Raw genomic sequence first — 72,089 nt, forward strand, 5'->3', positions numbered from 1 at the left:
GGGTGAAAGCTGAAACACAGGCTTAGCACATATTCACACTGTCAAGTGGCAGGGGTTGAAGACACAGCAGAGGTGCAGATTTTGCCACTGATCCTTGTCTGTGTAGCCTTCACTCCTAGTTTTGGCTTACAATTAGGCCTTATTCTGATGCTGGAGCAGAACAGGAGCTTTCTCTCACACTGAAAGTACTTTATTCTCTTATGTGCAGGTCAGGACTTCTCTATATATGTCCTGCCTGATTCCAGGGGGTGCCTTAGTGCCCAAGAGTCACTTATGAAGCAGATTTTCCTCTTGTCACTGTGTTCAGTGTATGCCAGCAAGTCTTTAACACCAGTTCAGGGAGAAGCTAGAGCCTGCAAGGACAGGGGGCTATGGCTAAAACAAATGCAGAATACATAGTCATTACTGTTAGAGCTGTGGGGGGGGTCTAACACCCGGGACCCCCACATAACAGCTGTACCAGGACAGGATGGCTTTTGGTGAAGTTTACATGCTGTACGCGTCTCACTCATTGTACAAGCTGCAGCAGCGGGTTTTGGGCCTGCAGTATCTAAATCAAACGCTGCAAATTGTACAGCGAGTAAGCAAGGCATTTCACAGCATGTAAACATTACTGAGGGCCGCGCTGCCTTGTTACCACCAGGACCCCCACAGATCTAATATTAAGGTGCTATCCCAAAGATAAGACTTCAGTAGCAGAAACTGGATAACTAATCCTCTGACTGTCTATATTCCTATACTACTACCACACTGATTGTCAACCAGAACTAGAAGAACCCTGATGTTTTTTTTTTTTCCTTTTTAGCCGTCACTCCCGGCCACTGACCACCATGGACCAAGTCCATCCCAGCACAGAGCAGACTCGGCGTCTTGTTGCGTCACTAAACATGTTTATTTAGTTTTGCACTCATGTATACACACACGTGTTCTAGCAGAACTTAGCTTGTATGTCCAGGATCTTTTTTTTTATTTTTTTTTGTAGAAAAATAGATGTTCCAGCCACCATTTACTGTATGTGTTCATGTCAAAATTGTTGTTTTCTGGAAAGGTGAATAAAAATATCCCCCCCCCCCATAAACCAATTCATTTGCTTAAAAAAAATAAAGCAAAACTCTGCACTTCTGGCACAAGTGGATAAATTATTCAGAACAAGTCACTTCTCCCTTTTACCTACCAAAGCAAAATGTGTATGAAGATCAGCAGCCAACAAAGGGTCCCAGGGCCGTGCCCCCCGGCCATAACAAGTCTTCGGGGTGTAAGAGACCAAAGGATGTTACGTTACAGAATAGAGGGACTGGAAACACATGGCACGTTCCAGACATATACAGTGTAGCTTACGTCTCTGTACATCTACCTCCCCCAACCGATGAACTGAAACAGTTTTATTTAGAAAACTATTATATAAAGGTTCTGTCCCCAGAACAACGTATAGAGAGATTATAGACAATAACTGTGCCCGACCGTGCCGCTCCTTGGCATCTTCTCCTCTAATAGCTCTCGAATTTCAGACGGCCGCCGTCTCCTTCGCTCACAAATCGTTTTCTTCCTCTGAAAAAGGAGGGAAAAAAAAAAACAAAAAAAAAATAAATTCAATATTAGTACCATAATTTTTGCAAAATCAATTCTAGTGGAGGAGAGAGCAGTAAGGATTTGTGATTACGTCTAAGTATCAGCACAGCCTGGGGACAGTCTATGGTGGGCAGAGGGGGCAAAATCTAACTCCAGTTTCACCAGCATGGCCATAGAGAGCACCAAAGATCACTGAAAATTTGACGTTAACGCTAAGACCCCACCTTGCAGAAACTTAGCTTTTTTGCTGCAGATTTTGCTGTGTTTTTTTGAGCCAAAGCCAGGAGTGTAAAAACGACATTTCCCTTGTCCATTAATGGTGACAGAAATCACTCATGTCCTGCACATGCTCCATTGGTTAGGACGGCTCTCGCATTGGTTATGTAGCCCTGATCTAATAGGCAGCTACAGGGAAGCCAAAGACTAACTGAGCATGCTCAATATGACTGAAGGTGGCGTACAGGCCGAATACATGGTCACACAGTAGTAGAGATATGGAGGGATTTCATTGGACTGTTTCTACTGACATATACACATTTTCTAATTGCTTTCAATGAGCAAAATTAATATTTTACAAAGCACTTTTATGTGAAATGGTTGTTGTTGTTGGAATACTACTTTAAGGAGGTCTTCCCAAAAACATAACCATATTTAAATTTTGTTAGACCCTTACAGAGCATCCCCCTAGACTCTGTACCAAGCTCTGCAGAATTGCGTTCCCTCCCACATTACAAGGCTGCCCATACAGAGGTAGCTGTCACCTAGTGCACAGATAGGAGCAGCATGGATTGCAGAAGAGAACCCTAACCCAGCCACTGATAAAAGCTTGTAACACACGTTTGGGCTTCAGCTCCCCTTACACAGGGTTAAGAGCCACCCTGTCATTACTCCTCAGCTAGAAAGCCCCATAAATGTATATACCTCTTGCTTTGCCTATATGCCTCTCATACATGCCCCTACATGACGGGATTAAAAGTTTAATAACGTGTTTACAAGCAGAAGACAAACGTTTTACTGTAACAATACACCCGGGATGCTCAAATACACTCAAACAAGAACCAATACTTCAAAGGGGCAGATTTACTCAAATTGTCCCTACAACCCAAGCAGAAGTAATCGGTCCCCTGTAGATTACCAAACAGGTATTGTCTGCCGTCATCATCCAACTTTACTGGGAAGCAGCAAGGTTTTAAAGTGCACCTAGCATTGAAAAAACCGGAGCCATGGCAGAAGTCCTGATCAGTGCGGATACAGCAAGCACAAGCTCAGACTTGGCAGAATAGTAGTAGGTTTTCAGGGTGGATTTCCCTGTTAAAATTGGCAGTAAGTGTACTATATATTATATAGTGGGAAATACAGAATTGAGGGCAGTAGATGTACAGGGAGAGAAATGCAGAAAAATAAGTGTGCTGCTCCATTCTGCAGTGGATCAAGACAGTCCGCTGATGCTCGGCTTCTGCCACGGGGTGCAGGGTAAGCAGAACATGAAGAGGAGTCTATGGCGGGTCTACACTTTAAATTCCTGGAGCATATTCACAAACCTGCAATGACATTGGCCTGTGTTGTAGTCAGATTTTTTTTTAGTGAATACAATGAGGGCTGGAATCCAACATGTGAACGGGCCCTTACAGTGCAACGCTTGTGAATGGGGCTTCTAAATCTGCACAGAAGATTTTCTCATTCTGTAGAGGATTTTTTTTCCTCTTTCAATGCAAGAGAAAATCCACATCATATCCGCCGTGTCTGGCCTTGGCTTCCCACTCACATCTACGAGTTCCCCTTTACATTCTGAAGAAAGAGGTTACGCCGATATGGCCTGGGAAATTGCAAGTGTATGTTTTAAGCAGAATTGTGTCTGGATAAAAAAAAAAAAAATTAAAAAAACTTGACTTTTTAGCTGTCTGTACTGTGTCATGTATCCAGGCGCAGAGAGCTCTAAAGAGCCAAAAACTAGGATTCAGGTGCTGCAGGAAATGTCGCTCAAAATCCAGACATGTTTTCTTTTCATTATTTTTCGATTCTCCCCTATCATAAATCTCCATCACTGACAAGTGCATATCTGGCATAGTTTGGGTACAGCAGCTGTCCCAGCACCCTCAAATCCCCATCTTCTTCCTGCCGGAGCACAGGTCACTAGCTGGCACCAGTAGATTGGCATGTGCTACTATTTGGCAACCACTATGACAGATAACATATTTACAGGTAGTGACCTATGGACATAAGTCATTGAGCAGACAGAGTCACCTTGATGGACATTGGTCCCGTATTTGTTTAGTAATGATCCCAGCTTTGAAGCAGTCCTCCACAAAGCGCTCCAGGACCGAGTAGGCATGTGGTACATCCAAATTAATATCTGGAATTTCCTGGTAAATCCTATCATAGCCCTGTAAAACATCAGACCAATAAAGAAAGCCGTGTGAAATAACGCACTTTCATGCAGTGACTGCAGATTCTGACTCTCACCAGCAGAGGGCAGTCTTACCCTTTTCATTTGGTCCAAAGTGATCACTGCAGACTTCCAAAGGGCTTCTAATAAATTTAGCATCATCTTGTAAGTGGTGTCCCCAGTCGCTTCCAGAACCATTAGTATAGCCTGTAGAGGTGCAGATTTGGATAAATAAGGTGCTGTAATGTGGATCAGTACACACTGAAGAAAAGAGACTTACTTCATACACAAGCTCGTGGTGAAAGTGAGGGACTTCCAGTTCTTGCAGACAGCGTTCAGCCTCTAACACGTCTCCAGATAACACGTACTCTTTTAGCAGCATGTCAATCTAATAGGGACAACACAGAATAAAACAGTCAGCAGCATCTATACAGTATGTATGTGGTGATGGTGGGGAGGGGGTGCAGATCAGATCACCTATTCCACCATATTATAGGTTATAAACCACTGACCACAAGGATTTAAAGGCTGTCCATTTATGTTGTAAATCTTTATGGCAGATTTTTACCCTTTGTAATGAATGAAATCCGCAGCAAGATCTGCAAATAAAACTAATTCTGCAGCGAATCTACAAGTATAAGTATATATATATTCTGTTGCAAACTAAATGTCTTGTGTGGCTGTACCTAGAAGTGGCCATATTACAATACATAGAGATGCAAGAGGTGTGTGTGCGCCCCCTACTGGTACAGTAAGATATACTATTAGGGATAATGTGTACTTCAGTTCTCTGGGATTAGAGAGAGTGTCAGTAATATATTGGTTATAAACCTTATCCCAGTCCTCTGTTATTCCGCTTTAGAGTCTGTGTCCATGTAAATCACATGGGAGTAAGAGGAAAGCGTTTTGGGGAAGGTTCTTAGTGCATAAAGTTTATAACCCATTTACTGATGAGACTCCCTTTAGCTCACCCACTGCCTCATGGCCGGTGTCTGGGGTTCCAGTTCATTCGAGTGCGTGGGGCTGAGCTGTAATACTGGGAACAGTCCACAGACAAGCAAGCCCTCTCTCCTAATCCCAGCCAAGTCCCTGCTCGCTTACATTACTTGGTCTGATGCAGATTTAAAAACTACAATGACATAAAAGTGACTGTTCCACCAAATTTACCTCTTTCACCAATTTTTTAACTGGCTGCTGTCCGCCTCCTGCGCCCCAGACACTGTCAATTTTTCTGCCAACTCTAGTCATGCTCAGGAGAACGGCTGCTCGCTTTAAGGCTTCACTATAAGAAGAAAAAAGGTATAATCTGCTGGTCAGCAAAAGAAAAGCCTGGCTACACAATATAACTTCCCGCACAGCTCCTAACCAGAAAAGATGAAGGTAATCTGGACTACATTATAAATATTCAGTTTATGCCCTACGTCTATCTAGCAGTCTGGGTAGCTAGTTAGAGGATACAATTATGTCAGTATCGCATCATTTCACTGTAACGTTCCAAGCTTTGAGGATATAACCAGTATAACATACCGAGCATGGTCGCAGTCCACTGTGCCTTTATAGGACTCCATGTAAGTCTTGTTCAGGATCCCATCTCCAACTGCTCTAGCAATAAACTGACCCACCAGCTGCAGAGAAACAGGTAGGAATTATTACTCACAAAACATCCTCATGAATTGTATCCGACATCTCTACAAAGTGTGAAAGGTGCAAGTGCCATTACATAGAAGCTTGGAATACCCACAATATTCCATCTGAGCAGGGACTTCCTAATGACTAATAATCTTCTAGACTTTGCTAGAGGGCAATGGCTCATGAAATGCTGGACTATAGTATACCCTAAATAATCCTATATAACCCTAAACAATCTCTACTTCTAGCCGTTGCCGTCTTGTGCTCGGTCTGCAATCAGTGTAAATCAGCACACGATAATCTTACTATGTGGATTACAATTTATTCATTCCCGAGCAATTATCCTGATTATTGCAAAGTCTAAATGGACAAAAGACTCAATGTGATGATACAGCGAGATGAGAGTTATGTGTAACGGTAACCTTCTTACATTACAACATGGCGGTCTATGTACATCACTACAGATAGCTTTTTTTTTAAAGTATGTCTGTTCTCCTGACAGTAAACAGAACAACGCTGGAGCATCTTTTCTTGCAACTCTGTGCTGTGGTGTTCCTCTGTTATTCCTACTAGAAATTAAAGGGATCCTATCATTCAATCACTCTTTTTTTTCTAACACGTCGGAATAGACTTAAAGGCTATTCGTCTCCTACCTTTCATTGTCTTCTCCGTGCCGCCGCTCGTCTAAAATCCCAGTTTTTCTCGGTATGTAAATGAGTTCTTTCGCAGCACTGGGGGCGGCCCCAATGCTGCCAGAGAACTCTCCAGTGCTGCCTCCTCTTCTTCTGCAGCGAGGTCTTCACCGCGTCTTCTTCTGGTGGTGGCTTGCAACTTGCAACTTCTGGTGGTGGCCTCGGGCAAGCCAATTGCGTATGCTCACAGCCACAAGAAAAATGGCCGCTTACATAGTATTGTAAGCAGCCATTTTCTCGTGGCTGGCGGGCATGCGCAGTCGGCTTGCCCTAGGCCTAGAAGTTACAAGCCACCACCAGAAGAAGACGCGGTGAAGACCTCGCTGCAGAAGAAGATGAGGCAGCGCTAGAGAATCCTCTGGCAGCATTGGGGCCGCCCCCAGTGCTGTGAAAGAACTCATTTACATACCGAGAAAAACTGGGATTTTAGGTGAACGGCGGCACGGAGAAGACAATGAAAGGTAGGAGATGAATAGCCTTTCTTAAGGCTATTCCGAAGTGTTAGAAAAGAAAAAAAAAGTGATTGAATGATAGGATCCCTTTACTGAAGACAGTGACAACGGTTACCAGTTAGGGATGTGTCCCTCACACTCTGTCGCTGCCGACACCATCGCATGGTGTAGGGACACAACCCTCTGACAAGAGGAACATTATCATTTCTATGAGGAATAAGGGAATTTTCACACTACCATTAATAGGATGAGAGCAATGAACATTAATGGTAGAATGAAGACTGAACCCCCTCAATCTGCATTTACTCAAGTAAAAAAAAAAAAAAGGAAACTCTCTTTGATTATGTTTTTTACTTTTCTGATAGAAGAAAAAGTCCGCCATGCAGAAATTCCTATTGTGTTGTCTACATTAGAGTGAATGGCAATGGACACACACAAGGGGGCTCCTACTGTGCCGGTCAATCTATCGCTGTTAAAGTCCATTGCTCTCATCCTATGATGACAGAGTAACAGACGTTCACAATGGTAGTCTGAATGTTCCCCAACAGTGGGACCGCACCATGCAGAATTATAAGAAAATATTCTCCGGACTGGTCATGTCACACACATACTAGCCGGGGGCAGTAACAGGTCCTCTCTACACCACCAGTCATTTGAAAACTTGCAATATGTGAAATGACCTTTACCCTTAAGAAAATAAAGACTGTAAGAACATCTTGTATCCTGTGGGACAATGCAGGTGATGGATCCCTGTATTATAAGACATGCAGTGTACACAAACCTGTGGTGCCCTAGGTGTGTCCAGAACGAGTTCAGGCAGCTCCTCCAACAATCTGTCAAAGGAAATTTCCACATCTCGTGTACTCAGCAACGTCCCGCACAGATCATGCAGCAGCTTTGATGTCAGCTCCCGATGACTAGCTTTGCCTTCCAGTGCAATAGATACGGCTAGCATGGGCAGACCAGACTTCATCTCTCCAAGGTTCAAATCCTTCAACATTTCCTGCAGGAATAGAGAATATCCTGATATAATGCATATAGTGCATGATGTAGTGCAGCGTAGCTGTGGTGACGACATTAAATCACCCGATCATTCACCTAAAGCTGTGAAGTCAATTATGAATAGGACTATGCAGTCTGAGAAGGGGAATTTCCATATATATATATATATATATATATTTATATATATATATATTATTATTATTATATATATTTAACATAATTGCTTTAAATAGCTATGCCATATAATCTGAGAATAACCTGCATACACCAGGACTGCAGACTGACATAATGCAATCTGTATCCCGCTGATGCAATGGCAGGTAAGATGTGGCGAGTCTACAAAGAGCTTACTATGCTGGTATTTGTATAGATAAGGGTCAGTGACAATGTAAGCTTCTGATGTCACACAGTATACAACCTGGGGCAGGAAATGATGAAACCTTAATCTTGAACATGGAGCACAGACTCTGCAGATCATTGCAATAGTGCAGTGACCCAGGCTCCCAACATCCCAGGTGCTGACATGGCTTTAGATTGGTTTCAGACACAACCTTTAGCGATTTTATTTCACACAATGTTGCATTTTTTCTTTTTGTGCCATTTGCTTGTGTTGGAGCAGCTGAAATTCTGCTATCCGGTCTCTGCTGGTAAACTAGAAGTGGGTTTATCATTTTAGTGGCATGATGGTAGCTTTTTTTTCTAGCATTTTTCTCCATAGACTTTTCAATGTAACCTTGAAATAACTTCAACAAATTGTGTCCAGAAAAAAAAGACACACAAGGCATTATATTGTTCAGAACAGCATTTATAAAGTTCTTAAAGGGGCGGGGGAAAAAAAAAAACCCAAAACCACCTGCGACCACGTCAGATATTTGCTTTGCACGGAGACCAGGGAGGGCTGATAACTATGTGGGATTTTCGGCTGCAGGTCCTGATGACTTTATCATACTTGTACACCACGTGGCACCCATAATGTGAACACGGCAGCTGGCAGAGAGACAGGACAGTCTGAGTGCAGAGAAAGTAATGTTCTGGGGAATGCGAGGTTACACCCTGCCAGGAATTGTTCACTTTCAGATAAGACGCCTTTTCCTTTCCTCTCCTGCAAGTAACCTGCTTTCTCAAACAATTTCTAGGAGAGCTTTCCTACAATATCGCCAGGTGAAGTAATGCAAAAACCACAAAGGAGAGGTTGTCAAGATTATTCAGTATAAAGCAATGATAATCTATGGAAGTGATGGCAATATTACAGCCATAGGAGAAGGTTAATGGGGAAAACTGGACAACTGACTGTGTCTCTAGCCTGGATACAAGATGAGATACGGCAGGACATGTAGGTATATACAGGATCTGTATGGTATATAGCAGTACATTTACCACAGATGTTACACCTGTAGTCTGGATACAAGATGAGATACAGCAGGACATGGAGGTATATACAGGTTCTGTATGGTATATAGCAGTACATTTATCATCAGTTGTTACGGCCAGGCCTGTAGATCCTGCACACTTGTTAGGCTGGTGAAGCTACGTCCCATCTGGTCCCATAAATGCTGATTTGGTGATAAATCTGGTGACCGGTTAGAACCAGGACTTATTGTAACCTGGTGGAGAAGTTCCTGGGGAACCCTTGTGTGTGGGCGAGCATTATCCTGCTGGTGCCAGAAGCAGTCTGACATTTCTATCTCAGAGCGGTATTTTTTTTTTTTTTTTTGTCAAGGAGCCTGCATTATATAACTGAAATGTGCAGGTTATGCATGGACTGTATGAGATTAGAAGTTTACAGACATATGGCGGTGTTTCAGTCAGCTAAATAAATCCCAGACCACCCACAGACAAGGGGAGTTGCTGGCTTTGGAAAGACAACTCATAGTCCCATACAAGTCCTTTAAACTGTAGGAGCACGAAGCAGCTCAGGGACTGCCTGTTAAATAGGGAAGGTCCCTTGTCAGTTCCTGCTATTCACTGTCCATGTGTTATGGTGTTCAAGAAATGTCACCCAGTCACATCACATCCTTAGCAACCCATGTAGTGCTGTACTGTAGGGGAAGGGAAATAAGGGCAGGAAACAACTTCTCCTTCAGTCTACGGCAGCGGATCAATCACGTCCTACCATTAGCTAGTCACAGGAAACATTCATCATTGTAAAACACGGTGTGCTTGTGTAGACAACAGCTGGGTGACATTTATATCTGTACCATTATTGCAGTACGTGGCATTGCAATATTATGCACCAAGCCTGCTTTTATTAAGAGATAGATAGATAGATAGATACCCATACAATTCCATACACCCCATGGATTTCATTAGGAGCCTGAATGTGAAATATTGCAACTCCCAGGTCTCGTGTTGGATGGTGAATTGACATCTATCTATTGATATAGGTATTTGATTATTTTTTTAGGAAAAACTATAAAAGGGAAACACATTGTTGTCCTCAAGGGGAAAAAATTCAGTAAGGTTTTTTTTAATGGACTGGGAAATACCACTGTGAAACTAAAACCCTGCAATAATCATTGACACAAGGAAAGCCAATCACGGTGATAATAGACAGAGAGAAACCTACTGCGACTTCATTGGTGTCCCCGTGCTGAAAATACTCCTGCACAATTGGTGTGACAGACTTTTCGAATGACTTTTCATCCAGAGGAAGGACCGTCGTCTCGTAAACACAATTCTCCTATAAAAATTCACACAAGGGGAAAAAATGCACAATCAGCAAACGCGCTTGTGAACACAAAACAGAAATCTGCCTTTTCTCTCAGACTGCTGAACTATTAAACATGAAATAATACAAAGCTCAATCCCCTCAACGTGTCCCCTGGCAAAGGGATCTGCAACGTACACAACTATGTGCGAAAAACAACGTTACGTGCGGCGATCAGGAGACCCTAGAGGAGGACAACAATCCCATCCACATGACTGTCATTTTCACATAACAAGTTCCACATTCATCTATAACAAATCGTACAGACTTATTTCTAAGATGGAGGATTGAGATGTCAGTCCGCCACTACCAGAAGAGAGGAGAAACCAGCCACCTACCTGATCTTCATCATAATTTGGGTCCTTGACATCGACTTCTTCTTCATCGTAAATTTGACAAGGAGTTCCCCACACTCCCTTACCACCAGCTCCACCTAAAAAAAACAGGGAAGTGAGAACAATGGTGACAGCTTGTACAATACGAAGGTCTGTGCTACAGCTCCAAAGCTAAAGATATCAACAAGTAAATGCTGGATAGAGAGAAGTCTCTCCATTACAGCCATGCTTATACCGTGTGGTACATAGATATACAGTGTATCAGGTACTAGGACTCATACTGTAACACAGGTTAACCCCTAAGCCATTTATGTAAATGGCCAAAAAACAGATGTAACAAATCATGTGCTTAAAATGCAGCTATGATAGGCCATAATGGGCAGACTAGAGGATATCAGCGGTGGCGGTGTGACCCATACCTTTCACATCAGATTTGTGTAAATGAAGCTCAGCTACTATAGAAATAAAAGCTGCCATAAATGTCTTAAGGTTACTCAGAATGGATGAGACACTTCTGGCTACATTCAGAGGCCGTGACCCTACACACAGCCAATGGTGATAACTGTATAGAGTCTAGACAATGCTCTGTGAGCTCAACACCCTGGACATGAGACTCCTACACTGCAACAAAGTAGCAGAAAGATTTGTGTAGCTGCTGCATTGACTAGACTGAATACAATGGTCTTTACTTCTCAGCTGACTCTAGGTTCATCCTGCACCCAGTTTTTGTTCTTCTGGTGCACTTGGTGACCCAAAAAACGTAAAAACCCAATATACTTAAAAAGCAGTTACCCGTGGACCCCATAGAATACAATGGGTTTCTCCCTGAAAATTGCAGAGAGAAAATTCCTGCTTTCAAGCAGAATGGGTGGGGGGGGGGGGGACGGAATCCGGGCGCAGGTGTGAACCTAGCCTGAGAGCAGGACTAGCTATGTACTGGTTCGCTACAATGTATCAGTGTGAAGTCCAGGCTGTTGAGCTCACAGAGCATTGTCTAGACAGGATACAATGGTCTCCACTTCTCGGCTGACGTACAGAGTCACTAACCTCTAATTAGATGTTCTTTCATTCACTGAAACATTAAGGGCTGTTGTGACTAAAGCATATAGATGTTTAGGAAATCAACAAGAAAACACACACAAGGGAACACATAGAATCCTTTAAAAATGGTTCCACAGATCCCCCCCAAACACAACACTCTTCACCACCTGTTGGAATATCACGACAACCCCCCCCCCCCTCCCCCCACCATGCAATTAACCCAATAAGCTGAACAAACCTTTTTTTGGAAGTCCACGTCCCTTCCCAGTCCTAGATTTTCTATCCATAAGTTTGGTTTTGGGGCTGGTGGGTTGTAACCCTCGGCCATTTTCACCATTATCGCTAACAGAGTCTCCTCTTCCCGAGTCCCGGGAGGAGTTCTTGCGGAGTCTTCTCTTGGCTTTGGCAGTAATTCTGGCCTCATTTACTGTAGTCGCCGGCCAGTTTCCATTCACTTCAGGCTTAACTTGCTCTGTTGCATTTTGGTCTCCATCCCCATAAAACAGGGAGTCATTGTCTGCGGTGGCAAAAACAACAAAAAACACCTTTATGAGAACCCCATGAATAAGAAGGTCCATGGAAAGAAACCTCAGTATCACCATTGGTCATTCTTATACTTCTAGACATGTTATATTACTAGATTAGATCCCATTTACACAGGCAGGTTATCTACCCATATACAGCATGTACGTGTCAATGGTGCAACAATCCCAAGGGCTTTGTGTGGAATCAAAAATTCTGTCAGAATATTCTTGTAAATATTAGGAAAGGATCAAAATGGAGGACACTTCATAAACTGCCCCACTTTCCTTCTAAGCCAATTCTGGTGCATTTTCATTAGTAAATCTTCCCCAAGTTGTGGCGTTTTGGTCACATTTTTTAGGGTCTGTTTTTGATTTATGTATTCATGTGAGCTCAACTTCAGACCGATGCTTAGACTAACATCATACACAACATACATATGTGCATGCACTCTAGTACATACATCATAACACACATATGTGCACCTTAGTACATACATCATAACACACATGTGCAACCTAGTACATACATCATAACACACATATGTGCAACCTAGTACATGCATACATCATCCATAAAATACATATGTGCACCCTATTACATACACTATAACATACATATGTGCATGCATCCTAGTGCATGCACCCTATTACATACATATGTGCATGCACCCTGGTACATACATCATAACATACATATGTGCATGCATCCTAGTGCATGCACCCTATTACATACATATGTGCATGCACCCTGGTACATGCATACATCATAACATACATATGTGCATGCATCCTAGTGCATGCACCCTATTACATACACTATAACATACATAAGTGCATGCACCCTGGTACATGCATACATCATAACATACATATGTGCATGCATCCTAGTGCATGCACCCTATTACATACACTATAACATACGTATGTGCATCTTAGTACATACATTATATGTGCACCCTAGTACATACATAACATACATATGTACATGCACCCTAGTACATACATCATAACATACATATGTGATGCACCCTGGTACAGACACGTGCTTTAGCCCTTAAGTACTGTATAATGCAGCAGCCTTCATATACTGTATGTAGATTACACAGTATCTCGCCATTTGGTCCCGAGTGTATATCTCAGAGGTCACAGCTGTAGGGAAGCAGTTAACGTTATAACATGCACAGCACATGAATGGATGAGACGTGTGTACATCAATACCTCTCTGTGTATTACCCTCCCCCTCACCTCACGGCCGTACACTCAGCAATACACTTATCAAAGTCATAACACCAGTTACTGATATGGCTCACAATCTGTACATAGATGGTAGGTGTCCTAGTGTAAATTCCAAGGAGCAGAGATTAGGGCGATCATAAAAACTGCACAAACTGACACCTAAATAATGGAGAGAAGGCGTTGTGCAATAACATAAACCGCACATCAGGGGAGGGGAAAATAAGCGAGGAGATAGATAAGGAACTGTAAACCCAGCAATAACCATAGAGCGACCACAGACAGAACAGCGTGATCTTTACCAAAATAGACTGGAGAGGAACAAGGGTTCAATAACACAGCGCCCCACACAGTCAGAGCTGGGAACAACAAGTAATCAACACTCAGGAATATACACAAGGTAATATCTGTCTACAGCCTTCAGAATGGCTCTGTTGTAATAGTGTTACTCACTGACAAATCCATTATCAGCCTGGTAAACCATGGAGGGGACGCAGCACTGGTTGGAGCATAGTGGCCCCTTCAGTAAGCTCATTAGCCACGGTGTAGGACCCCCCACTGATATAATAATAATGTTTGATTCCAAAGACCGGCCATCAGCTTTCTAATACTGAAAAACCCCTTTATCAATTAACATCTAATTGTCATTAGTCAGGCTTAATAAAGATTACTGAACAGCATAGGATGGTATGTGACCAAATCCATTACCTAAGCCTAAGATCTCAGGGAAGGTCACAGCTACGGACAAGACCATGTACAGAGCACCTCCGCTCAAACCCATGAGTAACCACTTTTTAAGCAAATAGGGTTTCCGGTTTTTAGGGTCCCCAAGTGGGACGGGAACCAGAACGCTAGTGTGAACCTGACCAAGCAAACCAAGTCAGCATAGACAACCATAAACGGAGTCTTTATAAGGAGCGGGAGACACTTACCTATTAGATTGGCATTGATCTCACTAGGGTGCTCTACTTCCATTGTGTCTTATGTTATTTTCAACAGCAATAGATCACCCTGGACAAAAAAGAAAAGTACGATTAGAATAAGGGAGAGAAATAAATACGTACAACATCAGGTTATGGAGGATCAGGCTGTACAGAGAAGTCATTGGTTTACTTGCAGAGATTTGTTCCAACCAAGTCAGATCCCATCCCATTGCTACATGAGTGACTGTGCAACCCCTTTAACAATCCTACAGTTTCCCATATCCTTTTTCTCAGCTTTTAGGCCCAGTCACCACTTTAGACAAGTACAATCGGCAGAATGACTTTATAGCCACGGCTTTTATTTTTCTAATCTTCTTCTTTAGCCCAGAACTGGTTGTTAGTTTTGGCAAAGTGAGTGGTGTACTGTACATGAGCGATTCTCAACCTATGGGGCACCCCGCAGTCTCAGGGGATACCCCGACAGAGGAACTATTTCATTGCTGACTTCTTGGGCGCAGACATGTGAGCAGTAACTCCCCTCCAGTGTGTCGCCACCACCATATTATATATCCTCTGAAGCCGGTATCTTGGTCACGGCATCTATACAGTTAAAGAGGACCTTTCACCATATCCGGGCACAGGCAGTTCTATATACTGCCAGAAAGCTGACAGTGCGCTGAATTCAGCGCACTGTCGGCTTTCCCGATCTGTGCCCGGTGTGAAGAGCTTACGGCCCGGTACCGTAGCTCTCTATGGTCAGAAGGGCGTTTCTGACCATTAGCCAGAGACGTCCTTCTGCCTCGCGGCGCCAATCGCGCTGTGCTGTGGAGCCGGGAGGAACGCCCCCTCCCTCTGCTCACACAGCTCGTCCGTAGACTAGCATTATCAGGAGAGGGAGGGGGCGTTCCTCCCGGCTCCACAGCACAGCGCGATTGGCGCCGCGAGGCAGAAGGACGTCTCTGGTTAATGGTCAGAAACGCCCTTCTGACTGTAAAGCGCTACGGTACCGGGACTGATAGCGCTTTACACCGGGCACAGATCGGGAAAGCCGACAGTGCGCTGAATTCAGCGCACTGTCAGCTTTCTGGCAGTATATAGAACTGCCTGTGCCCGGATATGGTGAAAGGTCCTCTTTAACTCAGATGTTTAATTAAAAACTACTCAGGTTACAGTGTATACAGTGACCAAGATGCCAGCTTATGAGTCTCCTTCTTCCATGGGCCTCGCCCCTGGAAAATTATTGTGGTCAACATCTCCTGCTTCTTGCAGCGGCATATTCCTGCTGCCCGCCATAATATGTACATTCAGAAAGACATGTGTCCACGGAGCAGACGGCCACACACCATCTACAACTCCGCTATAAATAAATTTATTTTCTAGATCTTCCCTTTCCCCTCTATTAAGGAACCACAACTCCCAGCATGACCTGATAGCTACAGGCCTTCAAAACTTGTATTGGCAAGTCTGTAATGTGAAAACTTAAAAAGCCATCAATGTACTTTAACCTGCGCGGTGACTGCGAAAACCAACGTCAGATCCCCTCCTAAGCCTATCACACCTTCCAAATAACTGAATAAAAAGCAATCAAAAGTTATACAGATCCCAAATACATTACCAATAAAAGTACAGATTGTCCCCCAAAAACTAGTCTGTGATGCAAGTGACGTCGTATTACTGACCTCTTTATTGGGGTACGAGGCTGGAACCTCTTGACACTGAGGGAGTGCTTGAACGGGAAAGGACAAGAATCACCGATCCACACAGCACGAACGACCCTGGACAGTTCACTAGAACTGGGTGCCAAAGCCAACGACACAGCCAGCGAATGGGGGAGAATGGCTAGAAGAAAGATATAACAGGTAAGTGAAGCCCCTTACTCTTCTTTATCAAAACCTCTCATTCAGAAGATTTCTCCCATGCTGCACTAAGGGCTCAGATATCTCTGGAACTGGGACACATACCTGTAAAGTAGCCTACCATGTTCGCAGCGAGTACACGGTACATCCTAGAGGACATGAAAGGTCCAGCCACAATTGTAAGAACCACCTAATGCATTACTAGATTGCTTTTCACATGACTGTACTTTGCATTGTCCCATAGGGGTCACAGTCAGTCGAGGGCCCCTTATGGACATATACTGTATATCTATGCTATAACCTAGATTTATATAATTTATAATAGCTGATATTCTCTGCAAGCAAATATAAAATCTCAGGCCAACATCTCGTAAGTAAATATCAGGACTGTAACCAGGCTGGAAACTGTACACTGTAGGCAAATAACCAAGAAGCGGCGGCAGCCTTGTATCAGCGCGCACATCATAGCTTTACTGCAGGATTAGTATCCCATGCCCACAAGATATACGGGCCATACTGTCAGCAGGGAATTAATCTTTAGGAGCCTGTTAAGCCACTTTTTGACATGATTATGTATCGCTGGCCGTACACGACATACGTGAAATAACCAGAGACTTAATACACAGATAAATGTGTCCATCACGCCGCCATGTTAGACGGGCACACTTCTTATAGGTTTGTTATGCTTTGTGGTCTGCAAGGTCATAGTAGTACTGTCATCATTACAATTAGTGATACAGTCCCCTATAAGAGACAGGCATCCAGCTTTCCCAGAGTCCTGAAGGTAAAGACGATAGATACGAGGTGTTAAATGTCCTGCACATATGGCAGACGGAGTGACAAGGACTCTGAATGGAGCGGCGGTCAAGCGTGCGCTGTGCTGGCATAGAAACGGTTACTTCCTTATCAGCGAATGGCAGGTTATTTACAGTACACAGGCGCGCGTTCACACTGTCTGTACGTGGAGTAACATGTATATCACTAGAGGACATTGTTTTCTCCTGGCTCAGCAAGTATAAAAACAAGGCAGAGGCCTCAAAACACGTGGCAGGTTTCCAGAGAAGGTGTCAGAATAGTGACGTGTATAGGGCCTGGTCACAACAGACGACTCTGCCGTCACACTGCAGCTCATGGACTTCACACCTGCAGGGTGCGTTCACATGCTCAGGTTTACAAACATAGTTTTTATAGCTAAAACCGAGGCTAGATCATAATGAGATAGAAGGTAGAGCGCACAGGCGAGACTTCGCCAATTGTTTCCATCCATTCCAAAAAAAAAATTGGTGTTTTGATGTGATTTGCGGTGTTTTTTTTATAAGTTTACGGGTATAACTTTTTATTTTTTTTGCAGGGTTGATGCTCACCCTGACCATATGAATGTGTCGCTACCCCAGGACTCTGCAATGAATTCAATTAATTTGATTATTTTGCCGCTGCAAAAAATTGCAATTCTGATTTTCATCACAGTTGTGAATTGAATGTTATCCCAGGCCCAGAGTGTGATATGCATCATGCAGACTCCTCCTATAGGACGGATATATCTGACTCCTCACTGTGCCAGCTCGCTGAACCTCTTTAAGCAAAAACATAACAATCAAGAATCGCCATAAACATGATAAATACGCCGATATTATTCATAGGCAATACTGGACAAATCTCACCGACGAGCTACAAACACAAACTGATCCACAGTTAGCGGAGGGGACATGAATACTTTTCACCTCCCCCCCCCCTAGAATTCCTAAAGCGAGCTGCTTGTTTACTGCTGATACTGGATGAGACTGGACTGCCATTAGTCGGAGCCTCGCTGCGATACGTTACTGGATGTAAACAGGAAGCCGCATCACCTTCACCGTGATAAACATTCCAGTCTAATGCATCAGGGAGCAGCCGACAACCTGACACCACGGTCACCTTATAAACTCATCGGGGCAGGTTCATTATGCTTGTACATTCATATAAAAAAATGCAATTTTTTTTTTTTGCATTTCGGATAGCCCTGGGTCCTTTCCCCATAAAGGGGCATGGCAATGGTGTGCAGGGGATGGGACCAACAGCATGGCCTGACGGAGGGTGCACCTTGTCATATATGTTGGCGCTATGAAGACTGGCAGGGATAGCCAAAAAGTCCTACACGCACAATAGTTTTGTCCCAATCTGTATACGTCCACTATTTTAGTGCTGCATTTGTATATGGTTCTGGTCTTGTGACAAACCTGGACATCACCGCGCAAATCTGAACACAGCCTAAGCCAATGACCTGAGAGCCTATGCTGCAGTTCAGTATGTGGGATTCAGAGGGCACACCAGCACCGCCAGGTTAAGCTCCAAATTATATCTAAATGGTTTGAGAATGCATTCAGACCATTAGGTCGGGTACAGTTAGGACTTGTTCACACAGGGCGCGGATGGCGGATTTTGGTCCCGCGTCATAATGGGGCCAAAACCCGCCTGCCACGACTGTAGCGGCTTCCCGTTCCAAAGTAGGCCCAAATGAATGGGCCAAATCCGGAGGGTGCTGTCACGAGGCGGACGCCGCGGCATCTGCCTGAAGAAAGGGCAGCTCATGGTCTACATAGACCACCATTGTGAGAGGGCGGATTCTGATGTGGATTCTGTGCCAAAATCCGCCCCGTGACTGGGGCCTTAAAATACTATCAAGACTGCACCTTTAAAAACTACAGGCAGTTTTGATGCACATTTTTATTTTAGTGCATAGTCACACTGAGGAATCTGGTCAGGCACAAAAAAATCTCCAACCCCGTCCTCTGAGTGGGAGCTTCAGACAGGATCCATGTGAAGAAGGAGCTGGGACTTATATTTTCTGCTGCCTTCTATTGGAATGAATAAGGAAGTCTTCAGGCAGAAGCGAGAGGCGCCCGCTGACTTGACGGGGTAGGAAAGATTTTACACCAACAGCAGGAAAATTTCCCTGGTGGATTTTGCCTGGCGGGTCCCGCCCCAAAATCCACCTTACATTCAGTATGTATGACGCATCGTCTGTCATACTGGTAATCCCTTATTAGCACATCATAGATAATATGTGTAATATTATATCACGTGGCTTTAGTCATAATTTAACCCCATAGGTGCTAACACCAGTGGACTTAGTGCATCGATGTCTTCACCGCAAGTAATGAAAGTAAATGTCACGTTGCAAACCCCAAGTCGCTGCAACCAGGACACAACAGACACAACAGATCAGAATCTGGTGGATTTCTTGTATTTTTTGTGTTCCAGTCACTTTTATCACTTGTGATCTGTGACTACACAACCTGTGACTAAGTAATCTAACCTGCGGTGTAGTCCTGGTCATGTTGCAGGTTTGCCAGGTTTAGTTGGTGGAGTTTTGGCAGCCTTGGTGTGCAAAGTGATATCTTGTATGGTCGTACACCTTTGAATAAAGCCCGCCCCCTTTGTGACACGACGCACCCCATTGTGTTGTGTCAAGCCCCTGTTAGTGAAGTAAACACAAAATCTACCAATCAGGCCTTTTTTTTGTGACATGATGAGCAAATAAAGTGGCCGTGTCACATCTAATATGACCGTGAGCCCTGCGGGTGCCAGAGACCTCTGTCAAGTCAAGGACATTGGCACATGTGCGCGGGATGTCGGGAGGTCACCGCTTTTTGCAAGAACCTCCTGGACATTTCAGGTGAATTGGCAAGGACGCCTCACCAGCCACGACCTGTTCTAACCAACAAGGACGCCGTATTCTTACCAGCGAGGCCCCGTTCCCATTTGTGTCAGATGCTGCAGTACAGGCACCAACTAACCCAGATGGACCCGTCATTACACACATAACAAATGGCAGCCCTCAGTGATAGACAAAACAGAGATAAATGCTAATGTATCAGTACTTGGTTTAGGCTGAATTCACACACCGTAGATTTGTTGCAGAAATGTCTACAACTATCTCAATCATCTAAACCATGTGCTGGGCACAGAAACAACCCAATGTAGACCTATGGGATTAATTTTAAGGGGGCGTTCACACTACCGTTGGTGTCTGACAGGTAGTGTCCGCTGCTAATGTCTGTTCAAAATCTTGCGCAGACATTCGCAGCGGACACTAGATGTGTCCGTGACATTTTATATTGATTTAAATGGACATCGGGTGCGTTGTTTTACAGTCCGTGCCTGTCCTTAACTGTCCGTTCCCAAAGATGTCCGACTCTTCAAGCGGACAGAAAAACCCAACATGTAGGTAGATAGGAGATAGATAGATAGGAGATAGATAGATAGGAGATAGATAGATAGATAGATAGATAGGAGATAGATAGATAGATAGGAGATAGATAGATAGATAGGAGATAGATAGATAGATAGGAGATAGATAGATAGATAGATAGATAGATAGATAGGAGATAGATAGGAGATAGATAGATAGGAGATAGATAGATAGGAGATAGATAGATAGGAGATAGATAGATAGGAGATAGATAGATAGGAGATAGATAGATAGGAGATAGATAGATAGGAGATAGATAGATAGGAGATAGATAGATAGGAGATAGATAGATAGGAGATAGATAGATAGGAGATAGATAGATAGGAGATAGATAGATAGGAGATAGATAGATAGGAGATAGATAGATAGGAGATAGATAGATAGGAGATAGATAGATAGGAGATAGATAGATAGGAGATAGATAGATAGGAGATAGATAGATAGGAGATAGATAGATAGGAGATAGATAGATAGGAGATAGATAGATAGGAGATAGATAGGAGATAGATAGATAGATAGGAGATAGATAGATAGATAGATCAGTGGTGTACATTGTATTTTGCAGCCTGCTGTGTATTATGGACATGCTGGGGCTTGTAATCCTATTCCTGTATATATTATACGCACTTGTACAGACCACATACAGAATATTCTGGGACTGACATCCTCCCTGACACTTCCTTCTACCTATAAGAGGTCGCACACTGGCAGAGCATGCTGGGAGTTGTAGTCGGACACGTAGAGAGTGGCAGGTGACAGACGACGTCCTGGGCTGGAGTCACACCTTGCAGACAAGATGCAATTTTGGCAGATTTTGCAGCTCATATTATGAGAATAGAAACCCTTTTATATTTCTCCTAAAAAAAACTGCAGAAAAAATCTTCAACAAAAAAAAAATCAGCATTTCTGCAGTGTGTGACCTGGGCCTCTAGATGAGTCTAGGTATTAGGTGCATTGGAGTTGTGATGCAGTTTCTTAATACTGACAAACCACATGCCGTTTTTTCTGCGCTGTGTGAATGCCGCCACACAGAACACATTACACCGCCCATCAGGACAATCCTTGTAAATGTCGCAGCGATGGCAGGACTTTGCAGTGATGAACGTAAATCAAATAAAACAAAAACGGAAGATTTTACTTAAAGCCACAAATCAGGGGGCGGCTTGTGAGACGTGAGGCAGCACAACCTCATGGAGAACTGCAACAAAACTGCAGCGTGTAAACATCGCCTGAAGACAGCGCTGAGATCTGATTGGTTGTTATTGATAACCACTCCCCTCCCCCTTTTACTAGTTTTTAGGATTTGGAGCTGGACATGACACTGAGGCTCAATGTGCACCCCTAAATAGTGACCCCCACAATGGTGCACCCCTAAATAGCGCCCCCTTGTATGACTGACCTGAGGGGGATCAGGACTATGGCGTGCACATGTAGTCAGTGCATAGACAGAGGACATCATGCTGGGAGTTGTAGTCCTAGCAGTCCTGAGGGTATATATGGCCATACACAGGGCAGTAGCTGTATACCACAGGACAGTGACACACCCCCCTGTATATACACACAAGGCACAGCACGGACGGCGGCCATGAGGCCCTCACACATGTAGCTGAGGCCCCCGGACCCGAGCACTAGGGGCCCCCGACCCCTCGGCAGGGCCCCGCACTCACTCACCTCTCCCTCTCCCTCTCTCTCTCTCTCTCCGCTTCTTCTTCTCACCAACTCTGTTTTTGTTTTGATCTGTCTCTTTTTTTTTTTTTTTTTCTAACCTCCCTCAAAACCGTCTGCCCAGTAACAACGTCACATGTCGGGGTCGGAGCCTGTCCTGATTGGTCAGCGCCGGAAGGTGTGCGGAGCTCTCCACCAATCAGCCCTCCGCAGCCTGAGTAAGGGCGGGGAGAAAGGGGCGGTTGTTTTTGTGAGGTAAAAAAAGGGCGGGATTTGGTGCCGTGTGACTGGAAAGGGAGGAGCCGCCATTTTGTGACATGACAGGAGGGAGGAGGCGCAGGCTCTCATACACACGTGTAAGGTTCTTTACCCTAGGAAGGAAATGGAGTCTTTACAGGCAAAACACCGCAGTAGTGTTATTATTATTATTGTGATCATGGTCGTAGAATGAGCTTATGTGACTGAAGTTTACATTCATGAGGTGATGTGAGGAAAAGGGACCATGTTTTGGTAGCAGAGTGTGATAAAATGATTTATTATTAGTGGTCTGCAAAGAAAAAGAGTATTGTGTCATAAATATGTCATGGGTGAAAAATATTTACCTCAGATTACAAGGCCTTGGGTCTGTCAGCAGCCTTCCCTAATGTAAGTGAATGGCGTCATGATATGGCCGTATCTTCTAGTTGAGAATTTCTGGCGTTTTTGTGACATTAGAGATGCCGGACCCTCGAGGACACCGTGAGACCCCATTCCCTCATATTAGTGACTGGAGAAGCAGATGCTGCCATTTTGTGTCCTGACACGACGAGCGCACAACTTATTCGCCTCTGTAAGGCCTTCAGCACAATAAGGAACTGACGTTTTTACAAAGATCAACCCTGCGCTTATTATTATCATGGTGACAGGATGATGTTTTTCCCAAAAACTGAGGAGAATTGACCGTGTTTTGGTACCAAAGTGTGATAAAATGATTTATTATTAGTGGTCTGTACAAAAAAAGTCTATTTTGTCAAAAATATGTCACAGTCGAAAAATATTTACCTCAGATGACGAGGCCTCGGGTTGGTTTTTGTGTAATTGTCGCTCCCTAATGTAAGTGAATGGCGTTGTGTTGTGGCCGCGGCGTCTAGTCGTACAGATATCGAGTGTTGCTGGAGTTTTTGTGACATGGCCGCTGCCGCACCCCCGAGGACGCAGCGAGACCCCATTCGCTTATAGTAGTGACTGGAGAAGGAGGAGCCGCCATTTTGTGTCATGTCTTCTCCTCAGGTTGTTATCTGCATAGTAGTGTCTTTAATACAAAAAGCTACTGAAGTTTTCACAAAAAAAAACCCTTCACATTATTATTATTATGGCGACTAGATGATTTTTTTTCTCAAAACTCATATTTAGGAGGAGATTTGAGGAAAATTTTCCAAAGTATAATAAAATGACTGGAAAAGATCGGGTCAGAATTCCAATCTTGATCGTGAAATTTGCTCGATCGCCGATTGGAATCCGATCTTTTCCGATCCCGATCGCTCAACCCTAGTCAATGCTTCTCTATGGGAAAAGTCACTTTTAGGGTTGAGCCGATCTTGAGATAACCTCCGATCTCGATCCTGCTGGAAAAGATTGCGTCGGAATTCCGATCGCGATCGTGAAATTTACTCGATTGCCAATCAGAATCCGATCTTTTCCTATCGCTCAACCCTACGCCCCACAGATCACAAGGCCGCGTGTATGTCTGTACCGGAGGTTGTGTCTGTATTTTAGGTTGGGACCCCATGAGGTGTACCACGTGGGGCCTTAGCCTAATTTATTAAGGCATGCTTCTCTGTCGAGCTGGAAATGCAATGCAATGTGTAAATTTATTGGACCAAGTATGATGTGACCCAAAATTTTGATGATGTAATTGAGAGTCCATAATATTCTTCTCTCGTTTCCTGTCTAGTTGTTTTAGATCCTCATAGGAAGCTTCTATCTCTTCCTGCCTGGTGTCATCTGAAGGTCTTGTTTTGACTCTGTCTCATGGGGCATCGATGCCAAATATCCTCTGGATTTTATGGTGTGTCTTATCATAGTCAGGGCGGGTTCACACCTGCGCCCGGTCTCCGCTTTGCAGGTTTCCGTCTTCTGCCCGAGAAACCATACAGGAGACGGAAACTGGCAGCCAGTTTTCAAACCCATTCATTTGAATGGGTTTGCAAAGTGTCCACCCGTGAGCGTGTTCTGCCTGTCTCTGTTTTTATTAACCGGACACGAGGTCGGACATGCAGGACTTTGTGTCTGGTTAAAAAAAAAAAAAAGGTTTTGCAGTGGAGACCAAAAGACACTCACGGGCGGACACTGACTGCTGGATTTCCGTCTCCTGTCCAGTTTCTCGGGCAGCAGACGAAAACCCACAAAGCGGAGACCGGGCACAGAGGTGAAGCCGCCCTCACAGGGTTTTTTTCCCCCTGAATTAGATGATCTTTGCTACTGTCGGAGCCTGGTCTACTGCTCACGCATTTCTCAAGCTTGAGGTTTGTGTAATATGGCTTTAGCATTGGACTAATGCTTGCTGTAATCCTGAGATGTATGAAGTGACAGATGTTCTTTCAATTATGATTCTGCTTTATTAGTATCAGCACATTCCTGCGTGACAAGTGCGGCCACCGCTAGCAGATATTTACTTCTTTACGTCCCATGCACATGGGGAAAACAGGCCACACGATTTTAGACAGCCAAGTGAATGAGATTTCATTTAATCTCATGTACACATTGCAGGGGAAAAAATGCAGCATAAAATGCATTTCATCTGTATTTTCTCTTGCAGCATGTTTTCGCTGTGTTTTACTAAGGCTGGCTTCACACCGGTGCTTGCACTCAGGACTTTTCTCTCTGCAATTTTTAGGCACAAACCCGGCAGACCCCATTATAGTTTATGAGGTCCATGGGTTTCCACAGATAATCGCTTGTTAAAGGGATCCTATCATTCACACACTATTTTTTCTAGGTATCACATTGGAATAGAAAGGCTATTCGTCTCCTATCTTTCCTTTTCTTCTCCGTGCCGCCGTTCGCCTACAATCTCCGTTTTTCTTGGTATGTAAATGAGCTCTCTCGCAGCACTGGGGGTGGGCCCCAGCGCTCAAACAGCACTGGGGGCATCCCCAATGCTGCCAGAGAGCTCTCCAGCGCCACCTCCATCTTCATCTGCAACGAGATCTTCACGGCATCTTCTTCCAGCGGCGTCTTCTTACTTCTGGGCCTAGGGCAAGCTGACTGCACATACCCACCGGCCATGAGAAAATGGCCGCTTACAATACTGTGGAAGTGTCCATTTTTCTTGTGCCTGTGGACATGCACAGTCGGCTTGCCCGAGGCCTAGAAGTAAGAAGATGCCGCCTGAAGAAGACGCGGTGAAGACTTTGTTGCATAGGAATATGGAGGCGGCGCTGGAGAGCTCTCTGGCAACATTGGGGACACCCCCAGTGCTGTTTGAGCGCTGGGGCCCGCCAACAGTGCTGCGAGAGAGCTCATTTACATACCAAGAAAAACCGGGATTGTAGGCGAACAGCGGCATGGAGAAGAAAAGGAAAGGTAGGAGAAAGATAGGATCCCTTTAAGCAGATTAGGTTTCTGTTTTGTGGGTCTCCAAGCAGACTCAAAGAAAGGAAACCTAAGTGCAGGTGTGAACCTAGTGTAAATGTGGTATTAGGGTATGTTCACACAGCAGAATTTGCATTCTGCGTGTGAACACTTACGCGTGACTAGCTGCAACGGGATGCTGATGCAGTGCACCGGCATCCTGTCATGGCATTCTGCTCCAGATTAGGCCTGAAGAATGGGAGCCTCGTGCCGCGGACACTGCAGCAAGATAGGGCAGCTCACTTCTCTTTTCTGCTACTAGCTAGCAGAAAGAAGAAGCCAGCGGCTCCCATTGAAGTAAATGGGATATTTTTTTTTCACAGTGTGAATCTAATTACGAATGAGTTTACTGAACATTGTGTATTTCCTTTTATTTACTAAGATAAAAGTGTAGATAAAGGTGTACTTATACTGTTAATCTTATCTTTACAGACTGATCAGTGGTGGTGTCAGGACTGAACATCAAACGAAGCATAAAAACAGGTCAGTGTTCATTACTTTACATCACGTCTTAAAGTATAGGGTGAATTTTGTGGTGTGTTGAGGTGGTCAGAAGGTTTGAAGGTGGTCAGAAGGTTTGGACTCCTGTCCTGATTTTTACCAATGAAAGTTGGAATGTCTGAGTAATATCTCCCTATATTATAAAAATGAATTTCTGTCTGTCTGTCTGTCTGTCTGTCTGTCTGTCTGTGCTCTAATGCGAACCAAACGACTGGACTGATCTTCACCAAATTTGGTACAGAGATACTTCAGGTATCCGGGAAGGTTTAAGACGAGACTCCAACTCGCTCGGACGTACCGTTGCTGAGATACAGCATTCCAAACAAAATCCCCCCCCCCCCCCCCCCTTAGCCAATACAAACCTGCAAGACTTCCAATCATATTCCAACTGCAATACACACGGTCACTCCACATGTACAATACAACACTGATATCCAAACTGAGATACATGCATCAGAGGATTAGATACACAGATCAGCACACAGTATCACACGCCAGAGGATTAGATACACACGTCTGCACACAGTCCCACAAACCAGAGGATTAAATACGCACTTCTGCACACAGTTCCACACACTGAAGGATTTGATACGTGCATCTGCACACGGTTCCACATGCCAAAGGATTAGATACAGGCGTTTACACACAGTTCCACACTCCAGAGGATTAGATACGCGCATCTGCACACAGTTGTACACACCATAGGATTAGATACACATGTCTGCACACAGTACCACATGCAGTAGGATTAGATACACGCGTCTACACATAGTTCCACACGCCGAAGGATTAGATACGCGCCTCTTCACACAATACCACACAAGGGAGGATTAGATACGTGTGTGCGCACACAGTACCACACTTTGGAGGATTAGATACATGCCTCTGCACACAGTACCACAAGCCAGAGAATTAGATACGCGTCTCCGCACACAGTATCACACGGGGGAGGATTAGATACGTGCGTCTGCACACAGTACCACACGGGGGAGGATTAGATACGCGCCTCTTCACACAATACCACACAGAGGAGGATTAGATATACGTGTCTTCACACAGTTGAACACTCCATAGGATTAGATACGCGCGTCTGCACACAGTAACACATGCCGTAGGATTAGATACGCGCGTCTACACACAGTACCACATGTCGTAGCATTAGATACGCGTGTCTGCACACAGTACCACTTGCCATAGGATTAGATACGCGCATCTACACACAGTTCCACACTCCAGAGGATTAGATACGCGCATCTGCACACATTTGTACACGCCATAGGATTAGATACACACGTCTGCACAGAGTAACACATGCCGTAGGATTAGATACATGCGTCTACATACAGTTCCACACTCCAGAGGATTAGATACGTGCGTCTGCACACAGTTGTACACACCATAGGATTAGATACACGTGTCTGCACACAGTACCACATGCAGTAGGATTAGATATGCGCGTCTACACATAGTTCCACACGCCGAAGGATTAGATACGCGCCTCTTCACACAATACCACACAAGGGAGGATTAGATACGTGTGTGTGCACACAGTACCACACTTTGGAGGATTAGATACATGCCTCTGCACACAGTACCACAAGCCAGAGAATTAGATACGCGTCTCCGCACACAGTATCACACGGGGGATGATTAGATACGCGCATCTGCACACAGTACCACACGGGGGAGTTTTAGATACGTGCGTCTGCACACAGTACCACACGGGGGAGGATTAGATACGCGCGTCTACACACAGTACCACATGCCATAGGATTAGATACGCGCGTCTGCACACAGTACCACATGCCGGGGGATTGGATATGCGCGTCTACACACAGTTCCACACGCCATAGGATTAGATACGCGCCTCTTCACACAATACCACACAGGGGAGGATTAGATACACGTGTCTTCACACAGTTGTACACGCCATAGGATTAGATACACGCGTCTGCACAGAGTACCACATGCCGTAGGATTAGATACACGCGTCTACATACAGTTCCACACTCCAGAAGATTAGATACGCACGTCTGCACACAGTTGTACACACCATAGGATTAGATACACGCGTCTGCACACAGTACCACATGCAGTAGGATTAGATACGCGCGTCTACACATAGTTCCACAAGTGGAAGGATTAGATACGCGCCTCTTCACACAATACCACACAGGGGAGGATTAGATACGTGTGTGTGAACACAGTACCACAGTTTGGAGGATTAGATGCATGCCTCTGCACACAGTACCACAAGCCAGAGAATTAGATACGCGTCTCAGCACACAGTATCACACGGGGGAGGATTAGATACGCGCGTCTACACACAGTATCACATGCCATAGGATTAGATACACGCGTCTACACATAGTTCCACACACCAAAGGATTAGATGTGCGCCTCTTCACACAATACCACACAAGGGAGGATTAGATACGTGTGTGTGCACACAGTACCACACTTTGGAAGATTAGATACATGCCTCTGGACACAGTACCACAAGCCAGAGAATTAGATACGCGTCTCCGCACACAGTATCACACGGGGGAGGATTAGATACGTGCGTGTGCACACAGTACCACACGGGGGAGGATTAGATACATGCGTGTGCACACAGTACCACACGGGGGAGGATTAGATACGCGCGTCTACACACAGTACCACATGCCGGGGGATTGGATACGCGCGTCTACACACAGTACCACTTGCCATAGGATTAGATACGCGCATCTACACACAGTTCCACACTCCAGAGGATTAGATACGCGCATCTGCACACATTTGTACACGCCATAGGATTAGATACACACGTCTGCACAGAGTAACACATGCCGTAGGATTAGATACATGCGTCTACATACAGTTCCACACTCCAGAGGATTAGATACGTGCGTCTGCACACAGTTGTACACACCATAGGATTAGATACACGTGTCTGCACACAGTACCACATGCAGTAGGATTAGATATGCGCGTCTACACATAGTTCCACACGCCGAAGGATTAGATACGCGCCTCTTCACACAATACCACACAAGGGAGGATTAGATACGTGTGTGTGCACACAGTACCACACTTTGGAGGATTAGATACATGCCTCTGCACACAGTACCACAAGCCAGAGAATTAGATACGCGTCTCCGCACACAGTATCACACGGGGGATGATTAGATACGCGCATCTGCACACAGTACCACACGGGGGAGTTTTAGATACGTGCGTCTGCACACAGTACCACACGGGGGAGGATTAGATACGCGCGTCTACACACAGTACCACATGCCATAGGATTAGATACGCGCGTCTGCACACAGTACCACATGCCGGGGGATTGGATATGCGCGTCTACACACAGTTCCACACGCCATAGGATTAGATACGCGCCTCTTCACACAATACCACACAGGGGAGGATTAGATACACGTGTCTTCACACAGTTGTACACGCCATAGGATTAGATACACGCGTCTGCACAGAGTACCACATGCCGTAGGATTAGATACACGCGTCTACATACAGTTCCACACTCCAGAAGATTAGATACGCACGTCTGCACACAGTTGTACACACCATAGGATTAGATACACGCGTCTGCACACAGTACCACATGCAGTAGGATTAGATACGCGCGTCTACACATAGTTCCACAAGTGGAAGGATTAGATACGCGCCTCTTCACACAATACCACACAGGGGAGGATTAGATACGTGTGTGTGAACACAGTACCACAGTTTGGAGGATTAGATGCATGCCTCTGCACACAGTACCACAAGCCAGAGAATTAGATACGCGTCTCAGCACACAGTATCACACGGGGGAGGATTAGATACGCGCGTCTACACACAGTATCACATGCCATAGGATTAGATACACGCGTCTACACATAGTTCCACACACCAAAGGATTAGATGTGCGCCTCTTCACACAATACCACACAAGGGAGGATTAGATACGTGTGTGTGCACACAGTACCACACTTTGGAAGATTAGATACATGCCTCTGGACACAGTACCACAAGCCAGAGAATTAGATACGCGTCTCCGCACACAGTATCACACGGGGGAGGATTAGATACGTGCGTGTGCACACAGTACCACACGGGGGAGGATTAGATACATGCGTGTGCACACAGTACCACACGGGGGAGGATTAGATACGCGCGTCTACACACAGTACCACATGCCGGGGGATTGGATACGCGCGTCTACACACAGTACCACATGCCATAGGATTAGATACGCGCGTCTGCACACAGTACCACATGTCGGGGGATTGGATACGCGCGTCTACACACTGTTCCACACGCCATAGGATTAGATATGCACCTCTTCACACAATACCACACAGGGGAGGATTAGATACACGTGTCTTCACACAGTTGTACACGCCATAGGATTAGATACACACGTCTGCATAGAGTACCACATGCCGTAGGATTAGATACACGCATCTACATACAGTTCCACACTCCAGAGGATTAGATACGCACGTCTGCACACAGTTATACACGCCATAAGATTAGATACACACATCTGCACACAGTACCACATGCTGTAGGATTAGATACGCGCGTCTACACACAGTTCCACATGCCAAAGGATTAGATACGCGCCTCTTCACACAATACCACACAGGGGAGGATTAGATACATGCGTCTGAATACAGTACCACACTTTGGAGGATTAGATACATGCATCTGCACACAGTACCACATGCCAGATAATTAGATACGCATCTCAGCACACAGTACCACACGGGGGAGGATTAGATACGCACGTCTGCACACAGTACCACACGCCAGGGATTAGATACACCTGTCTGCACACAGTACCACACGCCAGAGGATTAGATACACGCGTCTGCACATAGTACCACATGCTGTAAGATTAGATATGCACGTCTGCACACAGTTTCATTTACCGGAGGATTAGATACGTGCCTCTTCACACAATGCCACATGGGGGAGGATTAGATACACACATCTGTACACAATACCACACCAACAAGGATTAGATACTTGCGTCTAAACACAGTACTGCATGGGGAAGGATTAGATACAGCTTTACTCCAGGTATCCATAACAACTGATCACAGGTTTTTCACTGATATCCAAAATGAGATACACATAATCACATGACGCTTATGGACATACACACAAACCACATACAAAATACATCAGTGCAAAACTGGACAATTCTTATGAGGCCACTACACAAACATAACATGTAATATACCCGTGCGAAGCCGGGTCCTCCCTCTAGTACTGTATAATTAGATCAAAGAGATCCAGCGCTCCCAAGGATCAATAAGAACTTGTTCCAGCTTTATTGCAGATACATAAGAGATAAACCAACTCCACAACTCAGAGCTGGAACAAGTTTTTATTTATTTATTTTTATTTCAAGAGTGTTGACCTCTTGCTTTAAAGTGGTATTCCAACCTCAGTATTTATGGCTCATAAATAATTCCATAAATACCCTATAGCTGCAGCTCCCACCACTGAGACCCATATCTATCTTGAGAATAGCGCCCAGTTTGTGACCTCAAGTCCATGGAGAGGGACTGCGCTCGTGCACATCACGCCATTCACTATATGCACAATATGCACAAGTGTGACCTCTCTGCATTCATAATTCTATGGATATAGCTATAAATACCGAGATGAAAATACCTGTTTAACTTATGGGCATGAACAACAGGCTCAAGCTGTCTACCATGCACCAAGTGGTGGATTATCCTCTGCAAGCATGTTGAGCTGATTAAAACATTTATTAGGTGCTACATCTGAGTAGTATTCTTCCTACAATGCTAAGCTCTCCATTCTTCTGGTATAGAGTTTGCAATTCCCTGTTTTTATTCTACACAATTCTGTCTGTTTGCTGATCAGTATCATTTTGTTTGCAGTGAGCTCCATCTAGTGGCGGCTGCAGACAGACAGACTTTTACAACTAACTTCACGTGTAGTGAAAACTTTGTATTGTGTATATGGTCTTAAAGTCTGTCAGGAGTCTGTCAGTAGGGAAATAGTTATGAAACCAGCCCCAGTACATTTCAGGGTACAGTCTCCTCAGTCCATTTTTGATATAAGTTTTCATACCTGTGGCTTCATTTCCATTAAACATTGCAATATGCAAATGAGCATAAAACACTTGAGGGCTCTGACAAAGCCTGGATGGATGCTGTGTCCAGAGAAACCCTGCCCCGTGATCGTCAGCTTCCCTGATCTCCAGCCTCTGACCCACACAAAGTTTACATGTCTTATATTTAGGTTTTTGCTTCAGCTTTCACCCTCCCCATATGTAACTGAGCAACTGTGATTATCCTTGTTATGACTATCTGGAGTATGCGTATCTTATCAATAGTGCAATAGTTGTACATTTATTATTAAGCTGCTATTACACATGAAAAATTGACTAGTGCTGATTAAAAATGCAAAACGTTTGGTTTCAAGAAACACATGCATCAGCACAAGAAAACTCACAGATGTGTAGGAGCACTTATAGCGTGAGTCATGTGACCAGTTATCAGTATGTACTGGGCAGTTCCTTACTCTGGTAAGCAGTAAACATTAGTGACCTATGAACTTTAAAGATATACTACACATTTACCAATGAAACGAATCATGGTTTGTATACATACAGTCTTCCTTTGACAACAATGAAGCACCAAAGCAAAGGAAAACTGTTGTTATTTTACTGTACATGTTATTGGCCTGCTCTGTAGAAGGCTCTGTGAAATAATCACATTACCAAGGAAAGAGCAGTTACGAGGAACATCTCCTGCTGCAAAGGGCTCATTATGATCGTACCAAAGGGCTATAAATACCACTGTATCATGATATTATAGAGGAAATATGGAGAGGACTCAGGGGACAAGATCTCTCCATACACAACGAGTGCCATCTCTATTATAGCAAACACAGAACCAATCGCAACTCATTAACCTCTTAGGTACCCAGGCATCGAAACAGTGGCAACGTATGGGACTCCCATATAGGGCGGGATTGCTTCTGAAATAGTCAGCCAGCAAGGATCTGTTGCTACAACGGTTGAAAGTGTTTTGAAGGCACTCCGGCCCTTCAATAGTATATGTCTATTACACTCTGCCATTGTCAGGAATCCTACAATACACTGCAATACAGTAGTAGTAGTTCAGTATACTCTATGTGCAAGGTTGTTCCCACCGCCATGTTGGAGAAGAAAGCCCAGATCTTCTGTGAATGTTGCTTGCTCCAGTCCGTCTGTCGTTTTATGTCATCCCAGACTGACCGGATGATGTTGAGATCAGGGCTATATGATGGGGGGGCCAGATCATCACTTCTAGGACTCCTCCTCCACAGGGAAAATCTCACACCAAATATTGATGGGATTTGGATTTCTATTATTTCATTCACTTAATTTTGTTAATTGACAAATACAAACTTTTAACGGTTTGAATTCTGAAAGCGTTCTTACTGTGCAGAATTTTTGTGCATTGTTACTTCACTTATGGCAAAAAAACTGAATAAAAAGTGGTCAAAACATCAAAATGGTATCAATAAAATCTACAACAATAAAACAGATCTGCTTTATGATGGAGAGCAAGAGATCCTGAGGAACTCCACCGATTATCACTGAACTATCCGGTATCACTGGACAAATGGATGGACGCAGATGTCACTTTACACAGCACTGTACATGGAAATATGAAAACATTTTGGGTGTCAGAATATGGCGGCAGAAAGAAATTTTAAAGGGGTTGTATACACTAGTCTAATATCATTAAATACTCTCAAGGGTTCTTGCAAAATAAAAATACCTTATTTGGATTCCCCCAGCCAAATTGTGTTCAACGACCTACAGGCAGAAGGCATCTTCGGGTCAATCATGCGAAGTAGCTTTCTGCTTTACCTAGCACGTGCTAGCTCTCACATAGATGCATCACAAGTTCTAGCAGCGCAACTCAACCAGTGGTTTACCATTCGATTAATGGGAGCCCACATAGGATACTAGGAGATATAGTTTTAAACACAGCAGCTATGTGTAAGCCCCAAAACGGTGAAACAGAATGTAATACAGGCCAGGTACAAGCGATTAAGGAACCAATAAGACAATAATTAAAGTAATTCAAAAAAGAAAACAAAATCTATAAGAGAATAGCGAACTTGCAATTTTTTTTCCCATTTCTCCCCATTTGTTTTGGGAAAAGCTCTCAGTTATTGAATGAGCCTGACTTTCATCCTCATAAGCAAAGATCGAGCTGGATTTATCCAGTACATTTCAAGTTAGGACATGTTCTCATATGACAAATTTGTTGCAGAAATTGATGCTTGCTAAAAGAAAAAAACCTCTTCACATAAATGGAACAGATTTACATTTGCCAAAAATTCTGCAACAAATTGTGCAAGAGTTCAAATGCAAAATCTTTTCAACTTTTTGCTTGCCGCGCACTGCCCGATTCGTGCGCAGCAAGCACACGGACCCCATTATAGTCTATGGGGTACGTGTGCTTTGACAGCACAGCGATTGCGATTGTATTCAGTCTCGGGGGGGGGTCTCTATGCGGACTCTCCCTGGACTGAATACACACACTCGTGTGAACCAACCCCAGACTGGTCTTACATGACCGTATTGAATGTACGGTCCACAAGTTGCTGATCAGCAACACTAGTTGCTGATCGGCAACATAGACTCCGCAGATGTCCATGTCCTGCCGCACTCGCCCATAGAGTTCTATGGGCGAGACCGTGCAGTGCTGTAATTCACGGCCATTATGGACATGTGCTATAAATTGCGGACCTTGGTTGCGGCCCGGCCACATCACGGATAAAATATCCGGTGGTGTAAGAGGCCGCATTGAATATATTGTGTCCACAAATGGTCCAGAATTGAAAACCCTCAATTGCGGACCATTTGCGAACTTACATTACGGCTGTGAAAGACCAGCCTTAGCCTTATAAAAATTTTAATGAATCAGTTTAACCTGTGCATATATTTTAGTGTAGAAGCTACTTCTCTGTTGAAGCATATGGGGTTTGCTTGACAGGTAGCAATGAATAAAATAGCAGTCACTTAACCCTCTTTCTGATAGTGCAAACATTAAGATAGCCAAGCAATGCATCAATGAGACAAAAAAAAAAAAAATAGACTATATTTTTTATGTTGTCTCAAGAACAAATACAGGAGACAAAAACCAGAGTGAAGCAAAAACAGGCAGAGATAATAGAGACAGGTTTTAGGATTAGCCAGGTGTAAATGAAATTGCCTGATGCTGGGCCAAGTATCTGCATCTATACTAAGGTGATGGCCTGTTATGTGTGAAGGAGCAATTTAACTGTGCCCTAGAATAATCCAACCAGATAATTATTTGACATGCTGGTAAATCTGTATAAAACTTACATACGGCCTCCATAAAGAAAGCTAGTTGTAAATGCTATACAGTATTACAGTTCCACCTGCTGCCTTCAGTCCGTCCTTCGTTCTCTTCTCTGCCTCATGGACTTTAGCCTTATACTATATACTGTGGAGTAGGTTTTGTATTGCTTTTCTTGTTATTCTTACATTAGCCTTCTGAGCTGGTGCAGGCCTGGGAAGGGCAATGATCAGCAAATAATCACTGCCCTCCTCCTGGCTATGAGACGTACATGCTGACGTGTAGATTCACCAGCGTGATCGTAGCATACACTGATTCACTAAGGCCAAAGATACTGACCTATAAAGAACATGAGAAGTAATATACAACACAAGATGGTTTTCTGTGCTTCTCTGCATGACCAATCTAGGCCTTCTGAAGATTCATTGTCTGATGTAGTAAATATGAGTAAAACCGCCACATTTCCAATGTAATGTACCCAAAGCTGTGGGGGAGGGGTGGGTGTAATTGTATACGGCCTACAGAGCGTCTGGTATGAACAAGCCACATGTTTTCAAGTGTAGCTTTGTAGGGAGGAGAACATGAAAGTGAACTCTAGGGAAGGGCATTTTCACTTAATCACTTTAGTTGCTTTATTTTTCTCTTTTCCATATAAATCTTTTAATTGTGTTCTTTTGCTGTGTTAAGTTAGATTCAGGTTGTTCAGATCCACTGTCAAGGTCTCCATCACTTTGTAAAGCATATGTTGCAGAAAGAGAACCTATGGTGCTAGTGTGAGCATACCCTAAGTCTGTTTGTGGAATTTACTGAATTGCAAGCGGTAATTTGAAACATTGCAATAGATGGTAACAAATGGGTGAAAACTGCGGAAAATACAGAGTACCCGCTGTACAGGAATAAAACCTTGCCAGTCATCCAGTGATTTATCTGTTCATTGGAGTGAAATGATCAGAAAACATAAAAAAAAAAAAAAAAAAAAAAAATCAATGATAAATAATGTCTCATTGTGACAACCCCCTCCCATATGTTTTATTTATTTTAGCCCTGTATCATTGCTAAGCACACAGGCGGGAGAGGTTTGTGATGAATGAAAATTCTCTTTATTAAAATAATAATTATCAAACACAATTTCAAAGGTTTTCTGATAAAACAGAAATGAAGAAAACTTGTGACAGATCTTACAGTCCTATAGTTTACAGGCCATAAGTTAAATTAACAATTTCATAAGCCGCAATAAATAGATTCTCTGGTCCAGTTCAAGTATGATTTACCAGTCGCAGCCTCAGCATTTCAAGGACAGAAATTCCCTGAAGATCTATCAGTAATACTTTATTCTAAGTGAATGGTCAGGTAGGCACTAATATATTCAGATGGACCTAAGCAAATTAGACAGTAGCAAACCAGACTTTGTCCACTATAGCAGCAAAACACTGAGATTTCAGATTGGGATCTTTTCAGCTGGATCTTTTTTTATTGTATGCAGGCTTCTGCTTCTGAATTACTGTACCTTTTGTAAGGTCAGACCTCTTTGCAAGTTGTGAAAAACAAGGCATATTTTAGTGACACAGTGCCCCCTGGTGTCCATAGTACCAATATCCATTATTAGGCCTCCATTTACAATACAACTTTGGCTCATTCTTTAATCTGTCAAATGTAAAGAAAAACAAACAAAAAGTTTGATGGGTTTATAAAAGATTTTTTTTCTACGTTAGGATATATGTGTGTGTAGTACTTTTCTTCCCGCATATTTTGTGCGGAAACCACACGGTCCTCATTATAGTCTATGGGGTCCACATGTTGTCCTAGGTAACGGCTTTTCTATGCTTTCTATGCATATAGGTTTCCGTTTGGGGGAAGGGGGGTCCCCAAGTGGATCTCCCGAATGGAATCCCAAACGCAGATGTGAACCGGGTCTAAGAGCTAAACAGTCTGGACTACAGTCTAATATCTCTTACCTACAGAATACTGATACCGTGTGGTAAACACAGACCAGGAGGGATAGGGCCTGCTGCTTTGTCTAGCTCTTAGGATTGTTTTGACTAGGTACATTATATGTAAGCCACATCTCTGAATGGTATAAGTTCTATCGGAGGTTTCAGCCTATGGATGTAAACAAAAAGCAAAGGCACTGAAGGTAATCATTGCATACATCAGAGTATATTAGACAATTGCAGAATGTGTAACACTGGATGTTATTACTTATATTAATCGGATTGATTGCTCTCCGTTTTTTTGGACAGACACAAAAGTATGGTATTTTACATGGTATAATTACGGTACACAACAGTTTTGAAAATCTCATAATTTCTGTATTTTTCTGCAATTGCAGGGACTGTAAAGCTGAATTTTTTGCTGCAGCATTTACGCCACATGGGGCCTCGGCCTAAAGCTGCTCCAGGTTTAGGATTCAGCACCAGATTTCTAAGATTAATGGTTTATCCTTAGGATAGGCCATCGATATTAGATGTGCCAGGGTCTGGCACCTGGGATCCCTATAGATTATTAGTATTGAGGCAGCACCAGAAAGCTGCGCCGCTCACTCACTGTACAAACTGTAGTGGCAAGTACTGCAGCGCTGCACCAAAGACTTCAATGGGCACCACTCCTGCACTGACTCGGTACCGGTGATCTGTGGGGACCCTGGGTGTCATAACCCTGTACATCTAATATTAATGGCCTATCCGTACGATACACTATCAATCTTACAAATCGGATAACCACTTTAACTGTGAGGCATTTTCAATATACTGGTTGTTGATTCTGAGTCAGTAATACATTAGATATTCTTATATCAGATTGCTTAAATTAACAGATTATTTTATCCATTTACAGTCTAAACTCGTATAGCTGTAGCCAGCATTAGGAGGAGGTCACACATTTTGTATTTATGCCAGAAGGGGGTCTTACCTATATACACAGATCGCCTCCTAGTGGCAATTATAGAAAATTGAACTTAAAGGGGTTTTGCAGGATTCAATAACATGGCTGCTTTCTTCTTCTTAGGAAGTGACATCATGTCCGGTGGTCACATGGCAATGCAACATCTCTATCCCATTAAAATGAATGAGACTGAGGCACATCATGACCATGTGTCACTTCCTAAAAAGAAGAAAGCAGCCATGTTTATGAAGTCCTGCACAACCCCTTTAAATGTTCCAAATCATATATGCAGAGGTTTTCCTTTAGACATGTATGTGGTAATATTAGGTTCTCTTTGTCTTAATCTTTCTGATATTGCTATTAGTAAGGACACTCCCTGTGTCAGAAGCTGGGCAGTAGTCTACATGACTGCTCATACCAGTGCTGCTCTACCTATAATAAATACTAACACTCTGAGCTATAAATTATAGAAACACAAAAATAGAAAATTTATAGAAATATTCTTTGTATTTTGCTTTTCAAATTATTGGTGAACCGGATGGTTTAAAATAGTAAAAAGTTAAAATTCACATTATAAATAGGATAGCAAAGTTATAAAGCTTGTTAAAAGTGTAATATCGTATATACATATTGACCAGTGAGCATAACAGAACACTATACAGTGCCCTGGATAGGCTGACATGTACATATCAGAAGTGAGATTATCTTTATTTGCAGGGAAGGAATGCTAAGGATTGTCCTTAGGAACTAAATCATGAAATAATTTACATGGCAAAGCTGAGTGTATGTGAAGTGGCCTGAACTTTACACACCCATTCACACATGCTGAGAATCTGTTCAGTAGTTTGATTCAGTATTTGTAAACCAAAACTAGGAGTGGATCCTATAAGTGAAAAAATATCTCTTAGTAGAAAAGTTTGCACCTGATCTCCTGGGTTTTGCTTACAAACATGATGCTAAATACTGACATGTGAATGTGGTATAAGACTAGACATGAGCTGTGTTAAGTGTTAAAAAGCAGATTATTGGTTTGGAAACAACTCATTAGAAATCTCTACTGGCCCGATTGTGTTTCATCCATTTCCTATCTGTCAGTTATATATTGGTATAGTTATGTATTTGTATAGGTCATGCTAAAATGGTGGATTAAAGGGGTTGTCCATCACATTTTTATTGATGACCAATCCTCATGATGTGTCATCAGTATCAAAAGAGTGAGGGTCTGACACTTGGGAACCCCACTGATCAGCTGTGCACATTGACATACACTGTTTGCATTGCACACGGTCTGGTTTATAGCGGGCTTGTGATGTAATGACAACCTTGTCCCATAGAAGTGAATGGGACGAGGCTGCAATGTCATTGCACAGCTGCTGTAAAACAGTATGTGATGTGAAGAGGTCATGGCGAGACATATGAACATGATGGCTACTTTAAACAACTGATTAGCGGGTTCCTTGGTGTTGGACCCCCACTAATCTCTTATTGATGGCCTTAACCTGAGGATATGTCAAAAATAAAAATGAGTTAAACAACCTCTTTAAAGTCATTTGAGGAAGTGTGCGAAATACTAAAGAACACAGATTATGTCTTTGTAGAAGATCATTGTTACTGGCACTAAAGGTGAAGTACTAGTTAGTGTGGAGCAGGCCAAGGCGTTCATGATGTGCCTGAAATATAGATAAGCTGGTTACCCTATGCGCAGTGTGTGTGAATTCAGGTTTATGTTCTGTTTACTGGGTAAGAATAAGGGTCGTGTATTTATGTGTGTGTGTATATACATATTATATGAGTCAAGGTGAAGTAAACCCAGCTTCTGCTGTCAGGGACCCAGCCTCATTTAAGTAACATGTAATATTACATTTCCCTTGCAGTGAATGTATTTCCAGCCAGAATTCTGGACTCTGATAACTTTCTTCAGAGAAAGTGTTGTCCTCATGAGTCAGTGTCTTTTTCATGTGAAGCTCGTAGAAGGAGTCTACCACCTCCCCAAGAATATTCAGCTGTCACCACCGTGTCTCAGAGCACATTACAGTTATAAGCAATATACCTTTGTTATGTATGCCACATTTGTACGCTTGGAGGATAACAACAAATAAGGCAATTGGTGCATTGGGGGCAGCCTTCAGGTCCCAGGAGCACTGCACTTGTCAGGCAGACCCTTACCATCTTCTGCCTGCTCCACCCCATGCAGTGACAGGTGATCCTGCCACTACTATGTCACCCATCTTACTTGAGCAGCAAAAGCAGTGCTCCCAGGGCAAAAAGTCTGACCCCAGTGCACCAAATGCTTCATGTGAATAAGACTTCAAGATTGTTTTTCTCCTAATCTACAAAAGTGACATATATAACAATGAGGCAGTAGAATTTTAATGTGCTTATGGAGGTGGTAGACCCCTATGATAATAATAATAACCCCCTCCGGGGTGAGCTTTTCACTAGATTGAAAGAGGACCAGCTACAAAATGACATACCGTACTTCATTTGTTTTCTTCTGTGCCACTGAATAATGTGGGCTTTTTTTTTTTTGTTATGGTCACCGGTTTACCTTTTCCTTTTTTCAACCTGAAACTGCTTATCTAGACTTGTGAATGTGGGAATAGCCTGCGAGTGAAACTACAACATTTATCAGTTATCTTTACATATATATATAAACAAGACAAAGGGGAAAAAAATGTTTAAATAAAATGGCTTCTCTTTAAAAATATTATCATTTACCTTATTTCTTATTTTCCCCTCATTTCTACAGTATTGACATAATCCACAGAGATTTGCAACCTGTTGCTCTAGGGCACCAATGCAAAAATCTGTAACAGGGCCCGACCTCCCCTATACTGTATATAATTATATATTATAATCTGAGTGCTGTCCTATATGACTGAGGCCTGGATGTGCCTGCTGCGTCTGCACCCCCTCCCTAAAAACATCTTTATCTAGAATATATTAATTTATTACAATAATCTTTTCATAAATAGAGAGGGACCTTACTGGGGTGCATTGTATGTACTATATATTTAGGCCTTACCATGTATGTTACTATATATCAGGGCCATGTTATGTTACTTGAACGATTTAAGGGCTTTAAGTTATAAATATAAATACATTTTAGAAAAACTTATTCTAAGAACTAATAACAACAGTAAACAGTGCGTTATACTGCCACATTACTGAGAATCTGTTAACAGTGACAGCAATATGTGGAGTAGGAGTAGGTTCATGTCATTTCTATTCACATTGAAACGCCAGAATTCATTTGACATCACTCCTCAGGTATGTTTGCTCTGAGGTACTGGTCATAATAATACATTATAATCTGGATGAATTTAAATTCTGTAAGAAAAAAAAATCCCTGAGAAAATCTGAATTTTTATAAAATATTCTCCATGGTAAAATATGCAAATTTACAAAGGCACGCAGGGGCTGAAAGCCAATTTATGTAAGGCACTATGCTGATATCAACAGGTAAAGTCACCCATTGTACAGACTAAAGCTTCATCTATGATTTTTCTCTTTTATGTTTAACGTTTTGATCTAATAGTCAAAGGATAATTTACTTTTCCTTGAGACAACTTGTATTTCTTAAATTAGACCCTGCAGAAGGTATCATAAGGGCAAGGAAAAATAGCCAGTGTCGGTCTTGGGCCTGGTTTCATTTTACGTTCCCGAGTACATACAAATAATAACCTTCTATACTTCATAACCCGATAATGCCTATGAAACCTGTGTTACACTGAACGTGACTGATGCTTCGCCGCCAGCATGTTGGAGTTATTACTTGGTCTTGTTCTCCACAAGGCACTTTAAGAAGCTGACATGCACATCACATCCCTCATCCGCGACTTTTCTTCTTATTTCCAGAATGATTTCGCAATTCATATGAATTGTGTTGCTCTGTAATGTCCATACAGGCCACAGCAATGAGTCTTCATCACCAGGCAACTAGGCCAGTTCTTCAGGGTTTGCTTTTCTGAAACTGAGGAACGATCCCAACATCCTCATGTGAAACAGAAGTTTCTTTGTCATTCATATCTGGACCTTCTTGAGCCAGCTTTGATAAATAACTCTGTGGGAAAAGCAAAAACATTCAAATGTTATAATCCACTTATATATTTCATCATAAGGTGCTACATTGGTGGCTTGTCCATAGTATAGGCCATCAGTGTTTGATCTCTTAGGATCCTTCCTCTATGGATTGTGATTGGGACACACTGTAGTACCAGTCCTAGCTATGTATACAGATAAGACCCGTGACTAAATAAACAAAGGGTTGCGGCCATTTAAGTAGCGCCCTCCTTACTCTGTACCTACTGGTAAGAAGTTTTACCACCGTTTTTGTTTTGTTTTGTTTTTTATATGGACACTTTTATAACTGAATCCAACGGTCGTGTAAACCCTGCCTTAGTACTTTTTCAGTGACTGTAGTTTATATAGTGTAAATCTGAGCAATAAGCCTATTATTTACATTTATACTGTAATATCCACCCAGTACTATATCAAACCTATTACCAGTCCCAGCTCCAGTCCTGCCATTCACAAATCCTTGTCATAAAGGAGTATATGTGACTTTTAATATAAAATATCTGCATATGGAATTCCATAAGGTGAAGCAATAATCTGTGTACAAGGCGTGATATCCTAATTCAGTAAAAAGCCTTTGCGTGCCTCCTGAACTGACACAGAGGTACTAATGCCTTTCAGATGACAGCATAGTGTGTAAAAGGAAACAGCCAACCCCTCTGATGTCACCGTGATATATGTGTGCTCAGTTTAGCTGTTGGCCGCTGATGTCGTCTGCTACTCTGAGCCTCGTATATTACCAAGGGATAATGACAGCAAAGAGCAGAAACCTATTAAAAATGACAAGTACGCCAACTGTCTTGTAACATCCCTTTCTGGGGCAAAGCCCAGCTAATGTCAACTACTTAAACCTTTCAAGTGAAAGCATCTGTCTACAGTCTCACTAGCACTGGGCTTATGGATTTAATGAGAAACAACATTTCAGAAGGTGGGATATCAGGACTGCCTCGGGCTAATCGAGTGTATCACTAGAGGATGAGCCTGTGGGAATACAAAAAGCTTTCTGCCAGTGATATCATATATCTTTCAGTATAACTGTGCCAGCCATTTGCCTTTTTAACGACACAAAGCGAGCACTAAACTGCCTGGAACATCCCAATCCATCTAGCGGTTAATGTGATAAAGTAATCTATACTGCTAACCAAAATTAGATTACATAATAATCTTTGCTGGTATTTTGCTTAACACGGCGCGTCGCTTTCACAGTATCTTCACCAAGAGCATCTGGATGTTCTTTATAATGGGCGGTAAAGTTACGTCCCTGCATCAAATGATAGGGGATCAGGCCTCTAGTCAGTGAAGAGCGGCTTGACCTTACTGTTACACCCTGCAAAATGTAGGTGTACTATAGGTAGCATAATACAAATTACTCAAATGTATTAAATGATAAGTTTGTTCACCTTTGACTGCAGAGAACCTGCAGAACACTGAAGAATTGCCATAGGATTCAATATGTGAACATTGAATAACTTTCTCTATAAAATTTTTAAAGGTATTTTCCTGGTTATAGATGTAGATGAGATAGACCCCTTCTGATCTAATATTGATGACCTATCCTAAGGCTGACGTGTGATCAGCTTTCTCAGCAGATGCCAGAACTAACATGAAGAATAAAACTGAAAGCACAGCTCTGTGTAGTACACAACAAATACACACCAAAGGCTAGGACATCAATAACTCAGAATAATGCAAAATGTGCAACAATAAGAGCTGTTTCCACAACGAGGGGCCTAAGGATAAGGCCCCACACAGTGAATTGCTGCCAAAAAAACAATGTGGAAAAGACTGCGGTGCAAACGCATAACAGTTTTTTATGCAGCGTTCTTCACAGGATTTCCGTAAATAAAATTAACATACTGCGATTTACAAAAAAAAAACATTTTTTGACATGGAAGCATTATCTGCTGCAGATTTGATTTTGCAATTTGTGAATGGGATTTACCAGAATCTCACCCACTTTGCAGTTAATGTAAAACACAGCATTTTTGTGGCGGCTTTTCCACCATGCCCAAAACACTGCGTGTTCGCGATGTGCAGCCCCGGCCTAAAGATGGCGTACACACTCCTAATTATTAGGAGCTATGTATAAGGGTTATCCCTTTGCTTTAGTATTTGACCTTGCAGAGTGCACTGGTGGAAGCTCGAAGTTGCAGTGACACTATAAGGCTAAGGCACCAAGTAGCGGCTGCAGCGGAAAAGGAATGCAGGAAAAACTGCAGCGGAAACACATTGTGTTTTTTCCAGAAAGTCCGCAGAGGTTTCCTGACGGTTTTGGAAGTATATTTTTCTGCATTGTGATTCGCTATAATCCCACCTACTTTGCAGTGACTGTAAAATGTTTAACTTTTAATTGTCTGCAAATTTAAATATGGTTTTATTTATAGGAAAACCCCTTTAAGACTACTCAACTCTTAAGTATCTGTGGTCATGTCATACTTATCAGAAACGATCACTAGAAACAAAAGCGCACCTTATATTGTATGATCTTGTATTTTATAGGAATGTAATATAGACACAGGAGGGGTCTGGAATTGCCATGACTGTAATGTGCAGTTTCTGCTGTGGGGCTGATAGACATGGGGCTCCATAAAGGAAGGGTCTCCAGGAGGTCTGTTCACCCAGTGCTGACGGAGCGGTGATGAGAGGCTTTCATTGACTGCTCCCTTCACACCAGCTGCTGGTCACTGGCAGGCCTCGATGTAAAGTTATCAGGATGGTATTTCAAAATAATTTGCCCACAGAGCAGAAATATGGACTTTATTTAAAGGAGAGATATATAAAACTAGAAATGAAATAATATCTCATGTACACAGTTAATGTAGGTGTTTAGTCCAAAAATTAGAAATGTAGTAATGTTATAATAGAAATGTTATTTTTTATTTATTTCCCATTCCCAGAATGTATCCAAGAGTATAAACAAGTAGATTTGTATTGGGCGCCTTTGTCACACGTGTGCAAATACATAGAAATACCCCCTAGCCCCAGCAGGAAAAGAAATGCCCCTAAAGCCCTTTACCCCTAATTTACAAAAGAATAAAATACCAATTTACTTGAAGATGGAGCTGCAATGCAGAATAAGGGTGCATTCACACTGAGTAAACGCTAGCTTATTTTGTAGAGTAAAATTACACTTGTAAATTTTGCTATCCCATTGACTTCAATGATATTTTTTTACAAGTGTAAAAATACGCCTGTAAAAAATACGCCTGTAAAAAATACGCCTGTAAAATGTCATTGAAGTCAATGGAATAGCAAAATTTACAAGTGTAATTTTACTCTACAAAATAAGCTAGCGTTTACTCAGTGTGATGCACCCTGTTACGAGCGCTCCCATTGAAGTGAATGGGAAGTGTTCGGCAGTCTGCCGTAATGCCGGCGTGTACGGCTCTCATACACGCCCGGCGTTACGTAGTCTGAATGCACCCTAAGTAGTCTGATAGTGATTTTCTGATAGACTCTCTGTAAGGTGAAGGCTGTACATTGCAGAAACAGTGTGTTTACAGTCCCAGCAACGTGATTGAAATTTAATGTAATCTCATGCAAACATTGCGGAAAAAACCCTGTGAAAAACACAGGGGGGTTAAAAGAAAAAAACAAAGCTTAGAATTATGTGTAAAACATCCAGAATTAGAACTCCAACACATAAACTACAGATATACGCCTAGATGAACCTCTTCCTGACATCTACTGTAATAGTACAACAGATGCTGTGTCTTTAAAGATGGCAGTCGCTCTGAAGAGCAGCAGATATAGCTACTGGACTCTGATCGCTGGCAATACTGTTTGTGATTCCACCCCAAAATTAAAATAAGTCCAGCGGCCCTGTACCTTTACCATAGCAGAATGGCTCTTGCGCAACGAGATCGTGGGAGCCGTCATGTTCCTATGGCAGCCAGGAGCCTAATGAAGGCTACCAGGCCGGTCACAGTAATACAGCTAGTGTATGGGACATGTAATCAAAAGATTGCAGGTCCAAGTCCCCTAGGAGGGGGTAATAAAATAATTTAAGAAAAAGAAAAGCTTTTAAACATATTTTAAATAAATAAATACATTTTCATTTCAACCTCCTTTCCCTAGATTTGAAATAAAAATAAATCAAAAATCAACAAATCATACATCCCCTGTCTGAAAACACCCGGTCTACAAACACCAACTGATGTAACAGGAAAAAAATCAAAAGAGCTAAACAGTTTTTTTGCCTCACATAAAAATTTAAATAAGTGATCAAAACATCAGACATTTACTAAAAAGTACAATATAAAGACGCCTTATGTATCCCTGTACATGGAAATATAAAAAAGTTACTGTTATCAGAATATGGCGACTCCAAAAATGTTTTATTTTTTTTGCAAAGTTTTGGATTTTTCTTTTAAAGGGATAAATTGTTTTAAAAAAAGCCAAAAAACCACAACTGTTTTCCAGCTTCCCAATACATCATACACAATATTAAATGCTACCAACGCAAAGAACAATTTGTCCTGCAAACATATATTCCTTATAGACATGCAAAATGCACCAGAAAAGCAGATAAAGTTGCTTTTTCCAACGAATGTTTGCTGTTTTTTTCTGTATTATCATTATTATTTATTTATTTATTTTGCCTTTGCCTAAAGGGGTTTTCTAAGGTATAAATTTTAACAACCATACAAAGACTTTAGCAAGCACACTTTTTGGCCAAAATCAGATTATTATTTTTTTTTTTTTTTGGTAGAATCTGCACCAAAAATCTGCAACAAAGAGCAGAACAATACATGCGAATGTGGGACTAGATATAGATGACAGAGGTAATTTCTTGTTGCTGGAATACCCCTTTAGGCAGATATACAAGTCCCATAGCCTCAGATAGAAGACCACTCATTCTTATATAAATAGTGCCAACAATATAATACCTGCAGGTTTTTGTAGTGCACTCGGCTCCTGCAGTGAGATGTTTTTGCCGCTTCTTCACTGGTATAGAAAAGACCACAAAGTTTGCAATAAAATCCAGATCTTGGAACCACAAATTCTACACCTAAAAAAGAGTCCAAGTTTGTTAATAATCACTATAAAGCCAATCCTTGCCATTTTATGCTTCATAATAAACACATTTCTATTATTGCAAAGTTCTTCAATTAATAGGTAACATTTCTATTTAGTACAAAGTATAGTATACAGATAGTATATATAATATAGCTGAACTGACAGAGCGCCCCAAACATACCGAGGGGGATACTCAGCTCGGCAAAGACGTCCTCCTGCTCCCAGGAAGGCGAAGACTCAATTTCCTTGGTTTCTAGTTCAGGAACTTCAGGAGATTTCCCTTCTGTTGATAAAAAATCGCTTAGTTCAGACTGTGATATACAAAATACAGAAAAAAACCTATGAGATCAGCCCAACAAGTTTAGAGATTCTGTCATTCCAAACGACATAAGCCAATGCAGGACATAGGAGTGAAGTTTAATTTACCCAAACCAACTATCTGACCGTAGACTCCAGACAGAAGGGTGACATATTAAAAGCCAGCACTTCCTAATGGATTTACAGGGCGCGGGCATGGAACTGATATTCCTGGCAGTCCTGCATCATTAAAACCATCTGACTGCTTAAAGGAGGATTTCTAATAATATATCTAGGTTAATATTATGCTGCCATTTCATAACATATTTGTGTAGGTTCAGTGACGAGACCTTACATTTTAGGAGGGAATAGCTTTTTATAGAACTTATAAGAGAGGTGAAACGCACACATGTAACTGTGATGGCCGGACTACACGGAAATAGAGAAATGTCACTGCAAATCAGCTGCTCTCTTCAGTCTATCAGTGATGGCAAATGTGAAAAGAATACTGGTTTGGGAGAGACACACCTAATGTGTGGTCTGTGGGGGTATTGATTGCACTTAATATAGATCCCACAGCTTTCATTACTCACGCATACAAGTTTATGTACCACTGGGTAATCGATATACATAAGGCCAGTCTTTGGAACTTTTCACAAAAGTGCTTAAAAATAATTACATGCATTTGGGAACCGCTTTATCTCACTAATACAGTTTGTTTGGTGTGATCTTGTCATTGTGAACTGATCTATGACCTGGGACAAGGTGGTGACCGGATGTGTTATTTCTCTTATTAATCCTGAAGTATCAAGTACATACGGTACATCCTATAGAAGCTCATACAGCTAGTAATGGGGCCTCAAAATCATATTAAGAAGGGACGAGAACCTAGGGCTGGGAGATTGTGACCAAAATCACGATTTATTAAACGCATACCCTGATAGTTTACAAGCCACGCTTCCTATTTTAGTTTTGGTTGATTGGACTGTGTATAGTTAGTGATGTAACCTTTAGCCAATGGCAGTGTGAGATAAAATGGCATGGATGCACAAAAATTGGAATAATCGATTTGAGCAACTTCACGTTAATTGAGCTGATTTTTGACATTGATTTTTTTTTTTTTTTTTTTATTAATTGCCCAGCTCTATGAGAACCTGTTGTAACGCACAACAGAGAGGAGCGGGCAGTCGTTGTTTCATTTTTATTTGACTATTTGTTTTTTGTTTTTTTTTGGGGGGAGGGGGGAGGTTATTTAGAGATTTCTTTGCCTGCAGCAGAAGGCTCTGATGTATGCTACTACGGTACTTAGACACACACCAGCTTTGTTTTATTTTTTTCCTCTGAATAGAAAAGCATTGTTGACTTTTTGATACCACAAAAAGGGCACCGTCTTGGCCTCTGTCCATTAGTAGGTCATGTGCCCAGGGTGCAGTCAGGATTTAGAGGGAGGGGGTATGAACGTGGTCTTACTGTCATTTCAGAATCTTCAGTATGCTAAACAAAAAAATCTATTTTAAGTGTAGTTACTTTTTGTCACTGAGAGATTACAAATAAAAAGTTGGCCACATCTTTACTCGAGGGGATAAAAAGCCTGTCTACACCTCTGTCTACAGTGCAAGGACCCAAACAAATCATCCCTCACAACTCAGCTCATGTGTCACTTATAGGCTGGCACATGGATATGCATTGGAGCTTTAAGTGGAGCTTTAAATGCTTTCACATTTTATGTATGTACAGTAGTAGCAATTTAATCTGCAAGAAATGATCAGCGACTGCAGCTGCTGCTGTTCTATAGTTTTATATATGCTTACACGTGTTAGGGAAACCTGCGATGGTAAAATAATTTTACACTGCTCTTCATTACAGTTTCAAGCAAGGACATAGATTTTCAAGACATTAAAATGTTATTCTTGACCCGTCCCGCTCAGCACTGTACCGTTATGTGTCACAGAGTACATAATTAATAAAGCATTATAAGAGTATGGGAGTATGGCACTGCAATGCAGTAAGCTGGTACACACCGTATTATACAGCCAGGACTGAGCACTTTCTGCATGAATCAGAGTTCTAGCAGATTCACCCCTTAGATATTGTGTGTATGACATCTAAATGCCACAGGGAGATTGCAGGTTCCTCTGATGCTTTAGCAGCCTTCTGAATGCTCCCAAGCCTGCAGGTGGTATATTACTATTGAGCTTTGCCTGTGTCAGGGCTCAATAGTAATATTGTGATTTCACCATAGACTGTAATACAGTAGTATTACAGTCTACAGTATAAGCAATTTACTTGTCACAGGTTGAAGCTCCCTAGGAAAGCTTAAAAACAAGTTTTAATAAACTTAAAAAGTAAATCACCCTCTTATCATAGATCACACATAAAAATAATGACAAAAATCACGTTAGTTTATCATCACGTCCAGAAATTCCCATACTCTTAAAATAAAAAAGTATTTATTCCACTTTTTCATGTAAAAATTGCATAATGTAACAAGCTGTTAGGTATCCCCATGTACATATAAGTCCGGAGTATACAAACATAATGGGGGAAATTTATCAAGGAAAATGTGCCAGAATGTTAGTGTAATTTGTGCCAGAAGACTGGAGCGTGGCCTTATTTGTGACACACAGCGTAGAAATGCTCCAGAACTTTCTGGTGCGTACATATCGAAAATTGGTACCAATAAAAACTGCAACTGCCCTGCAAATAAAGAGCCCTGACACTGCTCTGTCTAGTAAACTGTAAAAAAGTTATGGATGTCAGAAAATGGTGACCCCAGGGAAATTGTTTTATAGATCTTCTTGAACCGTCTTAGTGATGACGTCTTTTGTCTATATCACTTTCCAGTGGATACGACCATGAATGCAGGAACCTTCTAACCCAGCCCCAGTAACCACTAAGGTTTGGAGGGTTCTGCAGTACGTTTAGTACGACATAACCATCCAAACTTGTAGTCAGAAATGGTCTGGGGGATGGGGAGTATTCATCTCAAAGAAGATATTAAATATTTATTTCTCTTACTTGTATATCGCCGTCATATTCTGCAGATATTGTCAGTCACTGTCCCATATAAGGCTCACAGTCTACATTCCCTATCAGGATGGCTTTGGAGTGTGGGAGAAAACCAGAGTACCCGGAGGAAACCCACCAAACAAGGGGAGAACATACAAACTCCTTGCAGATGTCATCCTTACCAAGATTTGAACCCAGGGCTCCAGTGCTCCAAGTCTACAGTACTAACCACTGAGCTCTGTTATATTTACATATAAAAGATAGATATAAAGACCACAGAAAAATCACTATATAATCATGAGAATAATCTAAATACATCACCTATTATGTAACTTACCTGAAATGGAAAGTTCCCACTCTCTTTTATTTCGCCTTTCCTTTTGGGTGTGTCCGTCCAGCATAATACTGTCTGCAGGAGAGTCCAATGTCTTGTACAGATCTGAACTGCTCTTATCTATATACCCAGGGGTTTCTGAATCCATAAAGTCCCCTATATGTTCTCTGGCAGGTTCTTGTCTGAGGAGTGTACTAGGACTTTTGTCATTTTCTTCCAGTTCATCGCACTTATTATCCTTAGAATTCACATTGACTTGGGGCACATCTGTGACTGGCTCGCAGCAGCTGCTGTCAGGGCTTGCACTTCCTCTAAGTGATGTACAACTCATTGCCACAGACGAGCTCTCACTCCGGGCTCTTTGGCTAAACTGACATTGTAATTTCACAGTCTCAATATCAAGTGCACACATCTGAATACAATCCTCACTGTCCTTAGAGACAACAGGAACAATTTCTTCAAGTTCTGTAATGTCTGGTTCTACAATAAGATCTTCCTCACCAACTTCATCTACTGTCACAAGTTCCTCCATGTTAGTTGGGTACCAGCTTTCGCCTTCCAAATCACTTCCACTGTCCCAGTCCTGCTCCTGTTATTGGGACAGATACATATGGAGTGATACAATGTTACAAATCTATTATTATTATTGTTATATAATTAGTTGCACTTTGTAAATGTCATATATTTAGATTTGATGTACACAAATGGTTTGGAAATGATTTAGGCTACGTTCACACCTGCACTGGGTGTGTTTTTTTGCAGCACTTTTTCATCTGATGATTTATGACAGATCTGCGCTGACACGCACCCAACGCAGATGTGAACTTAGCCTTAATAGCACATTCCTAATTTATTTGCATCTGTATAACCACATGAGCTATTGTATCTCAAGCACCTGAAGGAGGAATACTTTCACCAAATGAGTATGCCATACCAGACACAGACCAAGTAGAGTGATGCCGTTCATGGGGGACGGAGGGGGTGAAATAATATATTTTTTCTAAAATCCTAGACACATGGTGGGCAAAACGTTCAGTACAATTATTTCTATGCAGATTTGCTATAAAAAAAAAAAGGTAACATTTTAAAATGTAAGTCTGCGATAAAACAAGAGGTTATTAGTTACTGATCACTAGATTATGATCAGTTTATCATCTATTAAATTAGTTAATATTACTTAAGTATAGAGTCTCATGATATGTATAAGAACTCCCAACTGTTTGTTGCAGGATCGTCAGGTTTTGCTGTCTAATAATCCAGGTTTCAGTGGCCTAAAGTAAAGCTAGCTGCCATCCGTGCTGACAGGACCTGCCTGTCTGCCCACACTGATATTGATAGCGTTAGCTCATGATTAGAAAGAGATAGATCTGGAATTATTCCCAGGACATTTTTTCCAACACAAATATCCACTAACCACAATGTATCGAGTACCATTTGCTACCTGAAGAAGTTTATGTAGATGGCAAAGTCCCATTTCTATGTCCATGACAGAAAAAGTGCAGAAGAGGGACATATATAGTTATAACTTGGGCATATCGTGTTGCGTCTCTGCACCATCTGATATATATCTTTGACACATGTGCGTATGAATTACTATTGCCAAGTGAAGTCATGCAAAGTAATTTATACATGGAGCAAACATGTAAGAAAACTCTGTAAAGCAAAGCTACAAGGCAAGGTCATTGCAGGGCAATTTCCTTACACAACAGCTATGCAAACCAGTGTCAACTATATATCAAATTCGACTGCTACAGATGAAATAACATAGGCCAGGGACACAAGTCAAAGGATCATTTTCATCAATGGGTACAGTTCTTTTTTTAGGCTCTAAATGCTTAAGTTCATGCAATACCATCTCTTAATGACTGGTGGGTTAACACGGCAAATTGTTGATTTATTATTAGATTAAAGGGCACGTTAGTAGATCTGCTAGAGACTTGGGGGATTACATTAAAGGATCATAGAAGAGATGATTGAATTTTTATCTCCAATCTGTTGTTCTAACCATATTGCTAAACATATCCAAATGAGCAGCCATTAAAAAGACAGAAAGTGAAACAAATATATATGAAAGCTATTAGTGCCTGGTGTGATACCTGAGTCTGCAATATTCAATATCAAGTCAAAGAAAGAAAAACCGTGGTCACAGTTGCCAACTGGCCTGAATTGTCAAACACAACCCTGGAAAATTTGGCAGGTCCAGCCTAGAAAGAGGCGCTGCTTACAAACCTTGGTCCCACCCAGTTTTGGATCTTGAACATCCCTATTTTACCTATGTATGCCCAATTGCCCTCGACCATGTGCTTATTGCCGGCCGTGCTTCCGCAACCTTTCTTATTTTTTTTTTCTTATGGTAGAGTTGGAAGGGGCCTCAAGGGCCATCGGGTCCAACCCCCTGCGAGTGCAGGTTTTCCTAAATCATCCCAGCTATATGTTTCTCCAGATTCCGCTTGAAGATTTCCATTGATGGAGCGCCCACCACCTCCCGTGGCAGCCTATTCCACTCTCTCACTCCCCTCACTGTCAGAAAGTTTTTCCTAATGTCTAATCTGTATCTCTTTCCCTTTAGTTTCATCCCATTGCTTCTTGTACTTCCTTGTGCTAATGAGAATAGGGGAGATCCCTCTGCACTGTGACTACCTTTCAGATATTTGTAGACTGCTATTAAATCTCCCCTCAGCCTTCTCTTCTGCAAACTAAACAATCCCAATTCTTTTAGCCGCTCCTCATAGGACATGGTTTGCAGACCTTCCACCATTTTGGTTGCTCTTCTCTGGACTTGCTCCAATATATTGATGTCTTTCTTGAATTGAGGCGCCCAGAACTGTACACAGTATTCCAGGTGTGGTCTGACCAGGGAAGAGTACAGCGGAATAATGACCTCTCTTCATCTAGATTCAATGCTTGTCTTAATACATCCCAGAATTTTATTCGCCTTTTTTGCAGCAGCACCGCACTGTTGGCTCATGTTGAATTTGTGATCTACTATTATGCCCAAGTCCTTTTCCCCTATGCTATCACTTAGTTCTATTCCTCCCATACTATATATGTTTTTTACATTTCTGTTACCCAGATGTAGAACTTTGCATTTGTCCCTGTTAAATACCATTTTGTTCGCCTCAGCCCATTGTTCCAGTGTGTCCAAGTCCTTTTGAATACACTCTCTCTCCTCTCTAGTGTTGGCTATTCCTCCTATCTTCGTATCATCTGCAAATTTTATGAGTTCCCCAATAATTCCATCGTCCAGATCATTTATAAAGATATTAAAAACCTCTTTCATTCCGTGAATAAGAGTACACTGACCTAGCCCACGGTCGTCTGTAAGGGGCTTAAATGTTAGTATTAGTGAGGAGAGAGCTGCCATCCAGAGGCCGGCCAGCACACCTCCCCCAGATTCTATACACTTAGGCCGAGCAGGGTATTCCCAAATGTTATACAGAGTAGATACAGAGTACAAAGAAATCAAGCAGAGTATCCATTTCTTGCTACCACTTTTTCTGCAAAACTGTAAAGTAGCCTTCTTCCCCCTGAATTAGAAAAAGATCTGAGCTGGAAAGTCTTCTCAGGGTCTTTATTTTATGTTGTGTTGTTTGTAGCGGCTGCTATTTCAGCATTAAAAACATACATCTACGGTGAAAATCTTCCATAATGTTAGGCATACCGTCCATCTCCTATATATAAGCACTCCTCTAGAACATCATTTTTCAGTGCAGTTTTGGCTATCTCAAAGGGGGTCATAGATAGATGGATAGATAGATAGCTATGAGATAGATAGATAGATAGATAGATAGATAGCTATTAGATAGATAGATAGATAGATAGATAGATAGATAGATAGATAGATAGATAGATAGGAGATACATAGATAGATAGATATGACATAGATAGATAGATAGATAGATAGGAGATACATAGATAGATAGATATGACATAGATAGATAGATAGATAGATAGATAGATAGATAGATAGATAGGAGATAGATAGATAGATATGACATAGATAGATAGATAGATAGATAGATAGATAGATAGACAGATGACACAGATATTAGAGAGATCTACCTTATTCTTAGTTGTCGGAGTGCTATCTGGTTCTTCCAGTGCATCTTCAGCTTTGTCTGGGTCATGATTATGGTTCATTTCCTTTTCTTTTGCGTCAGTCTGATAAATCATATGGAGAGGACATAAATAATAAGGTTCGTGACAGGTTGTATCCTACTTTAGAGCTCAGGATAGGCTACAGAGATTTTTCCTAGAACATTTATGGTGGAGATGTCTAAAACTTCAATATTCACATACAGTGAGAGAGTAGATAGACAGAGACTACATTACATCTCACACCAAATGGTTTATTCACTTCAGTATTGATCAGAACTTCTGGATTGTGTCCTCTGTGGCCCTACTGAGGCATCTGAATGAAGGAGAGACTGTTATGTAAGAGCTTCTCCTGTGTGTCTATGGGGAGATATCATAGCAGCTATCTCTGAGGTCTGGTGTTAGAACACCTGCATTATTCCATGTGCTGTACTACTGGTTTTTGTAAAGTTTTTTTGGAAGATTAGGTATGCTTTATAGGAGTTATGTAGGGAGAGAAAAGGTGTAATATTACATTCAGTGCACTGGGTAACCATCCTTACTCTATAGAGGAGGGTCCCCAGGACTATACATTGTAGAGCACCAGCAGGAGATGCAGAGGAACAAGACTTCTAAACCCTCACTGTTATCTGCAGATCTAATAATGAGGATGCCACAGAATAAGCATGTATATCCAGAGCAAGTGAATGCACATAACCACTTTATACTATACTGGAAATACTGAAGAGTAACAGTGGTTGTATCTTCCTCTTTTAATCACAGATTCACCTGTAATAGACTTACCTGTTGATCGTCTTTATGTTCTTTAATGTCCTCATTTTCTTTAGCTTTAGTGTCCACATTCTGTTGCGTGCCGCTGTCACTCTCTTTATTTGCCTTTGACTCGGATGTGTCCTTTCTGAGTGCATCTTCTTTGTGACTGTCCTTTTCATCTCTTGACTTGCTCTCTTCTTTCTTTTTTGTTTTTACAGATGTATCTGAGGCTTTTGTCTCAGATTTTGTCTTGGACTCCCTCCTATAGTGTTCTCTTTCTCTGCTTTTGTACCTGGATGACGAGTGAGAATTGCCATATTTGTCCCTGTGTCCTCTAGATGAGTCAGTTCTCTCATCAAGCTCTAGCTTGTCAGTCTGCCTGTTGTAATGCCTTCGATCATGTACCCAATGGTCTGTCCTTTCCCTTTTTTCTTCCCCACATTCCCTCCATGTGCTTTGCTCTCGGTCATCCTCCCACCTGCCATATCCTTGTTGATCCCAGGAATCCCTTCCATTCCCCCATTCTGTCCTAGAGGCTCCTAATGGACTATGTGAGCTACATGATGTAAAGCTTGGGGTGTGGGACCTCGGGGACAGCGAGCGGCTCACAGGACTGCGTGATCTGGGTCTTTCAGTTCGATATCTGCAAGTTAAAACAATTTTGTCACAACAAACATAGAAAAACCAGACTGTCCCATTTGTGTAACCCAAATGTAATCATAACTTACCTGTCTGTATCACGGAACAAGTCTCTTTCCCTCTGTGAATGCATATCATGGATAATGGCATCAACAGTCTTACCGGGCTTCTACAAAGAGACGCAAGAATATATTTATTCTATGGAATAACCTGTTATTATATTCATTTTACATTTCTCTTTATTCATTACAGAAGATAAAGAAACAAACAGGTAAACATGGAGGTAAAGGAGAGAGCGGTGACACCAATATCAGGGCTGAAATAAATGGGCTGTTCTAGGGGAGCATGCGGGTGATGGAGAGCTGTCAGCCCAATATAAATCAAGTACATAGCCATTGTCCTGACTTCATTGCATTGCCAGTCCAGATAAAGTCATGTATAGAGGATGTCAAATCAAACCATGCTTTACATGCAAGAACAAATCTCTAATGTGTACCCAGTTGTGGATCTAGCCATAGTGGTTTTTCCAGTGAGTGAAATTAGAAGGATCGCTGAATTTCTAGGCTGCTGCTAAGATTGTATTGGCTGAAAGCAGGAGAGTGAGCCTAAGTATGATGGATTGTTTGCCTGTGACACTGGGGAGTGTGCCTAGCATCATGGTGATAGATCGGATGGGAGGGGTCCCTGCAAAAGGAAGCACTGAAGATTTTTTCCTTGTGTGAGAAAACTTTATAGCAGTCCTGTCAGGGAGTACATGGTGTGATACCAAAATGTGTTCTGAGACCATCATATGGTAGCAAGAGCAGTAGGTCATTCAAGGTCCCCCACTTGTCCTTAAATGGCAGATATGGAGGCCCACAGGACACCAGGACTATCACCGACCTCCTCCCCCTACTGCTTCTTGGAAACATTATCCTACTGGTTTAGTGTAAGGATAAAATATTATTGCATTTGTATTCCTCAGGTCCTTACAAAATTGGTTTTGTTTTTATTCTTTTATCAAACATTTTGGGATGGGGAAATTAATGGGGATTAATGTGTTAACAGGTTTTTTTTTTATGCTGTGATTTTCTGACAAGCATCCTATTAGTGTCACCCAAGAATACACAAAAATCGCTCGGGTCCGCACTACTCCACAGGTTTCCTTAAAATTTAACTTTTAATCAGCCATTTAAAATCCAGTGTACAATACAAAAAAAAAAAAATAGAAGAAAGACATATAACATAAATAAAACCACCTCTGACGCGTTTCGAGGAACACTTAAGGCCATACTTTTATCACAGCCTAGTAGGATTGTACATAGGCAGCCATGGAGGCCTATATTAGCTGCTATGTAAAGGTATCGGACCCTGCATTCTTCTTTGCAGGTACTCAAACGCCTCCAGGCAGGAGCCTCCATCCAAAACCTCTCAGATGCTGCAGTCGCTATTGACCTTGGCATCTAAGGGGTTAAACATCTGGGTCACTTTCTTAGCTTGCACTCTACTAAAAGAGTGACTGACGGTTCAGAGAGTTTTAGTGAATTTTTGTCAGATCTGTTAGTGTCCTTTGTTAATATTTTCTAACATAATGTGAACTCCTCTTTATTCAGTTTTGGAGTTCCACTTTTATGTAAATCACAGGGAGGTAGAGTCAGAATCAGAAAAAAAGCAAGGTGTGAACCTAGACAAGTGAGTGTAGTGAGGTGGATTATATACATATATACAGTATATATACAAGGAAGCTTTGGTTATATTTGGACACCGTGGCTCACTGTGATCACTACAAAATACTGAAACGCTTCCCCAAGTTGCTTAGCCTTTATTCCTTTACTCATCCAAGCTTTTTTATTTTTATTTATTTTATAATCAGAAGAGCCGTAAAATCTTAGAGGTTATGTCAGGCAGGTCCTCTTTAACAGGCTCTTCCACATCTCCAGTTGTAGTTTGTAGACATTTCGGAGTAGTACTACGGGTAGCTAAAGCATTACTTCAACTGTTTGTACCTCACATAAAAAGTACAGTGTAACTCAGTTACCCAAAGCACATGTTCAGCCAAATCCCTTAGGTCAGAAGAAGTCCAGGTCAGGAGGTTGTGCAGCTGCCACAAACAAGCCCACGTCCCAGATTTATATGCTGTGGAATGTGCAGCCCTTCCTGGCAAGTTTGGTAGAAGATAAGCCTAGACAGAAGCTAAAAACAGCCTCAGTGCTGCTGACCAGCAAGGGTTAATGTATATTTAATGTATATTCCACCTCAGGGTATCAGGTTCAATCTATTAATACTATACAGCTCCTAAGTGATTTATTATTCTCTATATCTGTTCTTGGGTAAAATGCGTTGCTCATCAGTTTCTTCAAGACAGAAATGCTACAACCAGTGTGGCTTATCTGACGTGCGGCACAATAAAATGCGACAGGCTGGTGGTAGCTTTTCCAGATGTAGATTCTGTTCAATATACAGTTCAAATGTCACTTAAAATATGACCTAATATAGCAGTTTGTTACAGGTTATATTGTTTGCGATTGCCAGGAATAAAATATGACTACTCCTAATTGACGGTTATAAGGTTTTATGTGCTTGTAGTGAGACTCTCGAAATCCCATACAATTGTGGCCAAAACTACTGATGCAATAGAATGTACCAACAATAAGACTCCACCTATGACCTAGATAAACAGAACAGCCCATAGCAAGAGCCTTGTAATTGGCAAGCCTCACATGAACAGAAATCATGTTGCATCATCTTGCACGTAACTGGATTTCCTATTTTAGCAAACCAACCCATCCTTTGCCAGTCTCACAACCCAGTTTTCTTCTAGTTGCTTAAAGGCTATGGATAACTGTGTGTGTATTTTTTTTTGTTTGTTTGTTTTATATGAATTTTATCTAATATGCAATTTTAAAAAAAATTCTAAATCTTTTGTAATGTTTAGTAATCAATTTTTATCATTTATTTATTACAACAGCCTGCAATGTATGAGAATATATGCAATATACTGCAAAAGACAAACGATTGACAATGTTTCATTAAACTGAGGTTATAATCTATTAGATGTATGTCAGTCAACTCCTTTCTGACATTCACCGTACTATTGCTCAATGACACAGGATCCTCCATAAATAATAGGTGATGGTGAGATATTACTAATACTAAATGTTAGACCGTCTTAATCTCTGCCAGTGTCCAATGCAGTTTGATAAATCTGTTGCATTATTAGACTTCCTAGTTTAACTTTACACCTATTATTGGTTGGCTTGGTTCACACCATAAAAATGTCCCAATTTTTTTTTATATTGCAAGTAGCAGACCTCAGGCCACACCCACTTTCCACAAAGTCACACCCCTTTCACAGGAAACCACACCTTATATGTACAAGTCATACCCTCTGAAAATAAGCCCAAGCACGATTTTTCAGGATATTAGGAGTATGCTGGAAATATAAGCCCTAGTTGCAGTTCATTAAAAATATTTGCCCAGCAGGACAGATACAGTAGACCCTTCATCAAGGAAAGCAAACACCCCAAAAAGAATCAGAGATGCACCCCTTATAGTTATTAGGGGCAATGCCGCATATTCTAGGTCTCAAGAATAATATTAAAAGAGGTATTCCTGTTTTCTTAAATGTATTTGTGCAGAGTACAGGAGATCATACACTTTCCTAATATACACCAATTTCTAATTTTACTCACACATCTAAATAATGGTTTGGTCTAGAATCAAATAGGACTAAGGCTAAGGCCCCCGGGACGTTGCACAGCAAAAAAAACCAAAACTCTGCAGAGTGTTTCAGTTATACTTAAGCGGAAATAACTGGTGTCTCCATAGGTATAATTGACATGCTGTGATTTCCAAAATAGCACCGGTTTTGGAAATCGTAGCGTGTCCGCACCGCATTTTTTTCCACAAAGTGAGCATGGGATTCGCTAGAATCCCACCCACTTTACCCTTACTGTAAAAAGCTGCGGGCGTTTACATCCCGTGGTCCCTAAATATGGTGTCAGTCATGTGACCCTTACGCGCGACCCAGTATTGTGTTAAATGTTCAGGAGACAGGATGTATGGTGAGGAGTAAAACATATACAGTATTACTACAGCATCACCTTATCGTGTCTGGGGAGAAGAAAATCTTATATTCTTCTTCCTGTGTGTCTATATTATTAACAACAACATAATATCTCTTAGAGACACGAAGGAACCCATTCTAGAAAAAAAAATGGTCACGCAAGTGAAAAGCAAGGGAAGGAAACACTTTGAATAGCCAGAGGGAGGGCCTCTCAGACAATATAATGAGTATAAAAATATCACCAGAGTGGAGTGTCCCTTTAAATGTCAGGCAAAGTCTGCCGCTGCATGGAGATCTCAGCCAGCTGTCAGTAACAGCCAGACTCCCCACACAGAAGGCACAGACAGTGTATGGCTACCCTTGCCTTCCTCATCACAGACAGTGACATCACCACCATTGATCATATGGCCATACCTCAGCTCGGTCTTAGTCAAGCGGAGTAGTTAATTGTCCATGACGGCGCAATCACACGAGTGAAGGCCATGGCAGGAGGAGGCCTGACTATGTGATCTGGTTCTACCAAACATGGAAGCCTATTAGGCTGCAGATTGCTTGTCATTGTAACACTGATACCTATATTGGCCCGCAGTACTGCAGAGTATTATCAAGTTATCACATGTTCAGTTCTACTAGTGGAACAAAGAAAAGAAAAAATATATTTTAAACAGTTTTGTAATAAAATGCTAAATATTATTCAAAGAGTGAATCACAAAGAATTGCCTTTTATCCCTAACACATAGTTTTGTTATATTAAAAATAAAATAAAAGGAAAAATTGTCAAAAGACAGGATCACCATAAAATATTGTATTTATTAATAATCAAATATAAAAAAACACCAAAATTGTAGTTCATATAAATATCAAAAATACTGGCTAAATATAGGAGGACCAACACACCACAAAATACGGTGAGTGGCAGGCAAGAATGAACAGTAAAATATAAACATGCAAAAGTGTAACAGTGTATAAAACAATAATATAATAATAATGTGTCAGCGAGCTGAAAAGTATATGCACAAAAAAATAAAAAAAATATAGTAGCAATACCCCTAAATAGAGATAGAACTCAGTGTAGGTGCATAAGGGAATACACACATGTAGCCATATACACAAGTGGAAGCATGGGAGCTAAATAATGAAGTGAGTGCAAGGCTGAAAAGACATTACAAGTGACACAAAGATTAACAAATGAAAAACTTTGAACACAATATATTGCAAAAATAATAATGAATATGCCTACCAAAGACCGGAACGCGTTCCGGTCTTTGGTAGGCATGGGCGTTCCGGTCTTCGGCAGGCATGTGCGTTCCAGTCTTTGGCAGGCATGGGTGTTCCGGTCTTTGGTAGGCATAGGGTGTTCCGGTCTTTGGTAGGCATAGGGTGTTCCGGTCTTTGGTAGGCATATGGGCGTTCCAGTCTTTGGTAGGCATATTCATTATTATTTTTGCAATATATTGTGTTCAAAGTTTTTCATTTGTTAATCTTTGTGTCACTTGTAATGTCTTTTCAGCCTTGCACTCACTTCATTATTTAGCTCCCATGCTTCCACTTGTGTATATGGCTACATGTGTGTTTTCCCTTATGCTCCTACACTGAGTTCTATCTCTGTTTAGGGGTATTGCTACTATATTTATTTATTTTATTTTATTATTTTGTGCATATACTTTTCAGCTCGCTGACACATTATTATAATATTATTGTTTTATACACTGTTACACTTTTGCATGTTTATATTTTACTGTCTATTGTTACCTGCTAGAGATGAGCGAGTATTGTTCGGATCAGCCGATCCGAACAGCACGCTCGCATAGAAATGAATGGACGTAGCCGGCACGCGGGGGGTTAAGCGGCCGGCCGCCGTCAAAGCAGAAGTACTAGGTGCATCCATTCATTTCTATGGAGCGTGCTGTTCGGATCGGCTGATCAGAACAGTACTCGCTCATCTCTATTGCCTGCCACTCACCGAATTTTGTGGTGTGTTGGTCCTCCTATATTTAGCCAGTATTTTTGATACTTATATGAACTACAATTTTGGTGTTTTTTTTATATTTGATTATTAATAAATACAATATTTTATGGTGATCCTGTCTTTTGACAATTTTTCCTTTTCAGCAGTTGGGTTTTCACCTTTATCTAAGCCTTTGTTTGCTTTTGTTGTTGTTTAAAAATAAAATAAGAAGAAGAATTTGAATTCACCCTAAAAGAGCGCAGTGAGAATTACAGGTCATTCCACAAAATTACGCCCTTACACGGCTCGATCCATTGAAAAATGGCAATGCAACAACAAAATATTTTTTTAAAAAGTGTTATTTGGCAAAAGTAGTAAAACGTATAAAACATTATGCATTAGGTATGCAAACGGTTTTCAATACAAATTTGGATGTTCCCACATTATGGAACTACAAGTTTCAGCTGTACCGATGGTACGCGAGATATATTGTGTTTGCTAGCCGGGGGTGCGTGTGCATGAGAAAGAAGAGGCACTGGAGTTTATCACTCACAGCCACATCTGAATATGGACTGTCATCACTGAGGAGGAGGGAGGGGGCACTATAGTGATCCAAGGCTAAACACAGCTATTAACCAGCAGTCTGTGTAGTATACGGAGTGTATATACTGTGGATTTGTAACATACAAAGCATTTTATTTACCATCCGACATAATTGTTCAGTCGGCGTTATGTGCCATGTTTTATAGTGTCCATTTTGAGATATTGTATGGACATTAGCTGCTGAAGAGGGGGCCCTTCTTGATGCAGGTTTTTATTGCTCACGTATCTTGGCATTTAGGAGAGGTTCCATATATATATTTGTAATGTTTTACTCAGAATTATTATACTATTATTGTTATATATTGATTGTTGATAATAAACCCACTAATAGATTGCGAGAGGCCGACATGTGAATATTCTTTCTAAACTATAGCTAATAAAATCTGGGTATAGCTGTAATTGGAATGACCACAGGATAATGTTAACATTACATTTATACTGCACTGTCAGCACTGTAAAAACAGAACAGAAAAGAAACTGCCCAAATATTGAAGATTTGCTATTTTTTTCCCCCATATAAAATTATAATTTGTCTCAGTAAAATCAAATCATCATGTGACTATGTCAGTAGAGAGATAAAAAGTTAAGTGTCAGTTAAGCAAAAAAGTGCCCCTGGTCCTCAAGGACAAAATAGGTGTTAATGCTTTCAGATCTGCAGGGCTAATATACTCCAATATTACACTGACCCTCATGGAATATTATGTAATGTGTTAGAAAATCTCACACTGCGTTGAAAACACTTTCCAGCCCAACTCCTGCTGTGTGAAATAATCATATGGGAGAGGTTAAAGGTGTAAAGTTACTTACAATGCCCATCCAGAGAGACATCCAGCATTACCAGCAGCCTCTATTTTCAGAGGTGTCAGTGAGAACAGTGACGGATGTGCAGAAACAGCAGTGATTTAGTGGGGAATAGGTGTGGCCAAAGAGGTGTCAGCATGTGCCAAAAGTAAGCAAGAAGGGGTGTAAAATTACACAAAAGTGTCTAAAGATGCAACAAATTTATCATCAGCTTCTGCCACCCACTGTGATCATTTAGGCACTTCTTTAGACAGCCTGGTCTAGGTTTACACTGTGTAAGTATCTGGGACATTTATGGCTTATCTACTCTTCTTAGACCTGCGTCTAACTCTAGAACAGAGGTCCATGACCCCCATCCCATGGCTGCAGTGACTGGGGGGTATGCCGTGCATACATGTCTCTCTCCATCCACTTCTATAGAACTTCCCAAAATAGCCAAGCCTCTTATTGGCTTCTATAGATTGCCGGTAGCTAGTCATACTAGTGCTCCATTCTCAGACACATAGCCTCTATCCTGTGTCTATTATAGGAAAACCCGCTTAAGGCTAAGGCTCCAAGTAGCAGGCCACAGCCAAAAATCACTGCAGGGAGAACCACAGTGGAAACGCATCACGATTTTTCCCTGCAACACTTTTCATTGACATTGAGTCCGCAGAGTTTTCCTCTGCAAACTTTCTGCTTCAATTATACCTATAGGGAAACCGCCAGCATTTCCGTAGGTCTAATTGACATCCTGAAATTTCCAAAAACACAACAGTTTTGGAAATCACATCATTTCTGCAATGTGTGGATGGGATTCACTAGGAACTGTAAAAGTGTAAAAGCTGAGAACACACATTGTGCAAAAGATATTGCTGTGTGCTTCTGAGCCAAAACCAAAAATGTTTTCAAAATGAATGGGAGACATCAAGTCATCACTCACACTTATCACATTTGCGTTTACAATATAGATATTACACCCATGTTCTGTACAATACCAATCAATATGGATTTGCAGTGTTTTAAAAAATAAAATAAAATTGATATTTGCAGAGGATTTTGTGTAATATCCATCGCCAAATCTGTAAAAAATAATCTAATGCACAGAAAGTTCAGTCAGTATTTTAAAAAAGAAAAAGTTAGTCCATGAATTTGGCTATTTTTCAGGATTGTATAATTCACACTAGTGAAATAAATGTAACTGAGCCCAATGATTTGGTGACTATAGTAATATCACAGTATACCCCAATGTCAGCCATGCAATACAGTGTGATCCATAATCTTATTATATACCTTCAGCTGTAGCTCTTTGTATCTTTTTGACATGCGGATCAATAGTTTTTCATCATTCACCATCGCTGGTTTCTCCTTGTAGTATTGTACCATCGCCTCGGCTGCCTCAGTATATGCCATTTCTACAAATGCCTGTAACCAGAGAAAGTCAGTGCTTAAATGAGCCGGTCGTTTTGACAAACTGCGCATAAATGAATAATACAGGCGATTGTAGAAAGCTTTGTAATAAATCTTATCAAACACAAATGCAAATTTCTCCTTTTTTGGGCAAAAACAATGTTCACTGTCAAGTTAGAGCTCTTATGAGTGGGACTGGAGGTCACATGACTCCAAAGACTTCAATGGGGTCCATGTGTTTTCTGTGCAATGTCCGCATGACTTATGTGGAGAGAAAAGTGCTGCTTGAATTACTTTTCTCACCGCATGATTCATGTGGAAAAGACAAAGACCCCATTATAGTCTATGGGGTCCGTGTGATTTCATTGCTCACCGCTTTTTAATGCGTTTGGTATTCTGTTCATGGGTTCCCATGTGGATTCCCTGAATGGAATACCGAATGCAGATGTGAACCGAGCCTAGACCGATGCTGGAGATGAACAGAAGGCTAGTGTCACAGCCAAAGCATGTCAGGACTTCTCCGTATATGCTCCGCATGTTTCTGAAGCTGTGTCTGAGTGGAGGAGACATATTATAGAGCAGATACTTCTCTACCTAGTGTGTGCAATGTAGTGTAGCCAGTTAGTCTGTGTGCTGTTTTTTCCCCCATGGACCCATAGACTTTCACAACTGAGATAAGTAGAGAAAAGAGAAAAAAATAGTATATGCCACAATTTTTTTTCTCTTGGTAAATGATAAAAAATGGCCATGCAAATGGCTACAATCCCTATGACGGGTCTTTGTGCTGTCCATTGTTCAGAGCCCTTATTTGAGTCTTTTGCTGCAGATCTTTACATTGCAGTCACTTTGTGCTGCACATTTTGGCATCAGCATATAGATTGGATTTCTAGAAATCTCATCCACTATGCTGCTTCTGCATAAGTTGCAGCTTAAATAACGTTTTACTTCAATAGCAACAATAATAAAGGTGTATTCCCATGTTATGATAATATAGCTTATAGTATGGGTAGTACAATGACTGGCAACGATGCAGTGCTGGAGCCTTGATGGCACATCTTAAGGATAGGTCATTCATCTTTAATTAGGTGGATAATCCCTTTAATTGTGAGGATTCTTGAGCGCTGGACACTCATCAATGAAAAAGTTTTAACATATCCTACAGAAATCCCATCACTTGTGATTGAGGGGTCTACCCACAAATCGCCACCATAAATACAAAAGATGATGCAATTACATGGCTAGGTTAATTTTATCAACAAAGTCAAAATATTTATTGGAAAAGTAAAGCCCAAAATTTACCTGATTTGTTGACTTCATCAAAATGTAATTTGTGACCTTCCCAAATGGTAGGCCAAGGTTAACAACATCCGTCTCATTGCAGCTTCCCTCAGGGAGGTTACAAATATGGACCACCCGACCAGCTGACGATTTCCTCTGTGTAAACTAAGAAAATACCATATTAATGTTATTATTAGATTATTACTCTCACTGTCATAGGCCAAGGCCACCGATTTATTATAACTCACCCTGGCGTGGATTATACAGGGGTTCTATACGAGTTCCTGAGCCGGTGCCTCTTGGCGATTTAGATGTGCCTTGTGACAGTCGGGGCCTTTATTAAGACTGTCAGGGTGGTGTGGGACACTAAACCACCCACAAGTCCATATAGACCAAAGGATTAGAATCCCATATTCCTAGTTATAAAGCCATCAGTTCCCACAATAAAAATAAAACTTTATTCTGACTAATGCTGATGTATTCCTTGTGCTGTTGCAGTTTTTCACTGAAGACAGAGGAGTTCAACAACTGCTTTAGTGTACGTGCCCGAAAACGGGGTATACGTCCTCAGCATCAATGAAGAAGTGTCCAAGCGTCAGGAGCACCAGAGAGGAGCTTAGTGTGACCCATCACACACATCTCTTAGGTAAATATAAAAGTTTATTTTTTCTTAATGTGGGCACAGATGAATATAAAACCGAGCAATTTGAGACACATGGTGGGACTTTTTTTTGTTTTCCTAAATAAACTAAATTACCCTTATGATTGGGGAGTTTAGTGGTTAATGATGAGGGGGAGGGTTCATGGTTACTGATCAAACATCCACATAACAGCGATCAAAAAAAATAAATGCATATATACGGCATAAGTTTATAATTGTTGGAATACTTTACTAAAAAAAATGTGCAAAAAATTTGAGACGCATTTATCAATACTGTTGAAATTTGCATCGCCTTAAACTATGAATTCTGTTTGTCGTTTTTGACACCTGTCAGTCAGGACCTTCACAAAGTGTTTAAAATATTTGCTGCAAAACATATAGACAAAATACTTAACCCGCAGGCTGTAAAGAGTAGATATTTGGTAGATGCAACAAAAGCTCTACAATGTTTGGCACATAAGACACAAATCATCGCTCACTTATTGAAGAAACAAATATGTGGCACATGAAGTAAATTGCCGGAAATTCATAAGTTTACATCATTTTAAACTTGTTCTAATTTGTACAAACAAACTGTGTTTTTGCAACGTGAGGCCTCAGGCTTTTGCCAGACTTCTGGGGTGTTTTCATTACTACATCTTTCCCATTGTGTTTTGTTACAGTTCACATATATTTTTTGCAGGATTTTTTATGGATAAAATATATATCGAATTGCATAAGATTTTCCTCCTAAACTTTCTAATAAATGAAAGTGATTTTCTAATCATTTTCTGAGGATGATCTTTTGCTTGTGCTTCAGTCAGTTGTATCTTTGTTTTATTCAGTGTTCCCTGCCACTTCTAAGCCTAGGAGACATAATGCTGGATGGCTGACAAGATATTGCTAAGCTCTCCCATTACAATTTTCCTAGAGTGGATAGAGAGCTTAGCACTTGCAGAATGACGGGAGAGAGCTGGGACAACATATACACTTGTCTCTAGAGAGAGGCTTTAAGAGATCTCTTGTAGCCTGAGATTTGTGGGGGACGTGACCGTGTTATAGCATTGTGGTGTGCTTCATCTTTACTATACTCATTTTTTCTGTATTTCCCATTTTTTCACATCTGTATTTTCCTTTTGTTTCTTTCTTATTCGTCACTTGGACTTCCAGGCCATGACTGATTAGAAATGGCTTAAAACTCATTGAGACCATTATTTCTAATACACTGTATGTATGGATGTTTTTATCCACCAGTATCATTTGTAGGATTAAAGGGAAATGTGCAGAGAGTCGTATAGCGACTAGAGAAGAGCGACTAGTATTCGATTGAATACCTCCATTTGCATAGTTATTGGTGTACTTGGTCAAATACCACGCGGAAACGCTGGAAATATTAATTTCCCCTCCAACCTCCCCTGGCGCCTTTTTTTTTTTTTTCTTTAACACCAATGTCTATGGAGGGGAGGTATTCAATCAAATATACTCGCTCATCTCTAATAGCGACCAGATAGCTTCCAGCTCTGATATTACAAGGCCCTCTTTAAGTCAAAGCTACAACCTGACGGACGGTCAGACACAACTGCTTCACTTTTCATTCCCACAAGTGTTTCTTAATATCCCTTCCATTATAGGTACACTATGTGAAGAAAGGTATTGGGACACCTACACATTACACCTACAGGAGCGTTCATGATATCCCATTCTAAACCCATAGGCATTCATTTGGAGCTGCCTCTGCTGGGGTGTTCACATTTTCAGGTTTTCAAATAAAGTTCTTGAATCCGCAGCTAGTATCTGTTCACTGCAATTTTGCTCTTTATACGATCCAAAGATAACTTTGGCCTAAAGAACTAACTGCATCAAATGCTTCCTTATCATATGTCAATTGTCTCAGCACAAATAACATGAAACACTAGTGGATGTCAGTATTAGACTAAGTTCACATCTGCGCCTCAGTCTCCAACACAGAAGCTGCCAGAGAGAAAAGTCCTGCACCACTTGCAGTATGAAAATAGCGGACCCCATTATAGTCACCTCATTACAATCACCCCATTATAGTCACCTCATTATAGTCACCTCGTTACAATCACCCCATTATAGTCACCTCATTACAATCACCCCAATATAGTCACCCCATTATAGTCACCTCATTACAATCACCCCATTATAGGCACCTCATTACAATCACCCCATTATAGTCACCTCATTACAATCACCCCATTATAGTCACCCCGTTACAGTCAGCTCATTCACTAAAATAAGGGGTCCACCATTATCATATGGAAAGCAGCAGAACCCATTGTAGTCAGTGGGGTCCATTCTTAACCACTGTTTTAGGGGTCTGGCTTTCCATTGTTTGGGCCCCCCCCAGTAAACCCGAACAAAATAGAACCCAGCGCAGACTTGAATCTAGCCTAAGATGATGTCTGTGACATAACATGATGAAGACTTTTATGTGGATTTGTATTTTTTAGAACTATCACCTTTGTATAATATTGTAGACATTGAGAACAAAATATAAATACCTTGTCATAAAGATCACAAAACCAATGCTCTGTGAAGGTATATAGCCGTATACAGCACGTGCCCTGTGTACACACACTATATCTAGTATAGATTACATGGCTCGCCTTTTCTAGAAACCTGACTACTTTGTTTATGATGAAAGCAAAGGCCAAGTATGTCTCCAGTACAACCCCACTTGCAGTATTTGGTAGGGTATATTGTTACACAAGTCATTCTGGCCTCACGATCAAAGTGTTAAGGTAAATAAAATCTCTAAGGCTCCTTCCCGCTTGTCTTGCTTGCAGGCAGCACAGATCTTAATGCCTTCTATGACTAGCACTGGTCCATTGCGCATTGCCTGATACTAATGCTCTTGTGTATATATCCAGTCCTCTTGCCCCTCTTGTGATTTTGTGTTTCTCTGACCCTGGACCAAGAAAATTTTCAGGAACTAATACTCTTGATCTCTTTCCTGATCTGCTCTGATTGGGTCAATGTATCGGAGCAGGTAAAATGTATCAATGTGAACGATAGGTTAGCTAACAGAGGAGAATCTAGACTGGATACAAATGTAGCAAACCCTCAGCTGTGACACGTATTAGGTGTGTGGATTCTCAGGCTCTGGATTTTAACACTTATTCCCATTCACTGACAGATAACAGAGATTTTGAAAAGTGAATAAAACAAAAGGTATTTTAGAAACTTCTCTATTGTTTCCTCCTTGATGTTAAGGAGAGTAGTATATTAAATATAAATAAATTCTATAGTATCAGGCCGGTCCAGTGAGATGTGGGAATATCTCAGTCACCTTACTGCACTCCTCAGTGGTGACAGGTATCCTGACATCTGTGCAAACATTCACCACATCCCCCCGCTTGAACTTCAAATGGTCTTAGCACCAGGCTTAGAGGGAAGTAGAAGGCTTGCCACTGTCTTGGCTGAAATAGTAATGTCCATGTTTCTTATTAAAGTCATGATCTGTACTACTGTCTACCCCTCACTTCCTGAAATACTTTGTGATAGAGGGTATGTGAGGTAACGCAGACACCCAGCGTTCTAGGTTACTCTTATCAATTATAAATGTACATATGTCAACCACATCATCTCATATACTGACTAATTCTTTATGTTCTTTTTTCATTGATTTTCACTATGTGATAACTTGCTCGCAGATATAATTAGCAAAACTTATTTAGTGGGAAAACAGACCCAAAACAATACCAAAGTTGCCTTAACTGTGCATTTACTAGCCTGTAAATGTGCACTATATTGTCTCATTAAATCTTATCCCAACACTACAGTGCACTAGTGTCTACACAGAGATCACTACATACCTCCTGTCCCTGCTACTGACTACAATATGTGCATGGAGATTACTGCATACGTCCTGTCCCTGCTATACTGACTACAATATGTGCATAGAGATCACTGCATACGTCCTGTCCCTGCTATACTGACTACAGTATGTGCATGGAGATCACTGCATGCAGTACGTCCTGTCCCTGCTATACTGACTACAGTGTGTGCATGGAGATCACTGCATGCGTCCTGTCCCTGCTATACTGACTACAATATGTGCATGGAGATCACTGCATACAGTACGTCCTGTCCCTGCTATACTGACTACAGTATGTGCATGGAGATCACTGAATACGTCCTGTCCCTGCTACTGACTACAATATGTGCATGGAGATCACTGCATACAGTACGTCCTGTCCCTGCTATACTGACTACAGTGTGTGCATGGAGATCACTGCATATGTCCTGTCCCTGCTATACTGACTACAATATGTGCATGGAGATCACTGAATACGTCCTGTCCCTGCTACTGACTACAATATGTGCATGGAGATCACTGCATACAGTACGTCCTGTCCCTGCTATACTGACTACAGTGTGTGCATGGAGATCACTGCATATGTCCTGTCCCTGCTATACTGACTACAATATGTGCATGGAGATCACTGCATACAGTACGTCCTGTCCCTGCTATACTGACTACAGTGTGTGCATGGAGATCACTGCATGCGTCCTGTCCCTGCTATACTGACTACAATATGTGCATG

General features: G+C 41.7%; 2 protein-coding genes across 3 annotated transcripts in view; both read right to left on the reverse strand.

Moving 5' to 3' along the window:
• Positions 1-870: 870 nt before the first annotated feature.
• On the reverse strand, positions 871-22,352 carry PDCD4 (programmed cell death 4). 2 transcript variants are annotated; one of them, XM_075258701.1, is made up of 13 exons: positions 22,252-22,351; positions 16,173-16,332; positions 14,503-14,581; positions 12,052-12,330; positions 10,776-10,870; positions 10,297-10,410; positions 7,510-7,731; positions 5,483-5,580; positions 5,123-5,237; positions 4,236-4,343; positions 4,052-4,162; positions 3,814-3,953; positions 871-1,548 (listed from the first exon to the last, which is right to left on the reverse strand). In XM_075258701.1, exons 3-13 carry the CDS (start codon positions 14,543-14,545, stop codon positions 1,488-1,490), a joined length of 1,386 nt encoding a protein of 461 aa, XP_075114802.1. In that variant the 5' UTR covers positions 14,546-14,581; positions 16,173-16,332; positions 22,252-22,351; the 3' UTR covers positions 871-1,487. The 2 variants fall into 2 exon arrangements, with proteins under 2 accessions (XP_075114802.1, XP_075114803.1); XM_075258702.1 differs by lacking the exon at positions 16,173-16,332 and having other exon boundaries at positions 14,503-14,579; positions 22,256-22,352.
• A 16,229-nt stretch (positions 22,353-38,581) lies between these two features.
• The window catches only part of RBM20 (RNA binding motif protein 20), a 126,336-nt gene continuing 92,828 nt past the window's right edge, over positions 38,582-72,089 (reverse strand). Inside the window, exons 6-14 of the mRNA XM_075258699.1 lie at positions 66,900-67,043; positions 65,484-65,615; positions 56,904-56,983; positions 56,206-56,818; positions 55,390-55,488; positions 51,331-51,916; positions 47,869-47,970; positions 47,558-47,679; positions 38,582-42,654 (exon numbers count right to left, since the gene is read on the reverse strand). Coding sequence (XP_075114800.1) covers positions 42,544-42,654; positions 47,558-47,679; positions 47,869-47,970; positions 51,331-51,916; positions 55,390-55,488; positions 56,206-56,818; positions 56,904-56,983; positions 65,484-65,615; positions 66,900-67,043 — 1,989 coding nt within the window. The 3' untranslated portion in view covers positions 38,582-42,543. The remainder of the gene's footprint in view (positions 42,655-47,557; positions 47,680-47,868; positions 47,971-51,330; positions 51,917-55,389; positions 55,489-56,205; positions 56,819-56,903; positions 56,984-65,483; positions 65,616-66,899; positions 67,044-72,089) is intronic.

The sequence above is a fragment of the Leptodactylus fuscus genome, chromosome 10 (genome assembly GCF_031893055.1).
Source record: "Leptodactylus fuscus isolate aLepFus1 chromosome 10, aLepFus1.hap2, whole genome shotgun sequence".
Classification (NCBI taxonomy): Eukaryota; Metazoa; Chordata; class Amphibia; order Anura; family Leptodactylidae; genus Leptodactylus; species Leptodactylus fuscus.

Bases quoted from the DNA above. Each gene is read 5' to 3' on its own strand.
- PDCD4 (XM_075258702.1), bottom strand. From the start codon at position 14,545: ATGGAAGTAGAGCACCCTAGTGAGATCAATGCCAATCTAATAG. The intron at 12,331-14,502 runs GTAAGTGTCTCC...TTGCCACCGCAG, and splicing joins GATCAATGCCAATCTAATAG to ACAATGACTCCCTGTTTTAT. The intron at 4,344-5,122 runs GTAAATTTGGTG...TGTCCCTATTAG, and splicing joins TTAAAAAATTGGTGAAAGAG to ATTGACATGCTGCTAAAAGA.